This window comes from Macaca mulatta, chromosome 11, assembly GCF_049350105.2.
Source record: "Macaca mulatta isolate MMU2019108-1 chromosome 11, T2T-MMU8v2.0, whole genome shotgun sequence".
Lineage (NCBI taxonomy): Eukaryota > Metazoa > Chordata > Mammalia > Primates > Cercopithecidae > Macaca > Macaca mulatta.
The window spans coordinates 120,699,741-120,770,350 of NC_133416.1; the positions used below are offsets into that span (position 1 = coordinate 120,699,741).

At 50.0% G+C, this 70,610-nt stretch overlaps 1 protein-coding gene and 1 long non-coding RNA gene across 2 annotated transcripts; one reads left to right on the forward strand and one right to left on the reverse strand.

The window, feature by feature from the left end:
• Window positions 1-8,963: 8,963 nt before the first annotated feature.
• LHX5 (LIM homeobox 5) lies at window positions 8,964-19,836 on the reverse strand. The gene is made up of 6 exons (XM_001111705.4): window positions 19,621-19,836; window positions 18,275-18,948; window positions 16,067-16,290; window positions 15,090-15,367; window positions 14,211-14,376; window positions 8,964-10,504 (listed from the first exon to the last, which is right to left on the reverse strand). Exons 2-6 carry the CDS (start codon window positions 18,445-18,447, stop codon window positions 10,137-10,139), a joined length of 1,209 nt encoding a protein of 402 aa, XP_001111705.1. The 5' UTR covers window positions 18,448-18,948; window positions 19,621-19,836; the 3' UTR covers window positions 8,964-10,136.
• LOC114670955 (uncharacterized) lies at window positions 18,953-27,454 on the forward strand. The gene is made up of 2 exons (XR_003720812.2): window positions 18,953-19,032; window positions 27,152-27,454. It is a non-coding gene; the product is annotated as an uncharacterized LOC114670955 (long non-coding RNA).
• The last annotated feature ends 43,156 nt before the right edge of the window (window positions 27,455-70,610 follow it).

Sequence of the window (70,610 nt, forward strand, 5' to 3'; positions counted from 1 at the left end):
AATGGTATCACCACTCTAAATGGAGAAACAGTATCACTTCCCAGAATTAGACACTATGTATGGAAATAGATACAATGAAAAACAAAACTATATTGTTACATAGTTACTAGCTTCTGCCCACCAAGTCTCCAAGCCTGAGCCTATGGTCGCCTGGATAAGCAAGTGTTATAGGGCACTTAAGACATGCTAAACCCCAACAGAGATTCTCCTTAAAACAATCAGAAGTGCTGAAGGAGAGCTGGAAGGAGAGTGACTTCCTCATGGAATGTTAGGCATCTCTGAAAATACCTGGTTCTCCAGAGGTCCCCATCCCACACTTCAGGAAACCCTGCCTTGGTGGGAGCATCACATAATGAGGCCTGATCTTTATTTCAGGGACCACCCCTGCCAAAAAAAGGGTGCAAAGCAAACTCTTTCTTCAACAATACCTGCAGTCAGAAGCTAAAACCAGACAACCTGCAACTGGTATTATAACACAGACTCTCAAACACTCTTCGTTAGGCATGAGGTTTTGTGTTTAGCTGGGCTTGAGTCTTCCTTAAATCTCAGAGTATAACAAAACTGTATTTTGTTTCCTTCAGATTTTTGTTTGTTTGTTTGTTTTTGGAGACAGAGTCTGCTCTGTTGCCCAGGCTGGAGTGCAGTGATGGGATCTTGGTTCACTGCAACCTCTGCCTCCTAGGTTCAAGTGATTCTGGTGCCTCAGCCTCCTGAGTGGCTGGGATTACATGCGTGCACCACTACGCCCAACTAGTTTCTGTATTTTTAGTAGAGACGGGGTTTCATCATGTTGGCTAGGCCGGTCTCGAACTCCTGACCTCAAGTGATCCACCTTCCTTAGCCTCCTAAAGTGTTGAGATTACAGGCGTGAGCCACTGTGCCTGGCCCTTCTTCATATTTTAATAAGCATAACATAAAATTAACCATTTTAAAATAAACAATTCAGAGGCATTTAGTGCATTCACAAGGCTGTGCAGTCACCTCTTCTGTCTAGTTCCAGAATATTTCATCACATGGAAAGGAAACCCTGTATCAACTTAGTAGCCAGTCCCTATTTCCCCTCCCCCTACCCCCTGGCAACCACCAATCCACTTTCTGCTTCCATGGTTTTACCTATTTTGGATATTTCCTATAAGTGGAATCCTATAATGTGTAATTTTCTTCTGACTGACTTCTTTAAATCAGTGTAAAATTTTCAAAGTTCATCCATGTTGTATCAAGATGTATCTGCATTTCATTCCTTTTTATGGCTGGATCATATTCGATTGTATGGATATACCACATTTTATCTTTAATTAGTTAATTAATTAATTATTATTATTATTATTATTGAGACAGAGTTTTGCTCTGTTGCCCAGACTGGATTGCAGTGGTGCGATCATGGCTCACTGCAGCCTCGACCTCCCAGGCTCAAGCAATCCTCCTATCTCAGCCTTCCGAGTGGCTGGGACCACAGGCATGAGCCAGCATACCCAGTGAATTTTTGTGTTTTTTAAAATTTTTTTATAGGGATGGGTTTTTGCCATGTTCCCCAGGCTGGTCTTGATCTCCTGAACTCAAGCAATCCTCCCGCCTTAGCATCTCAAAGTGCGGAGATTACAGGCATGAGCCATCATGCCCGGCCCATGTTTTATTTATCTATTCATCTCCTGATGATGCATTTATTTTTAATTTTATTTAAGACAAGGTCTCACTCCGTCATGTAGGCTGGAGTGCAATGGTACACCCATAGTCATTACAACTTCAACCTCCTGAGTTCCAGTGATGCTCCCACCTCAGCATCCTGAGTAGCTGGGACTACCACCATACTTGGCTAACTTTTACATTATACATTTTTAATGTTTTTTGTAGAGATGGGGTCTCAGTATATTGCCTAGGCTGGTCTCAACTCTTAGGCTCAAGCAATCCTCCCACCCAAGCCTCCCCAAGTGCTGAGATGACAGGCATGAGCCACTGCACCCAGCCACATTTCTTTTTTAAAAGATGTCAGATTATTCTCCACTAGGCCTTGACCTCTTACTATGTGTCAGACCCAGTATCTCTCTCTCTTTTTTTTTTTTTTTAAATGGAGTCTTGCTCTGTCACCCAGGCTGGAATGCAGTAGTGTGATCTCAGCTCACTGCAACCTCTACCTCCCGGGTTCAAGCTGGGATCACAGGCACACACCACTACACCTGGCTAATGTTTTTTGTATTTTTAATAGATATGGGGTTTTACCATGTTGGCCAGGCTGGTGTTGAACTTCTGATCTCAAGTGATCCACCCACCTCAGCCTCCCAAAATGCTGGGATTGTAGGCATGAGCCACTGCACCCAACTCCCAGTCTTATCTTCATAGGCCCCATAATTTTCCATTAGGCAGCATTGGTAATCTTGAAGTATATTCTGAAAAGTAATAAACTACATGTTTGTCCAATAGGCTGTGAAGTTAGTCTTTTTTTTTTTTTTTGAGATGGAGTCTCACTCTGGTCCCCCAGGCTGGAGTGCAATGGCACGATCTTGGCTCACTGCAACCTCTGCCTCCTGGGTTCAAGCGATTCTCCTGCCTTAGCCTCCTGAGTATCTGGGTTTACAGGCGCCTGCCACCATGCCTGGCTAATTTTTGTATTTTTAGTAGAGACGGGGTTTCACCATGTTGGCCAGGCTGGTCTCGAACTCCTCAGGTGATCCACCCGCCTCAGCCTCCCAAAGTGCTGGGATTACAGGCTTGAGCCACCGCACCCGGCCAAGTCTTTGTTTTAAAAAATGTTTTAAGCACTTCCTCAAAGCAGAAAAAAGAATAGATAATAATGACAGCATCCAATGAATGGCCATTGTTATTATTACTATATTATTATTATTATTTCATTTTTGTGTTTATTACTATTGGCCAGCTCTCTGACAGGCACTGTGTTTAGACTATGACACATATGGCCTTATTTAACCCTTATGATGAAACTTTTTTTTTTTTTTTTTTTTTTTTTTTTTTTGAGACGGAGTCTTGCGCTGTCACCCAGGCTGGAGTGCAGTGGCTGGATCTCAGCTCACTGCAAGCTCCGCCTCCCGGGTTCACGCCATTCTCCTGCCTCAGCCTCCCGAGTAGCTGGGACTACAGGCGTCCGCCACCTCGGCCGGCTAGTTTTTTTGTATTTTTTAGTAGAGACGGGGTTTCACCGTGTTAACCAGGATGGTCTCGATCTCCTGACCTCGTGATCCGCCTGTCTCGGCCTCCCAAAGTGCTGGGATTACAGGCTTGAGCCACCGCGCCCGGCCCTTATGATGAAACTTGAAGTCAGATGTTTTTGTGCTCTTTTTATAGGGCCTTGCAAAGCTGAGGCTCAGAGATACTGTGTACCTAATGTGAGGTCACATGGTCCCTGGTCTCAAGTTGGGATGGAGACACAAACACAATGTGGGTTGAGGTGCTACAATGGAGGAAGACATGGACAGGAATACCGCAGGTGCCCAGGAGGGCATCACTAGCTCAGCCAGCTACTTCCTTCCTCTACACTTACTCAGCTAGACCACAGAGCTGGGGATCTCAGCTGTTTCCGAACAAAGAAAAGTTACACCATAAGGTTTTCCTGCAGTGAAAAAGGGATCATGGAGAATCTGGGTGTGATTTCCAAGCCACTGCTCCAAAAATGAAGCATGCACACAGATTCCTTAGGAGTTGTGCAACGTGTGGTGTGCAGTTCTGGAGTGGGGCCTGAAACGCTGCATTTCTAATCAGCTCCCAGGTGATGCCACTGCCGGTCCGCCGACCACACTTTGAGTAGCAAGAGGTTAGTAGATATGAATTCTGATCCCATCTCCTCTGTAAACTCTTTGTGGGACTTTCGGCCACTCTCTTGCCCTCTTTGAGCCTCAGTTTCATTCCCTGGTCAATTATCTGAAGAATAAATGAATACCAGCTGTGGTGTCACTTCCTGTGTGCTTGCCAGAAAGCCACGAACACCTGCTGGGGTGAGACATTTCCTCCCCAAGCCCCCAGGAACCCATCAGCAGGTGCTGGGGGCAGGGGAAGGTGAGGATGGTTCTGAGCTCTGGCACAAAATTCAGAAAGAGGAAGCCAGAGGTGGTGCTGGCCTGGAGAAGCAGCTGGAGAGGCTTCCGTTCATCACAGAAATGGCCCATTTGCAATGATCGGTTACCCAGGTGTTAATAACGCTAATGGCATAGGAAGGGTAAACTTGGTCACTTGGCTGAACAGAAGAAATATGCAGAGAGGTGCTCGAGTTTCCATAAATCAGCCGTGTGCAGCACTACGAGGGAGGCAGGACTTAAAATTCCGGTCAGGAGAAGGGTAGTCTCATAATCCAAGCTGGAGAGGTAATTTATTCTGTTTATATCTTTTTACTGCACGACAAGGCTTGGAAGTAGGCACCCTCCACAGCCATTCTGCATTTTAAATATTAGTCCTAAGCACAGTGGGTCAGCCCTGTGCTCTGCGGGGTGTATATCTCGGGGCAGGAGGACAGGGACAGGGACAGGGACAGGAGGAGAGCATGGCATGACGGGGGTTGGAGTACGTGTGGTTTAACTGTCTGGTGTTGGCCAGAATTATAGCCTAGGGGCAGCAAGGGGACAGGCGAGGTCCCCCTTTTTCCAGTGCTGGAGGGCACTGGCAGGAGAGCCTGGCTTGCCTCTTTACCTGTATGCCCTGGGATGTTTTTTTTCTCTCAGAAACCTTTTATTTTTAAGAGATAATAAATACAGGCGATGAAGATAGAAGGAGATGAGCAGATACATTAATGGAGGAGGAAAGGGAGGAGGGCGAACATGGAGAAACCAGACGTCCTTATGTCTTCTGACCTTGGCAATGATCACGAAGCCCTCTGCTCTTCTGGCCAGCTTTGTTTAACCTGGAAGGGGGTTTTAAGCAAAAGCCTGTGAGGTTGCCATCAGTAAGAATTAGTATTCATTAAGCCCTTTTTAAAAGAATCCCTTTTTATAGCAGCTGAATTGTATTAATTCATTCATTCTTTCATTCAGTCATTCATGTAGTTACTAGACTGCACTGGGCTCTGTCCTGGGTCCAGGGACAATGTGGGCTCTTGCAGCAAAAGTTCTCGATTCAAAACCTGGCTGTGCTACTCGCTAGCTGTGTGACTCTGGTCAGCTCACTTCACTTCTTGGGCCTCAGTCTCTCCATCTGCAAAGTGGGAGGAACAAAGCTAATCTCGAAGGGACATTGTGAGGATTGAATGAGAGGCTGGCCAACGGGTTTGGAGACAGGTTGAGCACTGGTCCTGCATGTTTGGGAGGTGCCAGAATCTCTTGGGGAGCTAAATGTGAAGCATCTTGGGCCCCACTCCAGAGGACAATTCCAGCCATTAGTTGGGGGACCTGGGGCTACGATTTGTAGCAAGCATTGTCCTCCGATCATACTTTGAGAAAACGGTTGTGGATGCTAAAGGACAAATGTCCCTTCCTAACTGCTCCCCTTCACCATCTAGCCTTTCTCAGGAACTGCCTCCTTAACAATGTGCACCCAGTATCACGGCTGTGCACCTGCAGGGACACTGTGCCAGGCTCGGGGTGGGAGAATGTCTCCTCCTGGAGCCCCTGGGCCCAGTAAGCACTTGGGGAATTAAAACGAGTGCACAGGAGTGGGAGTGAATTTGGTGTGAATCAGGCCCTCTCTCTCCTCTTGTTACCCTCCATGGAAGCTGGCGTGTGTGTGTGTGTATGTATGTGTGTGTGAGAGAGAGGCGGGGGGCGGGGGGGGGGAGAGAGAGAGAGAGACATGGAAATGGGATGTCACCCAGGCCCTAGATTTCCTGAACCTTGGCCACAGGCTGAATCACTTCTTTTCCATCCTCACCACACCCGGTGTAGGAAATGATGTTGTGAGTCCATTTCACAGATGAGCACACTGAGGCCCAGAAAGGGGACATAGTGACCAGAAAGGTGACATAGTGAGCAACCTCCAGTTCCTCAGTCAGGTAGTGTCCTGGATCCCAGAGCCCCTGCTCTGTTCTGCCTCCATCCCATTCCCAGGTAACCTAGGCTGCCAACCCTCTTCACTTGTGTGAATACTCGAGGAAGGAACGATGGGGAGTGTGTCCACAAGTACTGATCATGCAGAAATCATGGCGCCCCTCCTGGAACCTGGCTTCTGGAGCCACCCTCGGAGATCTTGATGGGCCACCCCAGGGTTATTTAAGTCTCCTGACACTAAAAGGGGGTCTCCTCCTCTCCCAGTTCTCCCAGACTGAAGCTGTGAGTATTCAAGGGGCAGGTATATATCCTGTGTACATGTGTGTTAGCATGTGTGCAAGGACATGGTGTGTGGGTTTGTGTGTGTCCACAGGGGTTAGACATATTGTAGGTGTGTGCATTTGTGTACACAAGCCTGTGGGTATCTGTTAATGTACATGTGTGTGCACGTGTATGTAGATGTGTGCACCTACCATTGTGCCCTTGTATTTGTATGTGTCTCTGTGTGCATGCACAGCTGTGTGTCCATGTGGCTGCTTTGTGTGCGTGTGTGTGTGTGTATCCATATGCCTGTGAACATGCATCTGTATATCCTTGTGTTTTGGTTGTGTACATGTATTTTCATGTGTAAGTATGCATTGTGTGGGCCCGTACGTGTCTGTGTGGTGCATCTTTGTGTGTATGTGTGTGCCAGTACCTGGAGGAAGGGGCAGAGGGCTTGGTTCTACTGTGGCTTCTCATCCTGCAGCCTCACTCTGCTACCTTCACTGATGGACACCTCTGGGTCTAAGTGTCCTATCTGGGTAGGGGCTGGAGGTCCCCGGACACCATGGAGCATGAGCATGGAGCATGAGTATGTGACTTGGAACACCTATGGGGGCTCTTCCTCCTACAGCTTTAATCTCCCCTTTCCCTCCTCCTAACCTTTCTTCCTTCTCTTCCTCTTCTTTGCTTCCTTATTCCTTCCTTTTCTCCTGCCTCCCTCCCCTCCTCTTTCTCTCTTTCACCCCTCCTCCCCTCCCCTCTCTCCCTGACCTCTATCTCCCTGTCACAACCCTGTTTGAGGAAGGGGTGAGTCCTCTCCTCCCCCTAGCTTCTCTTCCTCCATATCACTGTGGTGCAAGTTCTAAGCGAGCCCCACTGCAAAGTTCACACATGCCCAGAAAGCATTCAGGGACCCGCCAGAGATGAGGTCCACCTTGCAAATTCTCTCTTGGCCTCTAGAATCCATTACAATTAGGGCACCATAGAGAAGTAGAAACACAACCAATACATGGGTTTGAATCTCAGCTTTGCCACTTCCCAGCTGTGTGACCTTAGGCCAGTCCCTCAGCCTCTCTGAGTACCCTGAGGGGGCCAATAATACCTACCCTGATACATGTCCAAGGATTCAGCTGCAAGGATATTCTGATGTGGTTTAAAGTGGTGAAACATTGGAAACAAACCCAAATATCCAACAATAGAATTGGTTAAAAATAAAACAAAAACTATAAAAGGATGGCTCAGCCGTTGAAGAGAACTTTAAGCAGTGACTATACAGAATGACATAGCTCTGTCTCTGAAGATCAGTTTATACATCTGGAAGCTATTGCTGAGTGAACCAGAGCAGATGACCGCATATTGAGTATAGGGTATGATCTCAAGTTTCAAAATGGAAAAACAACAACAACAACAACAACAAAAAACAAAAACAAACAAACAAAAAAAAAAAAAAGAAAAGAAAAAAGTCCAAAAGAAAATGCATCAACTACATTTCTATAGTGCTTGAGATTCTGGGTGGTGACATTTTCTTCCTTTTGTTTATCTGAGATTTCTAAATTTTCCACAAGTAAGTAGCATTGGTCTGATAAAGACAAATGTGCTATAAGGAAAGAAAAGAAAAAGGCGAGCCACCTTGCATGATTCTTGTGAGGAACACATGAAGAAGAAGGGCAGAACAATGGGGCTCTGAGCATGCGCCTGTCCCATGGTGGTCTGCTCCCCACCTTCCCCTGCTGCAGCTACAGTGGGCCAGCTTCCCTCACCCCAAGCTTGGATGAAAAGTGATCCCAATGCAGGACACTCTTCTATTTATTTTTACCTCTCTCTCCTGCTTTTCTTTTTCTTTTTCTTTCTCTCTCTCTTTTTTTTTTTTTTTTTTTTTAAGACAGAGTCTTGCTCTGTCACCCAGGCTGGAGTGCAGTGATGCAATACCAACTTACTGCAACCTCTGCCTCCTGGGTTCAGGCGATTCTCCTGCCTCAGCCTCCCAAGTAGCTGGGATTACAGGCGCCTGCTACCACACCTGGCTAATTTTTGTACTTTTAGTAGAGACAGGGTTTCTTGGTCTTGAACTCCTGATCTCAGGCGATCCACCCACCTCGGCTTCCCAAAGTGCTGAGATTACAGACGTTTGAGTTGGAAGGGAATGTAGAAAGAACTCTCTCCAACCCCTGCTTTTGCAAGTAGGGAAACTGAGTCGAAGGAGAGTGACTTGTTTTAGGTAGTAGCCTCAGGCCTCCTAAATCTCACTGGACACTCTTTCCCTCATGCCTTTATCTAAAGACAAGCATGCACTGCACAAGATTTGCAGAGCACAACAGCCTCACTTTGGGGAGGAGGGGCACTTCAGTCCTAACATAGCCTTGCAGATAACCAGCATCAGCTTACCAGCCTGCTCTTTTTTTGGGCCACCAGAAATTACACCGGGGAATAGTTAGGAGTGAAGTTGTAATTCTTCTGAGGTGCTGGCAACAAACAAATCACACAGTCATTCATTCATCAAACATTCTGAAGACCTACTATATGCTGGGCAGGCCTGTGTTAGAGCAGGATACTACATAAAGCATGGGGAGATACAGTGCCTGGCACATAGTAGCTGTCAAAAGAGGACAGCCACTTTCATGAACCTAGGAGTCACTAGAAGAGCTCCCCCTTTGGGTGAGCAGAAGTTTTTGCATCCATCAAGGGTTTAATGTCAGAGACAGAACCAGGGAAAGGAGTGGTTTCATTACCTCTGAGTCATTATCAAGGTAGGGACAAAAAAAGAAAACCACACAGCGCTGAGGGAAAAAACATTTTTTCTTTTTATTAATCTTTCTTTTTTAAAAAAGTTGATTTTTTTGTTTTTTTGTTTTTTGTTTTTTTTTAGGTAAACCTCTTTCTGCTTCCCCTCCCTCACTCTGCCCTACCTCCTCTTAAAAATATAAAAATGTCCAACCCCGGATAACTAGAGTACAATAAATAAACAGTAAACACAAAAACATACTTTATTTGTTTCTTCTTTATACAAAATAAGGAAACTAGAAGCATTCAACTTCCAAAAAAGTATAATATTGTACATCCTGACGGCCCAGCCTCCAGGCCCCGGGCAGGGAGGGTGGTCTGTGGGTCTGAGCCCAGCAACCCTGGCGCCTCACCCAGGGGGAGAGCAGGATGTGCGCGTGTTCGAGTCCGGCCTGCACCCTCGGGCTCAACATAAACGTCAAAGTAAGGAAGATCGGGAGGTGGACCCGGCTGGCCACGTCCTGACCCACAGCCCCCTTCCTAAAGAAGCTGACCTTGAGCCTCAAGATTGGCCACCAGGGAGCGCCAGCGTGCAGGTGGCTCGGTCTCCCTTCAGGTGGCTCCTGGTTCACACGAGTTCCTCGCTCGCTCTCCGTCTTCTCCCTCTGGCTGACGCTCTCTCCATCTCTCTCTTCCTCATCTTGTCTCCTTTCCTCTCCCTCTTTCAATCTCTCTCCTCCTTTTCTTATCATTTTTTTTTAAGACGGGGAAAGCACAGCGAGAAATAAGATTACAAAATGCCCCTCGGATTGCAGAGAGAGGGAATAACACCGTCTCCGCCTCTTGGCCTCACCCTCTCTCAGTCCAAAAAGGTGGCGGTGGCCGGGTGGGTGGGTGGGTGGGTGGGTGGGGGCCCGAGGAAAGTCTAGAGCGTGCTCAAAATCTCTTGACCCTCCGGAGTATTGACTTTGGTCCCAAGAAATTGCTCGCGGTTGCCGGGAGAGCGCTGGCGGTGGGCTGAGGCCCCTGGAGAGCCCATGAAGTGGAGATGGGGGTCGGCCCCCCTCGGCGTCCAGCCGAGGAGCAGCTGCCAGTTGAGTGCGGACCCGAGAGAGAACCCCCGAGGGATACCCACGTCTCCCACCGTGTCCGCGTCGGGCGTTTTGGTTTCAGGAGGTTGCTTCGGGGCGGGGCCCCCGGGGACCGAGCGCGGGGGGCGGCCCGGCGGCCTTACCACACGGCGGCCTCGTTGAGCTCGGGGTTGGGATGCGACAGGGGTCCGCTGTAGCCGCTGGTGCCGCTCATGGGGAAGGGCGGGCTGGGCCCGCCGCTGAACACCTCGCCGGGCATGGGGTGCAGCGCGCCCGGCAGGCCCGGCTCGGGGCTCGGCGTGTCCGGGTGCGAGATCATGTCGGTGAACCTGGGGTTGTCCGCGGCGTGCGGGCCAGCGAGCGGCGGCTCCAGCGCGCCCAGCGGTGTCGAGCCGGGGCCCGAGGCCGCCAGGAAGCTGGAGTCGGCCGGGGACTGCGCCTGCGAAGGCGGGCCGTGAGCGAAGAAGTCGTAGTTGCTTCCCGGAGCGTAGTAGTCACCTTGGTAGTCTGCGGGGGGTAAGCGGGAAGGAGACAGGGCGCGGTGAGAGAAGGTGAAGAAGGCGGGGGGCGGGGGGGTGTTACCCGGGACCCGGGGAGGGGACCCGAGAGGGCCAGAGAGGGGAGCGCGCGACACCGACCGAGGTTAGAGAGACCTGCGGAGGCCGGCGCCCCTAGAGACAGTGGAAGTCGCAGACCCACGGGGAAGGTTGCGGAGACAGACAATGAGAGATCTCGAAAGGGCAAGAGACTCCGACTGCCAGAGACTAGACACAGACGGGAGAGACTCCGATATCGTGGGACACACACGCGGCAAAAACTCGGAGGCTTCAAATTCACAGGTTCCCTGACACCTAGAGATGGAGAGAGACGGCGGCGGCCAGAGACACAGAGATACAGAACGACCCCTGAGTGTCTTAGAGTCGGTGAGAGACACAGAGATGCGGGACAGCGAGGGACAGACGGAGAGATCCGCAGAGGGGCAGAGAGAAAGGCGGAAAAGAGACCCAGAGACGCAGAGTCTGCGGCTGAGACCCGACAGCCAGAGACATCGGAGGGTCGCGGAGGAGTCGAGAAGACACAGAAGAGGTGAGACGGCCGAGGTGAGAGACACGCATGGAAACCCCGGGGGCCGCAGCAAGGGTCAGGAGTGAGCCTGAAGATGGAGAGAAGTCGATGCGCCCAGAGAACGCAAGACGGTGGATCAGAGGTGAGTCCCAGGAACCTCCAGAGAAGCGGAGGCTGACAGGCCTGGGGAGAGGAACCTGGCAGAGATCAACCAGCGGACAGAGCAGAGCGCGAAATGCATGAGACCGGGAAGCAACCGGGTCGGGGGAAACTGGATCAGGGCCACGGTCGGAGCTCAGAGGGACTGGTGGGTTAGGCCGGGCAGGAAGACCTTGGAGCCCTAAATTCGGTCCCTGCGCCCCACCAACCCAGTCCAAGTCCTTTGCCTCGCCAAGTACAGCCCCCGCGTCGATCCCGGTGAGACCGTTTGTACCGGCCTCACTTAGCCTGAGACAGAGAAAACTGAGCTCCAGCGACTTGGGAGAGGGGGAGGACACGAAGATGCTGTGGGTCATGCCCAGAGCTCCGCCGGCGCCTTGGGGTAGAAGCTCGGTCCTCCAGCCTTGCCCCGGGTTCTGAAGCATCTGACACTGAGACCTTTTGAGAAGCTGTTGATAGCTATGGGCTCTTTCTCTCGAGGAAAATGCAAAGATGCGAATTTTGCCCACAAATTCAGGAGGTGCAGGGACTCTGGATTACAAACCCATTCTGCCTCAACAAATCTACACCAACCCTCTGACCTCCTCACATAGCCCCTTTTCCAGAACCTTCGGGATATCCTGCCTTCCCCCACCAGGTGGGGCCCTGAAGGACTGACGTGGGGGACCTCACGAAAGGACCACCTTGTACCAGGCACCCGCTTTGTACGGCGGGAAAACCAGCGCGCCCAGAAGCCTGAGTCTCTTCTGCAAATCCACTCCCCCTGCTGAGTCCTGGGATCTCAGTCAAGGGGCGAGTTCCTAATGCCCCCTGCCATCCTCTTGCGTCTCCAAACCCTGAAATCTTTCCAAATGGGGGGTGTCTGGAGGCGTGGCTAGGAGGCAGTTTAAGCAACAGCTAAAACGGTTGCCAATTACTTTTTAAAACCATTAATTTAATTCTCCCCGAAAGTGAAGGGGAAGATGGGGAGCGGCGAATTTGGAGCCCCAAAGGGACAGGGATGGGAGACGGCCGCGGCCCGCAGCGAGCCGGAAAACCAGCGAAGGCCGCGGCCCCGGCGCCGTGCGCGCCGCCTCCACCCATATGGCGGCCGGGCCGGAGGTAATTGGAACAAACGCCGTCTGAAAAGGGCACAAAAGCCGCAGCTGGGGCTTTGTCCGCGCTCCCACGGGGAGCCGCCGGCCCCGCCGCCCGGCCCCTTTCTCGCCCGCTGCCGGTCTCCGCCGCCGGGATCTCCCAGCGCGGATTAGGCGGGGCTGCCTCGCTGGGGGCTGGGGAGTCCTCCCCACCATTCTGCGGAATGAGGGGCCCCCGTGTCCAGCTCCCCACCCCATCCAGCACGCAGGGAGAGGAGGCTGTGGGATAGTCGGGGCGGGGGCGAACTGGTCCTCGGGGAAACCTTGGTTAATTACCCAGGCGGGGAAAAATTCCGGGCCGGTACCTCCCCCACTACCTCGCTGCTCTGGGCCCAGATTTTGTAGGGAAAGAGGCAAATTTAGGTGGAGAGAGTCGGTGAGTGGAGACCCCGGAAGACACGCCCACCATCCAGACTGTCCAGGGTTGGGGGGCTCTCCAGGGTTGGGGGCTGTCCAGGGGTGGGGGCTTTCCAGCGTTGGGGGGCTGTCCAGGGTTGGGCGGCTGTGGCGCTCCAGCCTGAGCCCTGCCACTGCGTGGGGTCTCTGCCCTGAAAGAAAGCAGAGCCTGGCATTTTGCCCACAATTTCTAGGGGCCCTGGTCAGGTCTAATCCCCCCTCAGGCTTCCGGATGTGCTGACGTTAGTGATGGGGTTATCTTCCCTTACCTTCTGGGTCTACCTGGGTGCCTAGCTCCTGCCTTCCCAGCACTGCCACTGAACCCACTTTCTAAGAGAAATTGCCTCTTCTTAACCTGCGCTACGACTCAGAAGTGCAGATGCCTCTCAGACATAGGCAGCCCTGGGGTCTCTCCAAATTCAGAAGCTTCAGAACAGAAGAGGAGAGGTGCTTTCTTAAGCCTTCAGCCCTGGGAAGAACTGGACGGTGAGCTCGGTGAGCTCAAGCAATGAGGCTGAGGGTAAGGAGCTGAAAAAAACGGGTAGGGGGAGTTGGGATGGTTCACCAATCCAGTGTGAGGGAAGCGAGAGAAGGAAAAGCTGCGGTGACAAGGGGACAGCTCACTCCGAGCCCAAGCCTGGTACCACCATCTGAAGGCCTTTGTAAACTGGGGCTCCTCCCTCTCTGCAGCCCCAAAGACGGTGGAAATCTGGGGTTGACCCAGCCCTTGTGCTCCTAGTCTGTAGGAACCCCAGGGGGCTTGGGACTGGAGGGTGGGCTATAGTCCTGCCCAGATCTACTGCCGGCATTTGGGCTAACACTGCCAGATACTGTGCACACACACCCCGCCACACGGAACAGGAGTTGCTGCCTTCGACGCTAGTGAGCAGGCGGCCTGGAATGAACCCAGACCCCCATCCCCTCCCCTGACACTACCCTCCAGCGCTCAGAATCCACTTCATACCAAGTACACCAGGCACAGGGGCCCAGGGCGGCGGGAAGGCTGTGTGTCTGTCCGTGGGGGCGGCATGCATGTGGATTTGCCAGTGCTGGCCTCAGTGTGACTGGTGGGAGTGTGTGCCTATGTGGGGTTGTGTCTCCGTGAGTGTACCTGTGTGTGAGAGGGTAGAATTTATCTGTACGTGATCGTGCGATCTTGTCTAGATATGCGTTCCTGGAGTGTCTGAACGCAAGTGTGAGTGCACCTTGTGCCCTGCGTGGGTGAGGGTGAGTGTGTCACTGCATCTCGTGTGTGCTTCTGTGTGCATCACTGTGTGAGTGAGACCATGTGTCTGATTTTGTGTCCAGGAGATGTGGGTGAGTGTACATGTGTCCGTGATTGTGTGTCCAGAGAGTGGGTGATGTTCTGCGGCGGAAAGCGCGCCGGCCAGGACCCTTTGCCCTCAGTTCCCAGAACAGGGCAGGTGCGGAGCAGCGAATCCCGGGGCGCCCCTTACCTCCATAATAGGTGTACGGGGTGGACCCCAACATCTCAGACTCGTCCAAGCGGCCGCCCAGTGGACGCATGCGCCGCGGACTCCGGAAGAAGGCGTGCCTCCGGGCGCCCAGGGCGCTCAACTGTTTCATCCGGCGTTCTTTGGACCTTCGGTTCTGAAACCACACCTGGGACAGAGGAGGGGGCTGTGAGCTAGGGATCAGAGTGTCCTCTCCTCCCTCTCCTCCCTTCTCCTCCCTTCCCTGCCTGGGCTGCCCCCGCTGGGTCCTTGCGCCTCTTCCGCACCAGGACTCCCTCGAGGCGGGGCCGGGACGGATTAGGCCGGGAGGGGTGGAGAGGGGCTTCGGCGAACCAGCCAAGGGTGAAGGATTTCGCGGACCCGTGGGGCGACTCATAAAGACTTGGGCTTCCTGGTCCTCGGCTCGCCCGCGGCCTGACGGCTCTATAAAGGCCTCCCTTCCGCACGACTCTCGCCTCGGCCCCTCGGCTCCGGAGCCAGCCTCTGGCCGTTTGTCTGCCCGCGCTTCGGCGCAGGGAGGGAGGGGGCATCGCCTCTTTCTCTGCTCGAAAGGTGGGAGTTAAAGGGTGATCCCGGATCCCAGAGAGTCTTACAAGCTTCCTTGAGCGAGGTGGGGGGCGGAATTCAGAGAGGTAAAGTGACCCGGCCCCAAATCGCACCACTAGGAAGACAGCAGGGCTACATGGAGTCTTTCGGCTCACAGTCCCTGACCTCGGGCGAGTGCCCTAATCGGGCTTACAGTCTGCTCCCAGACCAGAACCAGGCGCGCTCGTAGCCAAGGAAGCTTGGCGGGAGACTCCTCTGAGGCTCCCGGCTCCCGGGCCTGCGGGCCTAAGGAGCTGTGCCCGCCCCGGACCGCACCTGGATAACGCGCATGTTGAGGCCGGTCTCCTGCGCCAGCTGCTCGCGGATGTGGCGCGTGGGCTTGGGCGTGGCGGCGAAGGCAGCCTTGAGCGTCTCCAGCTGCTTGGCCTTTATGGTGGTGCGCGGGCCGCGCCGCTTGGTGCCCGAGTTCTGCTCCTCGTTCTCGTTGTTGGCGGTCTCCTTGTCTGACGAGGTCGAGTTGTCCGTCTCCTTGGGATCGTCCTGCAGTGCGTCCTGGAGGTCCGGGGACAAACTGCGGTCCGTACAGGATGATACTGCGGGCGGACGGATCGGGAAGGGGACAGAGGCGTCAGCGACGACCAGACGCCTCTTCAATCCAGTGGCGGGTTCACGCCGGCCCAGGCTACGGCCGGTCCCTCTGGATTCCCTCCCAAACCTGCGACAGCCCCTCCCCCAGGGACCCGGTGCCCGCCCACTCTCTCCAGGAGGGGCTGGGCCTTTGCATGGGCGCTTCTTAAGCCCTCTCCGCGCGTCTCAGCTAGTACCTGGGTAAGGGTAGGGGGAGGCGTACCCTCTGGAGAACTCCCACCTTCAAGGAGAGGGGATGAGGAGGGCATAGATTCCCTTGGGGCTTGGATCTTCCTCTCACTTCCCTCCTCTCTCCAGACCTCAATTAATGTCCTCCCAGTGCATCTAGAAATTACCTGGAGCTCAAATGACACAAGGGGGAATTGTGCGCTTCCAAATTAGGGGAGGAGGGCAACTTGGAAAATGCTCCTGAATTGAAGGAGGGTGGGGAAGATCTGGCAGCTCTCAGATCCCCTGTAAAACTGCTCCAAAGCCACTTCTCTTTTCTAGCCTCTAATCCCCTTGCCTTGCCCTAGAACTGCCTGGGGCTGATGAGCTCCAAGCTCAGCACAGACAGCATACCGGGGGCCAAGTAGGGAGTGCCAGGCTGGGCACGGTGGGAGGGTGCTAAGGCCTAAGGCTAGTGAGGGGCCCAGGCTTCATACCTGAGTTGAGGCTGCCCTCCTTGAGGCTGGATGAGCTCAGGTAGTCGTCTTTGCACACGAACTTGTTCTCGTCGATGACGTAGAGCTCCTCGCCAGTGGACAGCTGCTTGTTACACACCATGCAGGTGAAACAGTTGAGGTGAAAGACTTTGCTCCGGGCCTTGCGCACCAGGTCGCTGGGCGAGATGCCTTGCGCGCAGCCAGCGCATTTGGTGCCAAAGCGCCTGTGGACACAAGGTGCCCATCACTGCGGGGTGGGACTGTATCCAGTCCTTCCCAGTCCCTGACCTCTTCCCACCCGACCTGGCTTCTGTGAAGTCCCCATTTCCATATCTGTTAAACGGAACCCCAATCCTGAGTGCTCTGGCCAGAGCAGGAGACTGGGACAAATGTTCTGAGCTGTTTTTGGGACTGGGACTGCCATGCCTCCACTGGGGTTTTTGAGATTCTCCTGGGCTGGGAAGGGGTGAGCAGTGGGTGCAGCCTTCAGCCAAGAAGAGAGCCCAGAGCACCCCAAGATGTCCTTCCCCAAATCCAACCCCTGCCAGGCCTGCCTGGGCTGCTCCAGGCAAACTCAGAGTCCATGAATGATTTGAAGCCAGGAGGGGAGAATTTGGGCCACTTGGTGGCTTTGCCTCCTGGATCCTTTCTAGTCTGCTGGTGCCTAGCTAGGGCCAATCTGCCTGGCTGGCTGAGCCTAGCCGTGAGGCAGAGAGCCTTTCTCCTAGGCTGGAAGGAGGAAGCAGAAAGGAGGGAACCTTCCACTGATTTCCAGTACCAATGGAGAGGCTTTCCAATCTACCGCTCTGGGACCCGCTGGAGCTAATCAGGAGCTGTGGACAGCAGGGCCTCATAGTGACGGACCCTAGAGAGCAGGGACGAATTTCAGCCCCCCTAAACCTCTGGCCTGGCAGGCAGCAGGGGAATGTGAATGCAGGACAATCATAGACCCTGCAAGGCCAGGAGAGGAATCTCTCAAATCCCCCCTTTCCCGCGTTCCTGATCTCATTCCTTTTCTTTCTTCTTTGAGCTCAGGGAGAAAGTCAGCCTCCCCCGAAATGGGAGATGGGTGAGGCTTAGGTTGGGGGTGGGGTGGGGGAGGACCCAGGACTCTGGGGACCCTGCATCTACTCACACCCATGTCTCTAAACAGGGTGAATTTGGGTGACATTGATGTAGTGAGGGCATTAGAAGCCATAAGTCACTTTTGGCCTTATCCGGCAGCGTAATTGGCCATATGCACCTTATCAAAAATCATTAGGCGCTTTGCAAGCACTGCTACATTAGGGACATCGGGCCTCCGGGTCCAGGGAGTTTACACGTGTAAAGGAGCGGCTGACATTTTCTCCTATTCAAATTCCCAGTGCGAAGTCGCTGGGGCCGGCAGGCTGCCTTTCTCTATGGCGTGTTTCACGCCCCCCTTCCTCAGCGCGGGGAATTCCTGTTCACAAAGCCGGCTCTGGGTGCCCAGGGGAAACAGGCAGGGCTCAGCTGCCCAAAACTCTACTGGCTTCCAGACTGGGGAAACTGAGGCCCAGAGACGTGATCTGCCCTGGCCAGCCAGGGGGCCCACAGGGGTGGGGGTGCTGGGGAGGTGCCACAGCTCAGTCTAGACCCCAGAGGTCCTGATTCTCAGCCTCGATTTCGTTTCTGCTTTTCAACATGGGAGGAAATGTTTAAGGGGTTGGGACGTGATGGGGGTGGGGAGGTTCTCTCCTCCCGTCACCAGGGGAGACCTTCCTCGCTGGGCCCCTTCCGGAGCTGAGAAGTTTCTGTTTGGGATTGCGGGTCGATGGGCTCACACATTCTGCCTGGAGTGAGAAGCCTCCAGGCGTCTCTAACTCAGGCAAAAATCTTTCCTCTCTCTCGGGACAGGGATTGAAGCTTCTGTCTTGGGGTTGCAGCCGCTTGGAAGGGGCGGAGAGGGATAGAGAGCAAGTTTGTCAGGGCTTCCTCCCTCTGCCCCGCCAGCGCTCTGAGCCGGCCTCGAGCCAACGTGAGGCAGCGAAGCAGCGTCCTTCTTCCTCCGCCTGGGCTCGGGACCTTTCCTGTACCGAGGACAAGAGGAGAGCAAAGTGCTGCCCGCTCCCCATCTAAGCTTATGATCCGGGGAGGCTGGGATGGGTATGGGGGTCTCCCCTTCCCCAGCTCCCCAGTGGAGCGCGCGCAGGGTGGGCGCGCAGGCAGCGGCGCGGCGCGGCCTCTTACCTGAAGAAGTCATTTTTGCAGTAGAGCTTGCCCTCGCGCGAGAAGCACTTCTCCGAGAGATTGGTTTTGCACTCGCAGCACTGAACACATTTGATGTGCCACGCGCGGTCCAGCACGTTCAGCAGAAAGCGGTCGAGGATGGGCCGCTCGCAACCGGCACAGTGCACCATCATAGCCCCGTGCCCCGGCGGCTTCAGCCGCCTTGCCCTCCCTTTGGGCCCCTGGCCCTCGGGCCTGCCGGGCCCTCCGCTGCCCTTCGCCTCTTGTCTCAGCAGCTGCAGGGCGAGTCCGGTCCGGACCAAGACTCAGCCGGTCAAGTCCTTGGGCAATCGCTGGCCTGGCGCTGGGCTGCCGGGAGTGGGATGGTGGGGGTGGGGGTGGCGTTCACAACCTCATGCCACCGGCCGCACGCCCCGGCGCCTGTTCCGGGCTTCCCCAGGTATCTCGGGTGGCTGCTGGCCTCGGCGCTGCGGAGCGGCTTTCCCCGGTGGCGGAGGCGCCGGCACTTTCCCCCACTTTCAAGCGGTCCGGATCCTCATCTTTGTCTGGTCGCCGCGTAATTCGCGCATCCTTATTCAGATTTGGTGACGTGGCGCGGCACGTAGGGGGCCCAGCGGCCAATGGGCGCACCGTGGCCATGGCAACCTCTTAAATTTATAGCATATCTAAATTGGCTACAGCGTTGCGGTCCGGACAGAGCAAAAAAAACAAGGCATCAGTATTGTTGAGTATTAGCTTGTACCTGGTTCGGAGGCTAAGTAAGTATTTACCTTCCAGTTTGGGGCTGACGGGGCGGGGGCCGCGCGATACGGAAAACTGCGTCTCTCTTCCTCTCTTTTTCTCCTCACAGATATTTGGGGATCACGGGTTCCAAGGCCTAGTCCGGGAGGTACCCCTGCCCCCTTTACCATCCCTAGAACTTGCAGAAGTTGCCCCACGCCCCACACCTACCTCCCCTTCTCCAGCCCAGGCAGCCCAGATTGGATTCCCCCACCCCCGCGCCCCGTCTGCGCTCTGAAGCTGCGTCAGCGCGGTTCTCTGAGCTCCTGGAGCCGGCCCCGGCTTCTTTTTGTCATACACGGGGCTGGGGCCCAGCCGGGCCTTTCTCATGGAGAGAGCTAGTGGAGGCCGCGCGACCTGGGTAGGTTTTCCTGCCAGGCCACCGAGCGCAGGCCCAGGCCCAGGGTGGGGAGGCGGGGGAGGAGGAGGGGTGCAGTCTGGCCTGGTCCCGAACTCCAGAGTTTCAGGCCTGAGTACGCTGCTCACGGGGCTCTGAGGGAGATGTGGACAGGGGGAGATTGAGGGTGGACGGGTCTTCCCGCAGACAGCTCGGAGGTGGCACTCACCACGTCTCTCCTTTCCTCGCTGCACCTTCCAGATTCCAGGTCAGCCTATGGGCACTGTGGTGAGTGGGTCGTACGGCTGAGGCGGGGGACACCAGCGACTATGAAAACGCTGTTTGCATTCACGCCGTGCGGGCTGGGTGTGCAAGTTTGTCCCCTCATTGGGCGCAGGAGAAGCGGCGCACGTGTGTTCCGTGCTCGGCAGGGCTCCCAGAGTGTGAGCAGAGAGTGTGTGTGTGTGTTAAGGAGCGGGGTGGTGCTGGCAGGTGTGTGTGAGGAGGGGGTGTGTGGGTCTGAGGAGGAGAAGGGACCAGGCCTCCTCTCCCTCGGGGCCAGCGTGGCCACCAGGGCTCCAAGTTGGGGAGGCCAAGAATGGGCAACCAGGATTTTCGTTTCGCTTCTGGAAAGGGGGCTGAGGGAGTAGGGCCTGGGACCAAGGGCTGGAGCTAGAGGGGTTTGTGCCAACACTTGGCTGTGAACGTTTGTTTGGGTGTATTTCCTGAGCTTGTTAGTGTATACTTGCTGTTTGAGAATTCCATTTTTGCATCTGTTTATTGCATTAGTACCATCAATCCTGTGAGTACATTTCTGCGTGTGCGTTTTTGTGTGTGCAGATTCGTGTGTTTGTAATTGCGTATGGTCCTGCTAATGTTTGTGTTTATCACCGTGTGCACTTTTATTTTTGTTGGTCTGTGCCTATGTGTGTGTGTTTATTTTAGGACGCAAAAATGTGAGGATGTTTTCATGTGTACGTGTGCATTAACGTAAGCACATTTGTGTCTGTGTTTGCAAGCATTGATGTGAAGGTGTACTTTTAAAAACCTGAATGTGTGTGTTTGTGTGTAGGTGAGGGCGTGCATACTTGAGACCCTGTGTATAGGAGACTGAGCTGGGTTGGTTTTGTCTGTGAGTGCAGAATTTTGAAGAGCTATGTTTGTGTGCCAGTCGCTGTGTGTGTGTGCCTGCAAATGTGTGTATTTGTGCAAACAGTAGTTTTTTGTTTATGCAACTCCTGTAGGCTGTGTGTGTGTGTGTGTGTGTGTGTGTGACGGAGGGGGGGGGCGGTTATGCTTGTATTTGTGTTTGTGTGTGTACTCCTAGCAGCGCTTACCTTTGTGGATTTGGAGGTTGAGATAACAGGATTTGTGGATGCCTGTGTTGGGGCTCAGGAATGCCCACTTGTCCCCGTTCCTCTTCAGGTCTAGCACTGTCCCCCACAGTTATCTAGGGGAGGTGATCTTGCTAGGGACAGGGAATTGGTGAGTGCTGGTTACAGAGTGGAGCATTGACTCACCAGCCAGCCCGCTGGAAAAGGAATCCCTAACCCGGACAACTTCTGCTTGTTGGTGCTGTTACCTGACCCTCTAGCTTGTCAGGGGACAGGCATCTACAGAGCATAGTAGTGAGCCTGGTTAGAGCCCAGCTCAACCAGGAACAGGCAGGATGAATCTCACTTGGTCTCCTAGGCTCGGCCATGAGAGACTTCAAATGGAACCGCAGTTTCCGGCAGCTCTTGGCTCTGCCCGCCTGGGCTTAAAGGATACTTGAGCTCTGGCAGGGCAGAGCTGGAAAGAAATAAGAACCCGGAGAGGAGAGAGGTGCTCAGGCTCCCGGCAGAGGTGAATCATGCTGCCTTCTCCGTCTTTGTCTCACTGGGCTTTTTCTGTGTCTCCCGAGTTCTTGCCACATGTCTGTTTTCCTTTCTGTCTCCGTTTTTCTCTTGTGCTCAGAGTCTGTTCTCTTTCTGTTTCGTTTTCCTTTGGTTCTCCCTTGCTTTCTTTCTCCATTTCTCTCTCTCTCTCTCTCTCTCTCTCTTTTTTTTTGTTCTCCTCTCCTGGTCTCTCTGCTGGAGCTTCCAAATCCAGCATGCCACTCAGCGCTGAGATGAGTGCTCCTTACTGTGCATCCTGCAGATTTTGGGATATGGGGGGAACACTTGCACCCCTGCCACGTGCTCCGTGGTCATTAAAAACCTCCATCCAACCACTTTCTTCTCTGCTCCAGACTAGGCACACTGAGCCCATTCTCCCCCAAACCCCACAAAATATCCAAAGTGCCCTGTGTGGTGTGTGTTTCCAGCCCAGGCTTTGCGCACCCACTGGTGGTGTCAGGGGGCCTGTGTACTCAGCTCTATCTGAATCTCGGACAGACCCACTGGTCCTCATCTCCCAGAGAGCTTCAAGGAGTAGCCAAGCCCCAGCCACCATGTGACCAGGCCAGGGAGGTCGTAGGAAGAGGGAACAAATGACAGTAGCCCTGAGTAGGGATAAGTGTGGGTTACCTGGGGCTGAATATTTGGTTGCAGGAGATGAGGACTCTGTTTCCAGAAGCCCTGGTCTGACCTTCCATCTCTTGTAGGGGAACTTACCGATCCTGCCCTTGTTGCAGCCCCCCAGAGTTGCGTTGGGGGCCTCACCCTCAGTACAGCTCAGCCCCACTTCCAGAACTCCCTGGACCTGGGCTACCAAGCTGCCCAGAACCCACTCGGCCTTTTCTAGCCCACCACCTTCCCCGGTGCACAGCATCGGAAAATGCCAGCAGACCAGCTATTAGACGCATCCCACCCTAACAGCGCTAACAGATGGCGACCAGGCAGCGAAATCCCCTCCTATATGTAACTAATAAACCGCTTGTGTCTTAACAGGGTAATGCATGGAGATGCAATGTCACTTATACAAGATGTTGATGGAATTTACTATATAAAAATCTTCCTCCTAGAGTAAAGAGTATCAACATTACAACTCGACAGACGGCGGCGGGATAAGTAAAACAGACAAAAGACAAACAAGATAATAATCTGTTTCCAATCACTTAAGCCCTGTAGAGTTAGTAATATGCGGTTTGCATATTCCCCCTTGAGTTCGGTAATTAATTACGGGCGAGGAGGCGCACACTAGCCTGGGGTGGGAGTTTTGAGGAGCGCTGAGCTGGGGCGTGGGTGATACATCTCTTGAGTTCTCCAGCTCGGGACACGGGCAGCGGCCGGAATGAGGGCTCTTCCGGACTTTTGGAGCTGACCCTCCCGCGGGTTGAAGAGGTCTTTTCAGTTGCACCTCCCTATTCCTCACCGGAAAGTCTCCGGCCTGGGAGATTCTGCAGCCAAGCAGGAAAGGGGGTCTTCTCTGGCAGCCAGTCCCTCTCCTGGCTCCTCTTAAGGCATCTCCTCTGTTCGAACGGCCGGGAGTGGCACCCTTTATTGGGAAACGCGCGCGCTGGGGGCCCGGGTGACTGGGGGGACCGGAGAGGCGAGCGCTTTGCCCGCTTCTCTTGGTGGCATCTTGTGCGACCCAGCCCGTCCTCTCCCGACTTCGATCATTACCGCTCCCACCCCCAACACGCACACTCCCCCCACCCCACCCCCAAGAGCCAGCGCGGCTTTAACATTAAACAAACGCAGCGAGTGCCTCTGAGCTGCGCTCTCGGCCGGGTCTGCGCGGCGGCGGCGGCGTTACAAATTGTAAATTTAAATTGCTCGCCGGATTCATTACCTCCCCTCTTTGATTTCAGCCAGCCGTGAAAAATTATACTGGTGTACCACTGAGAAACTGTTTTGCCGCAAAGAGCCTACGCCTAATCACTGGCTTTCTCCCTCCGACAAAAGTGTAATTATTTTGTTTGGGGTGTAAATATAGGCCGCGCCTCGCATACACACTCAGCGTCCCGCAGCGCCGCAGAGCACCGCCCGCCGCCGGAAGGAATCGGGCCCCCGAGTAGGAGCGGGCGTGAAGGCTGGGCCCCGCCGCCTGGAGGCGGGAGGAGAGCGGCTGGTGTGGCGCTCTGGCGAGAACCAGCGAGCCCAGCCTCTGCCCTCCGCAGTTCGGGTTTGCCCGAGGACTTCGGGACCGTGCGCTCTCAGGCGGGCCAGAGAGGACGCCGGCGGGGCGCAACGGGTGCTCAGGCCTAGACATCCGGGCAGGGATGCGAGAGGGATGGCGGGGGTGGGAGTGGGGTGGGTGGGGTGCGAGTGGTGAATTTTCTGGGGAACCCTTGGGGGATGGCCGGCTGAGAGCGACCCGGAGCCCAGGCAGGGAGAGTGTCCTGGCCTGCGTGGAACCCTGGGAGGCGGGGACGTCGTGGCTAGTGTGCCCCACTGGCGCTGGGCCGTGGACTGCTTGGTCTCCAGAACATCTCTGCGGGGCGCAGGGCCTTCCTGTCAGTTGAATCGTGCTCGGCTTAATTAACGGTCTTGTTAACTGGGCAGGCCCGACCTGGGACGTTTAATCAAAAAGGCAAGGAATTCCTCCTCTCCCTCCCTTCTCTCCTCCTTCCCTCCTTCCCTCCCTCCCTTCCTCCCTCCCTCCCCCTTTCCTTTCCTTTTCCTTTTATTTCCTTTTTCCCTTCCTTTCTCCCTTCCTTCCCTCCCTCCCTTCCTCTCTTTTTCTCTTTCTTCCTTCCTTCCTTTCTTTTTTCTCTCCTTCCTTCCTTTCTTTTTTCTCCCCTCCCTCCCTCCCTCCCTCCCTTCCTTCCTTCCTTCCTTCCTTCCTTCCTTCCTTCCTTCCTTCCTTCCTTCCTTCCTTCCTTCCTTCCCTCCCTCCCTCCCTCCCTCCCTCCCTCCCTCCCTGCCTCCCTTCTTCCTTCCTTCCTTTGGAGAGCTGTAGGAAGTGGGAATTAAACAATGGCATCCCTCACCAAGTTTACTCCCTGCCCAATCTTCCTCTGCATTCACCCCCCAGCACTGAAAAGCAGGGCTCTGAGTCTAAACTCAACCCCAGTCCAATATCCGGGCTGGAACTTTAAGAGGCCTGCCTGTGGGATCCAGCAGGGGTGGGCCAACACTGAGTCAGACTTCTGGGGCTGTAGCATCAGGGGCCCCAGCGACTGGAAGTCCACTGGGCCTACTACCCCTCGGGGGACAGGCCCTGGACCCTGCGGTTGGAGCAAGTGGAGGGTTGGAGCAAATGGAGGTTGGGCAGTGGCTGAGATCCAGCCTCCAAGTGAGTGAGTGCACTGGTGAGTGCCGGCCAGCTCAGAGGTCCCTCTGGAGCTGCAGTGGGGCGTGGGTTTCCCTCGTTCCTTACTGCAAGCCCCTCTCCTGGAATACACCCTTCCCCCAGAGGTCCCACACCTTGGGCTATCTGGCAAGCAAAAACAGGCTGCCTTCTTCTGCTAGGTGCTCCTTCCCTGGGCAAAACACACTCAGTTGCTGGGAGGGTGAAGTCTGGGGCTGATCCCCGGGGGCCAGAAGGGGGCCTGGGAGAGACAGAAGGAAAGCAGCAAGCGCGTCCTCCAACCTGTAAGGGAAACCCTGACTTTTTTTGTTCTGAGAGGAAAGCCCCACACTTAGCACAGAGTGGCCCACCTCTCCAAGGGTGAAACTTGGATTCCAGGCTGCCAGTGGCGCTGGGTGCGCAGTGGGTCCCAGCTGAGCACTCATCTTAGTCAGGCTTCTCTTCATCCTTGCATAGCTGGCTGGGCCTGGAGGCTGACCCTGGCCCTTCGGGGTCTCAGGGCAGGCAGTACTGGGGCGTGAGAGGCTGTAGTCTTGGCTCTCTGGCCCCACTGAGACTATCTGATGGTAGAGGCCATGAACCAGACCTTGGGAGCTATTTCTAAGAAGACACCTGCAGCCCCACTCCAGCTCCTGTGACCTAGGAGGAAGAGCTTTGCAGGGACCCTATCCTCCAAAATAAGGGTCCGCAGACTTTCTAATAATCTCCCTCCAAACAGCACAGCCATGTTTCAGTCTGCGTGTGCTTCCTCTTTCTTTTCTCTTGGCCTTTTTTTCGGTATCAAGAGAACACGCTCTCCCCTTCTCTCTCTCCATTCTCTCCCAGCCCCTCTCCCGCCCCTCCATATCCCACCTCCTTTTTGTTAGCCTAATATGGGTTCCTTTAGAATTGGCCCTACTTCGGCAGCCCCAGCGCTGTGTGCGTGTGTGTGCGCGCGCGCGCGCGTGTGTGCCTGCGCGTGTATTTCTCGCTTGCTAATGATTGTGTGTTGATAGAGTGATGCAGTGGCCTCATTAGCCTTTGTTTAGAAGGTGTTAAAAGGGAAATCTGCATCGGGAAGCGGCGGTTTACACAGCAGCTCGGCTGAACACCGCGAGCCAAGGGGCTGGGGGGCGGGGACAGTGCCCACCCCCCAGGCGCCCACCCTTCCCCCAGGCGCCCTCCGCCGCGGACCCCGGGAGGCAGGAGGGGTCCGGGGAAAGCGACCCCAGCTCCTTCCTCCCAAGGCGAGTATGTTTACCCTGCTGGGCACCCTTCTGCTCCACGGGGACCACTGCGGGATCGCGCTCTCTAAAACTCCTCTGAGCTGCCGCACAGTGCGCGGCGGCCTTTTCCGCCAGGTTTCTTGGGGAGGGGGAAGGGGAGGACAGAGTGCCGTTTCGAAGAATATTCCAGGGGTGTTTTTGAGGGTGGGGGGTGAGGTATCTTATTTTAGAGGCAAATACAAATCAGTCCGCAGAAACTGGGGTCTTTCGGGTGGTTGGTTGGGGATGAGCTCCCTGTACCCCGATGCCCATGTGGGGTCCCCAGGCTTTAGGGAACCTGCGAAGAGGTCTCTTTCTTTCCTCCTAAGGCATTCGCAGACCGCCACAGGAAGAGCCTTCCGTGCGTAGGCAGGGGTTGGAGAGGGTTCATTCTTAAACTTACTCTCTCAGGTCTACCCCTACCCTAGCGCCCCACTTCGGGAAAAAATTCTGTGAGAATAAAATCTTAGCTAGGCTGGCCTACTTCCCTAAAGCTTGGTGGAAGCGAGTAACTTTATTGAGTCTGGGCTAGAGGGTGTGTGTTTGTGTGTGTGTGCTGTGTTTGTTTACGTATATGTGTGGGATTTGGCGAGTGAGCTTCGTGCACGGCATTTTTCACCCTCTGGCAGAAGCGAGATTTCGAGCAGGGTTGAACGTGAGAAGAATTCCTTTTAACCTGGCTCCTACGAAAGGAACCAGAAAAAAAAATAACACACATTTTGAGCAGCCTCTGTGGGTGCAGCTTGTTGAACTCGGAGCCAGACGCCTTTCTTGGCGAAAGGGAGAAAAAACGCCGCGGAAACGGTGCGGAGGGTTGGGGAGTATGGGTTCTGATTGTAACATAATTCAGCAAGCTTTTTTGTTTTTTATTTTTCCCAGGACGCGGTTGCTTCGGAAGAAACGTTTTCTAATCTTTCTAGCTCCCTGGATTTGAGGTTGTGGGTCTTGGGGCGAGGCTTAGCTGGTCTGGGGGTCCTTGCGTGTCCACAGCCCCGATAGGCACCCGCGAAACGTTCTGCATCGCCGCTTTTTTTTTTTTTTCTTTTTTTTTGGTAGAAGGCGAGGCGTTGTTTGGGGACAGATCGCGGCCGGCTGGGGCCTCGGGCAGTGACAGTGAAACGAATTCCAAACCCATTCTGAACTCGCCATGGCCCTCTCCTGCCCCCCAACACCCACCCAAACACCGTGTAGGCAGAAGCGAGGTTCCCTGTGAAACCGAGTTATAATCGGCAGCTGAGATGCGGTGGGATGGTATCATAGCCGAGTTCGGAGGATGCGGGGAGAGAATAGAAAATTCTCCATCGTTCTGCTCTGCTCTCTCTTTCTTTCTTCCCTAAGCAGGTTTGCGGGAGAAAGCAGGGGTGAGCCACGGTGGCTGCCTGGCTGTGCACCGGGGCCGGAGGTTGGACCAAGACAAAGACAGGAGCTGTCCGCGGTGCTGAATCGGCGGCGCCGCCGCCGGGGCAAGAGGGCTTCTGTAACCAGCCCTCTGCTCATTCGCTCCCCATCCTTCTAACTCCCCTTCGCTCTGTGACTCTTGCCTTCCCCTGAATTTATTTCCCTTTTGGGGGGCTCACCTTAGGACCTGCGCCCTGTACACAGGTGTATATACATATATCAAAGAACAAAACGATTGATTGAAAACGGTGTCTTCTCCTTTCTTCCCAAATAAATGATGCTAGAAAGGTTTATTTTAACTGTACTCTAAAATGGAGAGAAACGGACATTTCCACTCCTAAATAAATGAAAATTCGTGTTAAAAACAATGCAACTAACCTATAACAAATGCCAAGAATCTGCCCTCTGATTTATTCCGATAAAGAGGCAAGGGGTTTAGAAATTTTAGTTTCGGGAATATCATATCCCTGGCATCTTAACTTCTTGGGTAGAAAAAATAAGAGCTGGAGGTGGGGGGGATTGGTGATGAACAGACTAAGGCACCTGCCTGCGTGAAGAAAGATGGCTTGTGAAGGCCAAAGTGATGGACATGAAGTTGACTTAACCCTTTGAGACAGAGATGAGATCTGTAAGGATGTCAATCTTCAGGATCAGTAGTAAGAGGGAAGTGATTCCTTTGGAAAGTTTGGGTACAAAAGAGTTAATCTGGTGCTTAATTTTCTAAATGTTCATGGTGTTACCTAGACACCTGGCATGGTGCCTAACCAAGTGTGTTCCTGTGTTCAAATTAGTATGCAGTACTTGCCTAAATAAGTATGTGCAGGGTAGAAAAAAAAATCACATTTTCCCTCCCTCGTGAGGGAGCACCCATTTTAGTGCACGGAGAGCTGTGTATGTTTCCTCTGGCATCTCATAGATACACTGTCTCCCACAGAGCCCAGATGCTTTAGGGCCACATCTTCATTTTGTCTTCTCAGCACCCTCCAGGCCTCCCCACTACAGGGGTGTCAGCTATGCCCAGTTGTTAGGATTGCCAATACATATGAAGGGGGAGGGGTACTTATGAGTCCAGTGGAATACAATAACTCCGGCTCCCTACCTGAACATTGTAGAGCTAATTTGCCCATAAAAGCAGAGGAACCAGAATTCTCAAACCCAAAGGATTTGCAATAAAGGGTTGTATCTTTGGGTTAGGGGAGTGAGACTCCAGTTTCTCCAGACCCTAACTCTTATCTTTTCATGTAAACACCCTTAGATCTTTAATTAGGACCAAGGTGGTCACTCTTTTGGACCATGCACCTCTATCCCTCTCAGAATGCAGAGCCACATGGTACTGGGAGAGACGTCTTGACCTTGGGTGTCTCTCAAACAAAAAAGATACATTTTGTTTAAAAACCATTTATTTCATGATCATTCTGCGCATCTGGTTCCTTGGTCTTCATTGCAAATCTAAAAATTAGTAGATATAGATCATGGTCCTATTTTATGGGTGAGGAAACTGAGGGCCCAGAAATGCTTATTAAGTTGCTTATAGGTATGCTGTGAAGGCCTGTGATTCTAACCCAGACCTCACTGGCTTTGGAGACTGTGCTTACTCTAATAACCCATGATATTACAGCCACACAGACGGTTACATTGTGGTTACAATGGTGTATATATATATATTTTTTAGCACAGTCCCATTGAATTCCCTGGACCTCATGGCCTGTGGTCTAGACTTGAATTTAGCTTAAGTCCTAAATTTGAAAAGAAGGAGTGAAAATGGTGAGGACAGAGGCTCTCATTTCATGTGGGTTGGGTGGGCATTTCACAGAATGGGACCAGCTTAATGTGAAAATCTCTTGGACCCACACTTAGGAGTCATCCTTGATTTCCCCTTTCTCTCCTGCCTCACATACAATCCACCAGCAAGTTCAGTTAGCTCTGCCTCCAAAATATATTCCAACCCATCTAATTCTCATCTTCTCCTCCATTATCACCCCGGTGCAAGCCACTACCATCTCATCTGTTTTATAGCAGTAGCCTCCTGACCGGGCTCCCTGATTCTTCTCTCCTTGCCCTCGTCTGTAATCTGCTCTCCACACTATAACTAAACTTATATTTTAAAATCATAAATCAGGTTTTGTCATTCTGCTTTTAACCCTCCAACAACTCCCCATTGCACTTAGAATAAAATCCATACTCCTCACCCTGGTCTGCAGGGCTCCTTGTGATTGGTTTTTGCTCACCTCGCCCCCACCCCCGCTGTGGCTCACACAGACCTAGTTTTTCTCACCTCAAGACCTTTGCACTTGGCTTCCCCTCTGCCCTCAGATTCTTACACGGTTGGCTCCCTTTTGTCATTTAGATCGCAGCTCAAATGTCAACTCTTCGAAGAAACCTCTCCTGACCACCTTGTCTAAAAGCACACCATCCCCAGTCACTGTCTAGCCCTCCTCTCTGTCTATTTTCTTTGTAGCTTTTATCAATATCTAGAATTATTCTATTTATATGTTTAGGTGCATATTGTCTGTATTTCTTAATAAAATATCAGTTCCATGAGGGCAGAGAGACTGTGTTTGTCTTGTTCACTGTTGAATCCCCAGTGCCTAGCTCAGTACCTGGAACCATAGTTGTTCAATACATATTTGTTGACTGAATGAATAATGAATGAATACATAGAGAGAGCTACAGAAGTGAATGGAGATGGATGGGCAGAGCTGAGACAAGACTGAGCTTTATTTGCCCATCTTCTGAGGTCTGCAAATGGAGCAGCTGGCTGGGTGGGTTTCCAGTTTGGAAAGAGGATGAAAGAAAATCTTGTCCAAGGACCCCAAGAGAGTGCAGTCATTGGGTGGATTCTTCGGACTAGATACAGAATCACATTGGGGTGGAGAAGCAGGTCTATGGCCTCAGAGTGTGATTTTAATTGTTCTTGCTGGATCTGAAATCTTCACTTAGTTACAAAAAAAAAAAAAAAAAAGGGTGATAGTGGAAAACACAACGAATCAAGAAGACATCTAAATTACACATTTTTTGGAAAGGTTACCAGTCCCATCTGTGGGGGAGCTGATGGAGTATAGTGTTAACACCCAGACTCTGGGACCCGGTGCTCCTATGTTGGAATCTGGCTTCATCACTCACCAGCTGTGCAACAGAGGGCAAGTCAGTTAGCTTCTTTGTGCCTCAGTTTCCACATTTGAGGGATGGGGATAAAAGTGTATACTGGTTTTTATGGCAGCCATCACATAAAAAAGGTGTATGTTTGTCTCAGAGAATAGCCACGAGGGATTGTTTTGGTCTGTTTTATTTGTGTTAGAGCCTTGTATAGGAGAAAAAAAGGAAGCAGAGTAGTAAGAGATGGGGGAAGGCAATGGAGCAAAGAGGCTGAGATGCAAAGGGGAAAAGATGAGACTTACTGTTTAAGAGCTCATCTCCTTCAAGAGCTCTTCTCTTACCTGTGGAGGTAGAAGAGGGCTCTGACGTTAGAGGAGCTGACTCAGAGTCCCAGTAGCTCCCATGCTAACCTGCTCATGAATGGCAGGTGGGAATGCCCAGCTATCCTGAATCTCAGTCTCCTAATCTGTTAAATGGGGCAGTAATGGTGCCTGCCTTATAGAGTTACCGGGATTATTTAGGGAGATGATGTTTGGGAAACTGGGAAGCACCCTGCAGAGTAGCTGGTGTTACTGGGCCTTGTTTGGGGGTGACTTTCTTTATTCTTTACAAAAAGAAGGTTTTTTTTTTCCCCCCAGGTGAAAGTAAGTGCATTCATTTGGTTGGAACTTGAAATAGCTAGAGAAAGAAGGTGAGGGTTATCTTCTTGGAGAGAGAGGTGTAGAGAGCTATGTACTTGGAGTTATGAAAGGACCTTTCAATATCCAGTCCCAGGGCTGGGGCTGGCCTGCCTTCACACAGAGCTCATTCCCATAGGTTTTGTCTGAGCCACTGTCACCCTGCAGGGGAGCTTTCCTGTACATAACAGAAGCATTCTGCAAAGATGTGTGTCCATTGCACGTCTCCTACCCTTTACCCCTTGAACAAAACTCAATATGGGAAAGGGCTTGTGCTGGTACTGGGGGATGGTGTTTATAAAGGTAACTTAGAAACGTGCAAAGCATTCTCCTTCATTTGTTCATTTGGTAAACATGTATTGGACACCTACTATGTGTACCAGGGAATGTACTAGAGGCTGCAGAAGCCACTGTGAATGAGCACCTCCCACCCCCCACAAGCTGCTCATAGCCTAGCAGAGGAGACCTACACATCAACACAAATTTCTGTACATCTACACATTACTATGGATATCAGAGGAAGAAGGGCTATTTATTCATTTATTCACCAAAAAGTGTATGAACCTGGGTGCCTTTGGTTCAGTTATTCACTCTGAGGCTTACTTTCCTCATTTGTCAACCAGAAAAAATAATAATGATAAAAGAAACTAATAACCTCATGGAGTTGTTGGGAGGATTAAATGAGAAGACAAATGTAAGGCGCTTAGCACAGTGCGTGGCACAAGGCAAATGCCCAACTTGTGATGGTTTCAGTTAATTATTAGTGATGAAATATTAAGTAATAGCAATAACATTACAGACTTGTTGAATAGTTATTTGGAATGGATGCATGAAAGTGCCTTGTCTACAAAAAGCAATCAATACGTATTTACAGAATGAAATCCTGCTCTTATTAAGAAAAATAGGAAGGGGTGTGCCTCCGTGTGAAGGAGGAGGATTTGAGAGCTTCCTGGATCAGATCTCCAGGGATACTAATGTGATCTATTCAGGGTTTAAAAAAGTCCTTTTCTGCCCCTAAAGCCAGCAGGTACTTTTGCCTTTCCTGCCTCTTCTCTTTCACCTTCTACCCACCACTGTTAACCTATGTGTCTCTTTCCCCTTCCTGTGCCCTCCTCTTTTGGGAAGCTGCCTTTACACCAGTGGTTCTCACTGGGAGAGTAGTAAAAGGGAATTTTGTTTTCCAAGGAACATTTGGCAATGCCTAGAGACATGTTTGGTTGACGCAATTGAGTGGCGATGTTACATAGATAGAGGCCAGGGATGCTGCTCAACACTCTACAACATACAGAAGGGTGCCCCGCTCCTTCTGCAGCCCCAGAATTACTCAGCTCAAAATATCAAAAGTGCAGAGGTGAAGATAAGCTGTCTCACATCTTGTGGCTGGTAAGAGGCCCTGGTTCCCCTGCCCAGCCCCACTGAACGTCCCACCGGGAAGGGGGCGTGTCACTCCCAGCCAGGCCCCGCCCACTTCCCGTGAGCCAATGGGGATCCCTGGCTGGTCAGCACTCCAGGGCCAGAGGCTGCATGGGCTTTTCCAAGAGGGCTCTCTCCTGGTGGGCAAATGTGAAAACCTCTCAGAGCCTGTTTGTCTTTCTCCCTCTTTCTGGGAGGCTTTGGCATATCTGAGGTCCTGAGGTCCTGAGGAAACCAGACCTCAGAATCTCAAAAGGTGCCACTGGGTCCCTCTCTGGAGAGCGCTGATCCAGCTATTTTGCACATAGCTCTCAGCCTGGCCAAGTTCCCTGTGGAGTCTGCAGGCCTGGTGTGCGCAGAGGTGGCCAGGCGGCCACCTCTCTCAAGTCTGAGAGACGGTACAAGTCCTTCTGGTCTAAAATATGTCCCCTTCTGATCTGTTTCTGTGCAAGGCATCTGCACCATTAGCATCACTTCTCGGGTGCTCTTGGGAAGGTAAGCAGCAGTGACAACTTGTCTGGAGATTGCATGCGCCGGACACTGTGCAAAGCGCTTCCCATGTGTCATCAGCATAGGCGCTGTTATTCCACCCATTTCACAGATGAGGAAACTGAGGTGCAGAGAGGTTGAGCAACTCTTCCAGGATTTCACAACCAGTCATTAGCAAAGCCAAGATTGAATCCAGAGGTGTGGATGGTAACTCACCAGTACCTTCTTCCAAAAGGACGTTTTTATTAGATGAATGCTATGTTGTCTAAATAGGCCACTCCTTTGCTGTGTGAACTTGGAGGAATCGCGCTACCTCTCTGTGAAGTGGAGATCATGGATCAGCAACCCTGACCCTGCAATGGCTTGATTAGGGTATGGATCAGTTTATTTGAACTGATCATTGTTCTCCCTTCCCCTGTCCCCTTTACTGGATGAGAGGAGTGATCCCTTGAAGGCAAATTCTGACAGCTTAAATCTCAAGCCCTTCTTTCCATCATTACTCCTACCCTACAGGCATCTGAAGCCCAGAGATTGGAATTTGACTGCCTTGGTGTTTTACACACGGTGACAAAGAGGGAGGGGATAGAAACCCAGGTAAGTAAAGAGCAACCCAGGGCTGTGGGCATTATTCAGTCAATGGCTTGTTTCTTCCTTCCTTCAAATATTTCTCCTGTCCACTTCATTACCTGAGGTCAGGAGTTCGAGACCAGCCTGGCCAACATGAAGAAACCCCATCTCTACTAAAAATACAAAAATTAGCTGGGTGTGGTGGCACATGCCTATAGTCCCAGCTACTCAGGAGGCTGAGGCGGGAGCATCACTTGAATCCGGGAGGTGGAGGCTTCAGTGAGCCGAGATTGCACCATTGCACTCCAGCCTGGGCAACAGAGCGAGACTCTATCTCAAAAAGAAAAAGAATCAAACTGAATCAGCAGGTATTTGTTGAGCCTCAAGACACTTGGTGAAGGGCGGGAAGCAGAAAGATGCATCAGACCCAGTTCTTGCCCCAGGAGTTCAATGGGGAAGATTAAATATGAAACCAGGAAAAGATACGAAATGACCTAAAGAAGGGAGTTTGCAGTTCCAACCAGGCTCAGTGGTGCACATAAATAGAGTGACTGCTGATTGTACAGGTTCCCTGGAAACATCGAGAAGTGGGAGGAGAGGAGGAATTCTGGTTTCTGCTCTAGTGAAAAAGCACAGACCTGCTCCTTCCCAGCTGTGAGACTGTGGGCAGGTCACTGGACTTCTACACTCTGCAGGGATTTTCTATTCTGCAACCCTCACTGTCTCAGAGGCGAATTTGGAGAGAGTAGGTAGAAAGAACGTCAGCCAGTGTCAGGGACTAGCCACACTCAGCATTAGGAGGCCTGGTTCTGCCCTGGGGCTTACTGCGTGGCTTTTGGAAAGTTCCTAAACCTCTCTGTTCCACCCTTCAATCTGTGAATTAGGAGTTGCCAGCCCAACTTACATTGGCCAGAGCTACCTGGAACACTATATTAGAGCCATCCGAAGTGTAATGACTGATATTTGGCAGACATAGAGTCTTGTTTCCTTCTGAGGGCAAACTGATCATGAAGAGGAGCCACTCAGAGACCAGCTCTTTTCCAGGAATGCGGAGCCAAGGTGGGAACAAAAGGGAGGGTTTGGTGGAGTTGGCCCATGGGAATTGAGGGTTGTTCTCTGTCTCTCTCCTTACCTGGAGCTTAGAGCAAGCAGACATGGAAACCTCACCCATAAATAAATAAATAGATGTCCCCTGAAGCAGGGCTTTTGTGTACAGAGAGAACTCAGTCAAGGGTCAACCAACAAACATCTATTAGGAGAAAAATACATGTCAGGCATTGAGTGCAGCTTGCTGTGGATGCAAAGATGTTGGAGATTCTTGTCTTCAAGATCTCATAGCTTAAGGAGACACCACCCACGACCTGGCTCCTGAGTGTCGGCTCTATCTACCCAACTTCACTGAACAGATTACAGGGGGGCCTGCAGACCCCTCAAACTTGGTGTTATCAATGCTGAATCATCACTTTCCCTCCCTACACCTGCTGCCTCCGTGGCCACTGTCATGTGCTCAGCTGCCTGGGCCAGAAACCCTGCTGGCTCCTTCTCTCTCACTGCACCTTGGATCCATCCCAAATCCTGTCGATTCCCTCTCCTTCACGTCTCTCACCTACCCATAGTCATGCCTCAGTTCAGGCCAAAGCCATCTCTTGCCATGACATTTTGTTCTCACCCTTTCTCTTCCAATCCATCCTTCCTGCCCCAGCCAGAGTGATTTTGTTGCAGAACAAAACTGACTAGGTCACTCGTGTGCTTATAACCTGCTCCCTTGTGGCTGTCAGGATAAAATCCCAACCCCATAGTTGGTTTCCAAGCCCCTGTCCCCTTCCTTTATATCATCTCTTGCGTCTTTTCTCCCCCAGTTTTCTATCGTTTGACTGCATTCTCCAGTGTTTTCACTTCCTTCTGAGTCTGTTGTTCCTTCGATCTTAACTATTCTTCCTCCCACTTCCACCTACCTATCTTGCCTTTTGGGTCTTCTCTGAGACGAATCCCCTTTAGGAAACCTTCCATACCCCCATAGCTCAGTTGTCTATTTCCCAACAGGACACTGAGCTCACGGAGGCCTGGGGCTGGCCTCTACCCACCCCTTCTATCAGCATCTAGCCCAGCGTCTGGCTTATAGCAGATGCTCAATAAATAACCAGGGGATGAGTTAATGCAAACGTCCAATAACCAGTGACCTAGGCATTTTTAGGAGATGGGGAGATCTGTGAAGTTTTTGTGGGGATTTGGGGTTTCTTTGCGGGGGTCCAGCTTGACTGAGGCACATTTGATGTAGAATAAACTGCATATATTTAAAGTGTACAATTTGATGAGTTTTGACATGTTCATGCGTGAAAAACTATCAAGGTACACACCTGACACCTTCCCAAAGTCACCTCCTGTCCCTTAATAATCCCTTATTCCTTCTCCCTGCCTCTGGGCAACCACTGATCTGTCTCCTGGCACTATGGATTAGTTTGCATTTTCTAAACTTTTATAGAAATGGAATCATTCTGTACGTATTCTTTCATGTCTGGCTTCTTTTTCTCAGGTTTTGGCCTGAACTAAGACAGGGCCACGGGTAGGTGAGAGGTGTGAAAGAGAGGGAATCAACAGGATTTGAGATGGATCCAAGGTGTAGTGACAGGGAAGGGACCAGCAGGGTTCCTGGCTCAGAGTTGGTTCTGAGCTATGTAATGAAGGATGGGATATGATTAGACAGGAAGCAGAGGGCATTCTTGTGAGAAGAGAACAATGTGACAAATCCAAAAGTAGAAAACTTTGAGGTAACTAGACCAGACTGTCATTCATTCACTCAACAAATATTTATTGAGCTCCAACTATGTGCTAGGCACTCTGCTAGGGACAGGGCTGGAGTGACGTGCTGGGGGTCTTCTTTTTGCTTCCCTACATCCACTTCCTGACCTTTCTCTGCCTGGCCTGGGAGGTTGACCCATTTGGATAGCATCCATGGGCTCTCCTTTCACTGGCTTCCCACTGGGCTTGGCCAATGGACATTCCTGGTGGGTTGGAAGCTATTCCTCTGGCAACAACTCCTGTCCAGTGACTCTCTCTACTGCATGACATCACCCTTCCAGTGCTTCTCTGGGCAAAGCTGGGGCTCACCTCTTGAAGACTTGGTAGAAAGCACCAGAAAATCACCTGGGGGTGGAGACAGGTTTTCTGGAGCCCTTTCTTCAGCATCCCAGGGTGGCAATCGTGTGAGTAGCTGAGAGTCTCCTTGGATGACACTCAGGGACTCATGGCCTCCTTTGTGTAATCTCCAAACTGGACTCACCCCAAGGCCTTCCCACAGAGAAAATGCACCTTCAGGGTTTCTGGGACTGAGGTCCCAGCCCTGCCTGCAGGAACAATTCCCAAATGGTCAGAAAGAGATTTTCTTTCTTTCCTTCCTTCTTTCTTTCTTTCTTTCTTTCTTTCTTTCTTTCTTTCTTTCTTTCTTTCTTTCTTTCTTTCTTTCTTTCTTTCTTTCTTTCTTTTTCTTTCTTTCTTTCTTCTTTCTTTCTTTCTTTTTCTTTCTTTCTTTCTTTCTCTCTTTCTTTTTCTTTCCTTCTCTCTCTTTCACCCTTCCTTCCTTCCTTCCTTCCTTCCTTCCTTCCTTCCTTCCTTCCTTCCTTCCTTCCTTCCTTCCTTCCTTCTTTTCTTCCTTTCTTCCTTCCTTCCTTCCTTCCTTTCTGTCTTTTCTTTCCTTCTTTCTCTTTCTTTTTTCTTCACTGCAGCCTCCACCTCCAGGGTTCAAGTGATCCTCCCATATCAGCCTCCTGAGTAGGTGGGACTACAGGTGTGCACCACCACACCCAGTTAATTTTGTTTATTTTTTGTAGAGACAAGGTTTTACCATGTTACCCAGGCTGATCTTGAACCCTTGGGTTCATAGTAGTCCGCCCACCTTGGCTTCCCAAAGTGCTGGGTTTACAGGCATGAGCCACCACACCTGACCAATAGAAAAAGATTTCCAAACTTAGCCTCAGTCCTCTTTTGATCCATATACTTCTCCCAACAACACAGCTAGGGTTTGGAGCTGAAAAACCTTGAATGGAAAGTGACAGAATCTCAGTCTGTCTTTTGCAGAGCCATGTGCTAGGTTGGTTGGGCTGGTCTGCAGCTTATCTTAAAGATGGCCCCACAGGGCTGTGATCCTCCAGTTGGACCTAGTGAAGATGGATGTGAATTTGCTTTTCTTCTTTGCAAACAGACCATAAGCATCCTGAAGAAAAGTCCCTTCATCTCCACTCTTTAACTCCTCATTACTTAATATCTTTCTTTTTTATTCTTTGTTTTCTAGAGACATGGTCTCACTCTGCCAGCCAGGCTGGAGTACAGTGGCAGGATCAGAGCTCCCTGCAGTTGCTGCCCTCTGGACTTTAATGGTCCTTCTGCCTCAGCCTCTTGAATAGCTGGGACCACAAGTGTGCACTACCACACCTGGGTACTTTTAAAAATTATTTGTAGAGATGGGGTCTCACTGTGTTGCCCAGGCTGGTCTCAAACTCCTGGGCTCAAGCAATCCTCCTGTCTTGGCTTCCCAAAGTTCTGGGATTACAGGCATAAACCACCACACCCAGCCTACTTAATATCTTTCTGGACCATGAAAACACTCGTTTTTATTTTTGGGGAGTGATGTGCTGTGGGAGGTGGGAGCCCTCCCTTAAGCAGCCCTTGCTTTGAATAGGGTTGCTTCTTAGATACTTTTCTGCCTGAATACGGAAGAAATCCAAGCTCATGGAGGAACATTTTGGAGATGAAGCCAGTTGTCAAAGAATAATAAATGAGAGGTGTCCAATCTGGATCAGGCTTCCTTCCATTAAATCCTGGTCCTTCCTGGGTAGCAGCGGTGAAACTTACAAATGGGAATTATTGAAGGGCTTGGGGAGGCACTGTCTGAAGACTTGAAGGCTTTTGAGTCTCTGAGAGGTTGCTATTTGATGGAGGAATTAGGTCTGTTTGGAGAGGCCCGGAAGGTTGAAAAAGGGCCTTTGGATGGAAGCTCTGGGGAGGCAGATTTGACAACTACAGAAGGTCAACCCTGCCAATGGTTAGGGCTGTTGAAAAGGGAATGAGCCTCCCCATCACTGGGGGTATGCAGGAAATGGCTGATGGGGTACAGAGGGCATTTCTAAGGGAGATTGGACCAGGCCACCAGTTCCCAATTGCCCTCAGACTGGATGCATCAGAATTACCAAAGCTCTTGCTAAAAACCCAGATTCATTCATTCATGGATACGGCTGATGTCTACTAAGCACCTGCTACATGTCAGGCAGTGGGCTAGGCAGCGAGGCCACCATGCTGCTGAGACAGATGAGACCCTCACTCTCACATGACTTATGTTCTAGCTGGGGAGACAGAAAATGGACAAGATACAAATAAGGTCACTTTGTATTGTGATGAGGGCCCAACACAGATAATAGGATGAACGTGACAGGGACCGGGGACCTCATTTATATTTAGGTCCTAGGAGGTGACTTTTTTTCTTGAGATAGGGTTTGATATGATTTGGCTGTGTCCCCATTCAAATCTCAACTTGAATCATACCTCCCAGAATTCCCACATGTTGTGGGAGGGACCCAGGGGGAGGTAATTGAATCACGGGGGCCGGTCTTTCCCATGCTATTTTTGTGATAGTGAATAAGTCTCACGAGATATGATGGGCTTATCAGGGATTTCCGCTTTTGCTTCTTTCTCATTTGTCTCTTGCCGCCACCATGTAAGAAGTGCCTTTTTCTTCCTGCCATGGTTCTGAGGCCTCCCCAGCCACGTGGAACTGTAAGTCCAATTAAACCTCTTTTTCTTCCCAGTCCCGAGTATGTCTTTATTAGCAGTGTGAAAATGGACTAATACAGTAAATTGGTACCAGCAGAATGGTAGAATGGAGTGCTGCTGAAAAGATACCCAAAAATGTGGAAGTGACTTTGGAACTGGGTAACAGGTAGAGATTGGAACAGTTTGGAGGGCTCAGAAGAAGACAGGAAAATGTGGGAAAGTTTGGAACCTCCCAGAGACTTGTTGAATGGTTTTGACAAAAATGCTGATAGTGATATGAACAATAAGGTCCAGGCTGAGGTGGTCTCAGATGGAGATGAGGAACTTGTTGGGAACTAGAGCAAAGGTGACTGTTTCTGTGTTTTAGCAAAGAGACTGGTGGCATTTTGACCCTGCCCTAGAGATTTGTGAAACTTTGAACTTGAGAGAGATGTTTTAGGGTATCTGGTGGAAGAAATTTCTAAGCAGCAAAGCATTCAAAATGTGACTTGGATGTGTTAAAAGCATTCTGTTTTAAAAAGGAAATGGAGCATAAAAGTTCAGAAAATTTGCAGCCTGATGATGCAGTAGAAAAGAAAAACCCATTCCCTGGGGAGAAATTCAAGCCAGTTGCAGAAATGTGCAAAGGTAGCAAGGAGCCTAACGTTAATCCCAAAGACCACGAAGAAAATGTCTCCAGGCCATGTCAGAGAACTTCACAGCAGCCCCTCCCATCACAGGCCCAGAGGCCCAGGAGGAAAAAGTGGTTTTGTGGGCTGCGCCCAGGGTCCCTATGCTGTGTGCAGTCTAGGGACTTGGTGCCTTGTGTCCCAGCCATTCCAGCCGTGGCTCAAAAGGGCCAATGTACAGCTCGGGCCATGGCTTCAGAGGGTGGAAGTCCCATGTCTTGGCAGCTTCCATGAGGTGTTGAGCCTGTGGGTGCACAGAAGTCAAGAACTGAGGTTTTGGAACTTCTGCCTAGATTTCAGAAGATGTATGGAAATGCCTGGATGCCCAGGCAAAAGTTTGCAGCAGGGACAGGGCCCTCATGGAGAACCTCTGCTAGGGTAGTGTGAAGGGAAATATGGGGTGGGAGCCACCACACAGAGTCCCTACTGGGGCACTGCCTAGTGGAGCTGTGAGAAGAGGGCCACTGTCCTCCAGGCCCCAGAATGGTAGATCCACTGACAGCTTGCACCATGAACCTGGAAAAACCACAGACACTCAATGCCAGCCCATGAAAGCAGCTGGGAGGGGGGCTGTACCCTGCAAAGCCACAGGGGTGGAGCTGTCCAAGACATGGGAACCCACCTCTTGCATCAGCATGGCCTGGATGTGAGACATGGAATCAAAGGAAATCATTTTGGAGCTTTAAAATTTGACTGTCCTTCTGGATTTTGGACCTGCATGGGCCCTGTAACTCCTTTGTTTTGGCCAATGTCTCCCATTTGGAATGGCTGTATTTACCCAATGCCTGTACTCCCATTGTATCTAGGAATTAACTAGCTTGCTTTTGATTTTACAGTCTCAAGGGCGGAAGGGACTTGCTTTGTCTCAAATGAGACTTTGGACTGTGGACTTTTAGGTTAATGCTGAAATGAGTTAAGACTTTGGGGGACTGTTGGGAAGGCATGATTGGTTTTGAAATGTGAGGACACGAGATTTGGAGGGGCCAGGGGTGAAATGATATGGTTTGACTGTGTCCCCATTCAAATCTCAACTTGAATTGTATCTCCCAGAATTCCCACATTGTTGTGGGAGGGACCCAGGGGGAGGTAACTGAATCCTGGAGACTGATCTTTCCCGTGCTAGTTTCATGATAGTGAATAAGTCTCATGAGATCTGATGGATTTATCAGGGGTTTCCACTTTTGCTTCCTCCTCATTTTTCTCTTGCCACCGCCATGTAAGAAGTGCCTTTTGCCTCCCGCCATGATTCTGAGGCCTCCCCAGGCATGTGGAACTGTAAATCCAATTAAACCTTTTTTCTTCCTAATCTTAGGTATCTCTTTATCAGCAGCGTGAAAATGGACTAATACAGTGTTTCACTTCTGTTGCCTAGGCTGGAGTTCAGTGACATGATCATAGCTCACTGTAGCCTTGAATTCCTGGGCGTAGGTGATCCTCCTGCCTCAGCCTCCTGAGTAGCTGGGACTATAGGCATTCACCATCAGGCCTGGCTAATTTTTTTTTTTTTAAATTTTTAGTAGAGATGGCATTTTGCCATGTTGCCCAGCCCAGGCTGGGTCTTGAACTTCTGGCCTCAAGTGATTCACCTGCCTCAGCTTCCCAAAGTGCTGGAATTACAGGTGTGAACCACTGCACCTGAGCTTTAAGCTGAGACCAGGATGACATCAACAAGCCAGCCTTGGTAAGATCCAGGGAGAGTGTTCCTGATAGAAGAAATGGTTGTGGTTGACAGAAGGGGAATGTGTTGGAGGATTGGGGTCTGATCACGTGGGGTGTTGTGGGGAATCATGAGGGGCATGGATTCTATTTATCTGCAGTAGATTCATCAGAACCCCCAGGAGACAGTGGGGCCAGAGAATCCACTTTTCAAATCAGTTTTCCTGGAGATTCTGATACGCAGCTAGCTTCGAGACTCTCTAGACAAGAGGAGCTTTGGGACATTCTCTAATGCCAGCTGTCTCTCTCTTGTTCACTACTCCTTGTCCCCAAGGCAGCCTGCCTTTCTGGAATGAGGAGAGGAGAAAGCTTGAGGCAATCTGGAATATTTTCATTGTCGTCTTCTCATCTCCCATTCCCTGCCTTTGCTAATTCTTCTAGGGAAGGCTTTTAAAATAGGGGAAGGGCATGAAATGAGAGATGAAGAAGGCTCATGCATCCCACTTCTTCTGGCTGGAGGTTTGAGAATTACTTTCCTACAAAGCAGTAAGGGGCAATGTGCTTCTCTTTGTGAATGAGAACCTGGACAAGGAAGTGGCAGGACTGGCTGGTATCAAATGCAAATATGGGGCCCCTTGCTTGACTGTGATTAAGAGTTTCAAGATGGTGGCAGTGGAGCATTACAACCAGGTATGGGGGCCTTCTGAAGTAGGCCCTGTGTGACTATGCAGGCTGTGCACCTAGGAAGCTGGTCCTGGAGGGAGGAGACAGCATGCAGGGTGACATGGGAAGAGAAGAAGAGAGGTGAGGTGGGCGGGTCACCTGAGGTCAGGAGTTCAAAACCAGCCTGGCCAACATGGTGAAACCCGTATCGACTAAAATAGAAAAATTAGCCAGGTATGGTGGTAAATGCCTGTAATCTCAGCTACTCAGGAGGCTAAGGCACAAGAATCATTTTAACCTGGGAGGTGGAGTTGCAGTGAGCTGAGATTGTGCCACCACTCCCGCCTGGGCATCAGAGCAGGACTCTGTCTCGAAAAACAAAAACAAAACCAAAACCCACATAAAAGCAAAACAAAAAAGGCCTCACACAGTTACCTTGGTGAATTATGGCTCCTGGAGGGCTTTCTGCTACCAGGCATGGAGACAGCCCTTCTACCTTATCCCAATTCATCCTCCCAACAACCTCTGGGGTAGGTACCATTATGATCTCAACTCAACAGAAGAGGAAACTGAGGCCCAGAGAGCTGAGGTCACAATCCCAAGGTCACAGAGCTAGGAGTGGGGCAAATCTGCAATTTGAACACAGGTTCCCAGACCCAGAGCCCTCACTCCAAGCCACTATTCTACTCCTAAAGTCCCCAAAGCCAGACTGGCACAGGGAAGGTGTAGAGGCCAACGTCCTGGGCTGGAGTCCTTGTTCTCATGGTGTCACTGAAACACCTTGGGTACATTGTGCTCTGACTCTTATGGTTGTGAGCCCAGGAAAAGGCAGTGGCTTCCTCTTGGCCTCTCTGCTGCCGTCCTCGCCCCTTCTGGGCTAATCTCTATCCAGCAGTGATTATTACTATTATTATTTTTGAGACAGGGTCTCACTCTGTCCCCAGGGTAGAGTGCAGTGGTGTGATCATGGCTCACTGCAGCCTCGACCTCCTGGGCTCAAGTGATCCTCCCACCCTAGCCTCTCAAATATTGGGGTTACAGGAGTGAGCCACTGTGCCCGGCCAATTGTTTTTTTATTATGACTGTGGTGAAATACATATAACATAAAATTTGCCATTTTAACCAATTTTTCCCTTTTTTAAATTCAAGAATAAAATATTTTAACCATTTTTAAGGGTGCAGTTCGGTGGCATTAAGTACACTCACAATGTTGTGCAACCATCACCATCTAGTTCCCAAGCTTTATTACCCCAAACAGAAATTCCGTTTGCCTGAAGCAATAACTTCTCATTTCCCTCTTCCCCTGGCAACCTCTGGTTTACATTCCGTCTCTCTGCAGTTGCCTATTCCAGGTATTTCATATACGTGGAATCACATAATAGTTGTCCTTTAGTGACCGGCTTATTTAACATAGTATAATGCTTCGAGTTTCGTTCATGTGGTAGTGTGTGTCAGGACTTTGTTCCTTTTTATGGATGAATCATATTCCAGGGTATACATAGACCATGTCTGTTTATCTATTCATTTGATGGCAGACATTTAGGCTGTTTCCACCTTTTGGCCATTATAAGTAATGCTGCCATGAATATCTATATGCAGTGATCTGTGTGAGTCTTGGTTTTTAATTCTCTCTCTTTCTAGAATATCTCTCTATATAGAGTATCTCCGTATATAGAATCTCTCTCTCTCTCTCTCTCTCTCTCTCTCTCTCTATCTATCTATCTATCTATCTATCTAGAGAGGCTTGCTCTGTCACCCAGGCTGGAGTGCAGTGGTACGATCTCTGCTCACTGCAACCTCCGTCTCCCAGGTTCAAGTGATTCTCTTGTCTCAGCCTCTTGAGTATCTGGGACTGCAGGTAGTTAGGACTACAGGCACCTGCCATCACGCCTGGCTAATTTTTGTGTTTTTAGTAGAGACAGGGTTTCACCATGTTGTCCAGGCTGGTCTTGAACTCCTGACCTCAGGCGATCTGCCTACCTCAGTCTCCCAAAGTGTTGGGATTACAGGCATGAGCCACTGTGCCCAGCCTTAGGTTTTTAATTCTCTCAGGCATATGCTGAGAAAGTAGTGATGTGGGCAACATTAAGTCAGATCCTATCACTTTCTTGTGATGGATCCCATCACGCTTGAATAAAATTCAAGCTGCCCCCATGCCTGGGCTTCTCCTGCCCGACTGCCTTCATTCCCCCACCCTCTCCTCTTTTTCCTCTACTCCAGCCACCTGGCCTCCCTGCTGCCCCCACAGCCATGCACATGCCTACCTCTGGGCCTTTGCACTGGCTGTTCTCTCTGCCTGTAAACCAGCTGGCCTCAAGTTCCCAAGGGGCTGAGCCTCCCGCTTTAATTCAGGTCTCTGTTCAAATGTCACCTTCCCAGAGAAATCCTCCCTGACATCCTTGTTCAAAGCAGTAAGGCTTCCACCCAACGATGCCCCATCCCCTTGTCTTTAGCTACCCTCCCCCCTTCCCTCCCTTCCTCCCTCCCTCCCTCCCTCCCTCCCTCCGTCCCTTCCTTCCTTCCTTCCTTCCTTCCTTCCTTCCTTCCTTCCTTCCTTCCTTCCTTCCTTCCTTCCTTCCTTCCTTTCTTTTATTTGAGATGGGGTCTCACTCTGTTGCCCTGGCTGGACTGCAGTGGCACAGTCATAGCTCACTGCATCTTCCTCTACCTCCTGGGCTCAAACAATCCTTCCATCTCAGCCTCCCGCTAGTTGGAACTACAGACACACTGAAGCTCTTTTCTTCCTGGCACTCCCTTCCATCTGAAGGTGTCATTCACATATTTGTTTTTCTGTGTATTGTCTGTCTCGCCCCCTAGAATGTCAGCATCGGGTGAATCCTTGCATCTCCAGGCCTGGCCCAATGCCTGGCCTGAGGGACCCACTCATTAAATATTAGGATGAACTGTTTTAATTTGTTGATATTTGACTGGTTTTGATCTTTAAAAATGGCAATTTCAAGTGTTCCTACCTAATCTTGAACGAATACATGAATGAACGAACAAACGCATTTTTCTTCTCTGTGCCTCTGCCCTCTTGGCTACAAGGTGGGGTCAGTGATCACAGGATGAAAGCCCCGGGGTAACAGGAATATCAGACCCAGGAGCAGGGACTAGAGGCCAGCCCCCCAGCGTGGCTGCTGCTGCCCCTCTGTGCCAGAGAAGGGGGCGGCCGGGCGTCTGGGAGGCCCTGCGGCTGGAGATACGGGCATGATGAATGGATGGTGGAATAGGTCCTAGGAGGAGAGGGAATGGATGGGAATGACACTATTTAGCTGAGGAATGACCTCCTGACACTCTTCAAATAAATGCGGGCTTGTTATAGAGATGGGGAGGCAGCTGCCACCGCCGCCGCCTGTGATTCTGGTATATAAGAACAAAATAGACTGGCAGTGCATGTGCATGCATGTGTGTGTGTCAGGGTGTGTGGGTGTGTGTATGAATCTGTGTGCATGTGAGGTTGTGTGTCTGTGTCAATCTGTGTGTGAATGCTTGGATCTATGTGTGTCTCGTCTCCTTTGTATGTCTGTGTATGTGTGTCTGTGTGTCCTTTATGTAGATGTGGAAGAATGTTGTAAGGGTGTCTCTGTGTGTGTGTGTGTCTATCTTTATGTGTACGTGTGTGTGTCTGATTGTCTGTCTGGCTTTCCGAGTCTGTCTATCTGTGTGTGTTTGTGTGTATGTTTATATTCATGTGTCTGTCTTTGTGTGTGCCTGTCTGTCTTTGTATGTGTATATCTGTGTGTCTCTGTGTGTGTCTGTGTGTGCCTGTCTGTCTCTGTGTGTGTGTCTGTCTGTATTTGTGTGTGCTTGTGTATCTGTCTTTGGCGTGCCTGAACATAAGAGCCACGTGGATTCATGAAGGAAGCTTCCCTGCACCTTCAGAGCTGTCCACTTTCCATTTAAGTTCCAACCATGAAACCTTCACTGGCTGAGCATCTGCTATGCACCAGGCACTGCACTCGGAGAGTAAAACCAGAAACAGAGCACCTGGGGGTAAAGAACTCACTGTGCCCCTTGGATTCAGGCGAACACATAAAGGGAATGATGGGCAGTAATTAACCACTAACTGGGTGTCTCAAGAACTTCCTGTGGCTGTTTGAAAATCTCATTTCCGCTTCTATGAAGTGAGTTACTACCATTATTCCCACTTTGTATAGGGAGAGGCTGAGGCACAGAGAGGGCAAGTCACTTGTCCAAGGACACACAGCAAGTTGGTGAGATGGGGAATTGGTTAACCTCTAGGACTCAAGTTCTTTTTTATTTACACTGAAGACCTTTATTGATTGACAGTAAAAGCAATCATTTGGGAGAATTAATTTTTTTTCCTAATTTCCAAGCATCTCCTGGTTTTAAAGGACAGTTAAAAAATACTCCAACCTACCCCTATGTCAGGTCATACTAAGTCACACACAACCATCCCGAGGGCTGCCTGGGTGCCCACTACTCACAGACAGGAGGGATGAGAGACCAGAGGGCTGGGGAGGCCAGGGGAAGGGCCCCGGCGTACCACTGCCCAGGCAGCATCTCTAACAGGTGATGCTGGGGAGAAGTGCCAGGTAGAACATGTCAAGAAGGCCCTTTGAGAAGGATGACCAGACCTGACCAAGTGCTTAGGCCAGGGGGATTTAATCAGGTGCAGGCAGGAGTTCAGGAGGATGAGCAAAGGGCCTTGTCTCTCACAGTATGGTCCGAGGACAACCTCCATCAGTGTCACCTGGGATACGGGTTAAAGATGCAAATTCCTGCTCTAGGCCTACAGAAGCAGCTTCTACAGAAGCAGTTTATCTCGACGTAGGACCCATGAATCTGAATCTTTTTAAAGGGCCTCAGATAATTCTCTCCCTCCCTCTCTCTCTCTTTTTTTTTTTTTTTTTTTTTTTGAGAGAGTCTTACTCTATTGTCCATGTTGGAGTGCAGTGGCGGCATCTCAGCTAACTGCAACCTCCGCCTCCTGGGTTCAAGCAATTCTCCCACTTCAGCCTCCTAAGTAGCTGGGATTACAGGCATGCCCCACCATGCCCAGCTAATTTTTGTATTTTTAGTAGAGGCAGGGTTTCACCAAGTTGGCTGGCCTCAAGCAATCTGCCTGCCTCAGCCTCCCAAAGTGCTGGGATTACAGGCGTGAGCCACCACACCTGGCCTTCAGATGATTCTTACACTCACTTGTGTTTCAAAACCACACACATTTGGGTTGCAAGGTGAACCTGGAGGGGAGTAGGTAGTGCCAGATCACAGATGACCTTGAACATTGTGCTACACTTGGACTTTGTTCTAACGGCCATAGGGAGCCATCAGAGGTGTTTGAGCAGGGGAGGAACTGGTTTATTTCTCTGGTGGCACAGTGAAGGCTGATTGTAAGGAAATAAGATAACAGGCAGAGAGAACTGATATAAGACATTGTATAATAACCCACATAAGAAATAGTAAGGCCTGAATTTGGGCAGGGAAGTCTGGGGAAGGAGCAGAATGTCACTAAGCGGCTTATTTGTGACATTGCCGAAGTTGTGGAATGTCCTCCTTGCATGGAGGCCAGGGCTGGGGGGCAAATGTCTTGACATTCCAATGTAGAGCTCTCTTCTAGGTTTAGATTTATGCTCTGAATTTCAGCAAACCAGAGAAGGCTTCCTGGAGGAGGTGATGTCACCACCAGACCTCAGTGAGTGGCAAACCCAGGGAGAAAAGAAATGGGATTCGGGGAGAAATGGTCTAGTGTTCAAAGCCATTCCATCCTAAGGGGCTTCCTGCATCCAGGGCATTGCTGATTTCTCCACAGAGAGTTCCAGGGACCCCTCCTGGGTGTGTGTCCTCCATCAAGACGTGGAGAAAGTTGATTAGTGTGGGAGGCAGCCAGGACTGGCGTTTCTAATTAACACGCAGGCAGGGAGAATGCCTCTTCTTCCAGAATCTGTATTCAGCTGATTGAATATCAGGGCTGGGGCTAAACTATGAATCGTGTGTCAAAAAATAAAGCCTGCGCTCTCAGCTCGTTAAAGGAACAGCATCCCATTTTCAGTCCTCTGCTTCTCCAACAGTCTGCCTGGACAGGGAGGAGGACCCATGCGATGGAGACCCCTGGAGCTGGGTGTGGGACCTGGGGTCGGCTCCAGGCAGGGATGAGAAGGGAGAGGCATTTGGGGGATGGAGAGATCAGGCTCGTATGGAGAAACCCCAGAGGAGGATGGAGGAGAACCCCAGATGGGTTTTTGGGAGCTACTAGGTTCAGAAGGAGAAGGAAAAGAAACAGGCCACAAAAAGAAAAAGGCAGCTTGCTATGGCAGGGGAGAGAGAGAGGGGCGAGCAAACACAGGTTCATTAATCTGTAGTTCGTCTGCCTTTTCTGTTAGGAGGATGAACTTGATGAGTTAATTAAGTCGCAGTCTGTAAAACCAGTTTATTTGCATAGCAAACTCCTGGGCCAGTGTGCTGTGAGTTGAGTGTGTACCAGCAGACAATTCGGGGGAAATTACAGCCTCATTAATATGCTAATCTGGTTGCAGGCCTGGAACGGAGTTTTGGGTTGGTGGTGCTCGGGGGTGGTGGGTGTTCGGTTGCTTAGCAACCCTTTTCTCCAGGTAACCCTTCTCTGGCTTGCCCTTGATATCCCCAAAGGATTGCAATGTGGAAGACGAGGTAAGCAGGGAAAGCATTCTGTTGTCACAGAACAGTGAGCAAAATAAAAGGCAAACACACACACACATTCACACGCACAGCCACATTATGCCGGTGTCTCTACAAACAGGCTCAGGGAGGGGGCAGGGGAGGCTGTGCGGGTGCAATAGACAGACACCAACATGCAAAAGCACAGTGTGTGGAGTCTGTGGCAATAGACACAGAGATGGTAACACCCTCCTACACACACACACGCACACATATACTTGCGTGTGCATGCAAACACAATTGGTGCACAGGTTTTGTTTAACAAATAAACCTGCACAATGGGATACTCAGCCTCTGCAATAATGCATACTGTTTGTACTATTCCCCATCACACACACACACACACACACACACACTCAGAACCTGTGTGTGAAATCTTTCCCAATAACACAATAGATACAAACGCGCTAAACATAGTCATATGCAGATTATGTAAATGATTAATAATCAACTGTAAAATGCACAGACAAACACACATACACACTGCACAGAGCTTGCACAAATAGGCTCTGGAGAAAATGACAAGTAGGTGTGCGCATATGTGGACACACGGAAACATACATGCACCATATATGACACTGATGCAAATAGATATTGGGTGTAGTATGCATGGACGTAGACACAATGCATGACAAGGTCTAGCAAGAGTCACTGGGTTCGATTCAACACACACACAGAGGCATGCAGCAGAGAGCTCAGTTTCAGAGTACCTATCCCTTTTCCCTCTCCCTTGTTTCTTCTGGACTAAGCCTACTTTTTATATTGCACATTCCTGCTGCCTCTCCACATTCCCAGGCTCAGTGACTGCCCCCATCCATGCTTTGCCCAACCCTTTGTCCCTGCCTTACCCACTTAGTTGCAGCACTATCTTGTCAGGCTCATGCGTATCTGACAGTCAGCACCAAAGATAGCCAAGTTTCCCCAGAAAGATCAATGTACGGGACTCAAGGGTGTTAACGCCCTTACCCTGCCATAAAAAAAGAACCACGCCCAGACGGTCTTACAGGTGAGTTGTATAAATGTTAAGAAGCAGATAATTCTTGTATTAGACTGTTCCAGAAAAAAGAAAACAAAAGGAAAGCTGTCCTACTCACAATTTTAACAATAAGCCTAGGCAACCAAATACAAGAAAAGAATCACCAGTAAGTGCAGAAATGTTTATGAAAACCTCAATGACTCACTATGGTATTCCTATCCAACTGGTAAAAATCAGAACATTGGGGCATATAATACCAAGAGCTGGTGAGGACATGGAGAAATAAGTGTCCTGATGTGTGCTGTGGGGTATTGCCTGGAGCAGCCAGTCTGAGGAGTGGTTAGCCAGTATTTTACGATGTTAAATATTTGCAGACAGCATGCTCCAGATTTTCAATTCTTGGGTAGGAGCCTCAGAGAAACTCTCAGGTACATAAGGAAACATGCATGTTTATTGCAGCAGTGTTCATACTGGCAAACAGGCAAACTGATGGTCCATCATTAGGCGAATGGATAAAGAAAACAAGGTAAAGAGAGGTGTGCAAGATCGTGCGGCAGCAGAAAGATCAAACTAGAGCTACACATAACACCACGGATGACCACAAAAATATGATATGTGGAAAAGTGTGGAATAGAATAAAACTTGTAAAATCAATATCATTTGTGTAAATTAAAAACAATAATACTGTTTTATCAACAGTTGACTGGATGGACAAATTGCATACAGTGGAGTCCTACACAGAAATTAAAAGGAACACGGTGTTGATTTGGGTAGTGACACCGGTGAATCTCAAGAGCTTCATGCCAAGTGAAAGAAACCAGACCCCAAAGAGTCCCTATGATAGGATTCCATTTATAGGAATGTTGAGAATAGGCAAAACTGATCTACGGGACGGGAAACACATCAAAGGCTCCCTGGATTGGGGAGTGGGGGTGCGGGAGTTGACTCCAAAGAGATTCGAGGAAACTTTTTTCTGGGGTGTTGGAAATGTTCTATATCTTGATTGTGGAGGTTACATGAGTGTATACATTTATCAAAACATATCAAGCTGTACACTTAGAACAGATGCATCATTTGGATATAAATTAGTCTCAATAAAGTTTATTTAAAACAATTATTTTGTTGTAAATAATGAGATATAAGATAATACTATAAAAATTTTAATGATATCTAACTCTATATCTATCATATGTAATCTATTCTCTCTAATCTATCAATCATCTATAATATATAATCTATCAATCACCTATAATCCATCGTCAATCTGTAGTGAGACCCCATCTGTATGAAAAATAAAAAAACTAGTCCATTGTGGTGACACATGGCTGTAGCCCCAGTTACTTGGGAGGCTGAGGTGGGAGGAGCACTTGGGCCTAGGAGTTTGAGGCTGTAGTGAGCTATGATCTCATCACTACACTCCAGCTGGGATGACAGAGTGAGACTCATAAAATAAAATAAAATAAAATAAAATAAATCTATCTATCATCTATGATCTACCTTTCTCTCATCTATCTATCATCTATGTATCATCTATAACCTACCTATCTGACACACATAAGTGCCTGCAGTGGGAAGGAAAATGAAATTGTGAATGGATAATTGTGTTAGATTGGATCATTGATCATCATTCCCAGCCCTTCTCTCCCTCCTTGTTATAGAATTATACTTCTCCACCTTTGCCAAGTCTTCAGTGTGTTTGTGGGGTAGTTCCCTGCCCCTTCCTTTACCTTGGACTTGGCCAACTGACTTTTGGCCAAAGGAATGTTAAAGGATGTGACACAACCAGAGGTTTTCAATGTGCTTGTGGAGTTTGCCTTGCTCTCTTAGCTTTTATGATCCCTCATGATAAGCTCATGCCCCAGGCAGCTGATTCCCCTTTAGTCTGGGCCCCGTGGAGCAGATCCGGGCCCTCTAGGAATCCTGGAGCTGAGGTGACCCAGCTGGGCCAGTCCAGATCATCCAAACCACAGCCAACCCACAGACTCTCATGTGTGAAAAAAAAACCAGGCAAACATGTTTATTGTTGTAAGTCTCTGGGGTTTTGAGGTTGTTCTGCAGCACCATTGCAGTAAAAGCTGACTAATACAAGAATAAAGGGAAAAATAATACTAGAATAAAAAGCAAAAGAGGAGCCTTGCCTGAATAAATGACAATAGCATGTGCTATGAGTTGAGGAGAGAATTATCTTTTTTTTTTTTTGGTGAGACGGAGATTTACTCTTGTTGCCCAGGCTGGAGTGCAATGGCGCCATCTCGGCTCACCGTATCCTCTACCTCTCAGGTTCAAGTGATTCTCCTGCCTCAGCCTCCTGAGTAGCTGGGATTACAGGCATGTGTCACCATGCCTGGCTAATTTTGTATTTTTAGTAGAGACGTGGTTTCACTGTGTTGCCCAGGCTGATCTCGAACTCCTGACCTCAGGTAATCCGCCCGCCTCAGCCTCCCAAAGTCCTGGGATTACAGCCGTGAGCCACTGCACCCAGCCGAGGAGAGAATTATCTTAATTCCAGCACCTAGGGTTAGAAAGGAACCAACCCACCCACTCACAAACTCCCTATGCATCTGCAGGGCACCTTACACATGCCTATAATCCCAGCTATTTGGGAGGCTGAAGCAGGAGAAAAGCTTGAACCCAAGAGATGGTGGTTGCAGTGAGCACCACGCATTCCAGCCTGGGCAACAGAAGAGTCACAAATAATAATAATAATAATACAGCCACGAACAAGTCTGCCCTCATGGGCAGAGCTTCTGTTCTAAGAAGAGAAACGGTCAATATACAAATAATGTATACAAAAAACCAGGCCCAGATTCCGACTTTCCTTATCTGAAACTGGGGAAACTCCACCTTCCTTCCTTCATCCTGGAGTGCTTAATTTTAGAATCTCCTACGGTCAGAAAGGAATTTAATTTACCTGCATTGCTCTGGTCTCCCGAAGTGACTCTGCAGTTTCTAAAAACTGCTCCTTCACACTCTTAGGGCCTGTGCCAAGGTTGTTCCTCCTGCCCAAAACACCATTCCTGTGGCTGAACTCTATTTACCCCTCAAGACTCAGATCAAATGGGCACTTGGAAGATGTTCGTTATGGTAACTTTCTGCACATGCTAGGCTTGTACTCTGCTAAGTGCTTCCCATAAATCATCTCACTTTATCTTCATAAGAACCTCATAAGATAGGTACTATTGCTGTCTCCATTTTACAGATGAGAAACTGAGGCTCAGAGAGGTTCAGCAACTTGCCCTTGGTCACACAGCTATCCAGCGATAAAAATCTATGAGTTTGGCTGGGCACGGTGGCTCATGTCTATAATCCCAGGACTTTGGGAGGCCGAGGCGGGCAGATCACGAGGTCAGGAGTTCAAGACCAGCCTGACCAACATGGTGAAACCCCGTCTAGACTAAAAATACAAAAATTAGCCAGATATGGGGGCACGTGCCTGTAATCCCAGTTACTCAGGAGGCAGGAGAATCGCTTGAACCCAGGAGGCGGAGGTTGCAGTGAGCCGAGATCACGCTACTGCACTCCAGCGTGGGTGACAGAGCGAGACTCTGTCTCAACAAAAAAAAAAAAAAAAAAAAAAAAAAAAAAAAAATCTATGAGTCTGATGCCAAAACTTTGGTCCAAAATCAAAAAACTTTGATCCTAGATGTTTTTTAGGATGTCCCTCTGTTGGGTGTCTCTGCTCTGCCAAGAGGCAGCAGGAATAAGGGAGATTGTTCTGTGATGGAAGCCTTAATGTGCTTGAACCTGAAAACATCACCTTGGGGAAGGGCTTCGTCCCTTAAGAAATTATAAATATTTCATTTTCCCTCTTCTCTCCCGCCTTGTCAGCCCCGAGATGGAGTTATCGATGGGGCCTGGGTGATGGACAGATTGGCGGGGTTCTGTATTGATGAGTTAATAGATTGGTGGCTCTTTTTTCCATTCTCTGAAAAAAAGAAGTCTTGACAGCTGTTTTCGCTGTCGTGGGGGTGGGTGGAGGCTGCCGTGGAAGGTGATAGAAGGTAAGGTCTGAGTTGGGGGCGGCATCATCAGATCAACCCTGTCAGCTCGACCTTGAACATTGATCCTGAATCCAACCACCTCCCACTCTTTCCGCTGTAGCCCCCCGGTCCAAGAACCCCTCATCTCCTGCCTGGGTCTCGGCAGAAGGCTCCTCACCGGCCTCCCTGCTCCTGTCCTCACCCCTCAACCCATCCTGCATCCAGTAGTCAGAGGCACCATTTCAAAATATAAGCCAGATCCTGCCACTGCTCCGCCCCAGACCCTCAGATGGCCCCATCACATCCGAGGCCCAGAGCCCTTACTGCGGTGCCAGCACTCTCTGCCCTCATGCCCTCCTCTGTCCTTTCCTCTCTTTTTTCTAGCCATGGTTTGTGATGTCCTTCCGTTCCTCAAACTCTCCAAGCGTGGCCTCGTCTTTGGGTGTTTGCACTGCCGTACCCTTTGCTGGAATGCTCTTCCCGTGCACGGATGCCCCTCACCCCCTAACTCATGTCCTCATTTCATGTCTCTGTCCGAATGGCCCCTGCACAGAAGCCTTCCCCAACCACCCTGCATAAATACCCCATTCCTCTCTAGTTCCTCCTCCAGGTCTGTTTTTCTCCACAGCACTTACCACTTCTTGTTGTTACTCACAGTTATTTATTTGTATATTGACTGTTTCTCTTCTTATAACAGAAGCTCTAGGAAACCCATGAGGGCAGACTTGTTCATGGCTTTATTATTATTATTATTATTATTATTATTATTATTATTATTTTGAGACTCTTCTCGTTGCCCAGGCTGGAGTGCGTGATGCTCACTGCAACCTACACCTCTCGGGTTTAAGTGATTCTCCTGCCTCAGCCTCCTGAATAGCTGGAATTACAGGCATATGCCACCATGCCTGGCTAATTTTTTATATTTTAGTGGAGATGAGGTTTCAGCATGTTAGCCAGGCTGGTCTGAAACGCCTGACCTCAGGTGATCCACCCACCTCAGCCTCCCAAATTGCTGGGATTACAGGTGTGAGCCACCGCGCCCGGACAGACTCATAGATTTTTTATCACTGGATAGCTGTGTGACCAAGGGCGATTTACTTACCCACCACGCTCGGCCCATGGCTGTATTCTTATTACCTTGAACAAGGCCAGCAAATTACAGTCTGCGGATAAAGCCTGCTCACAGCTTGGTTTTGTAAATAAAGTTTTATTGGCACACAGCCCTACCTGTTCATTTCTGTATGATGTACAGCTGTGTTTGCTCTGCAGTTGCAGAGCTGAGGAGTTGTGACAGAGACAGCAGGGCTTGCAAAGCTGAAAATATCTACTATCTGGCCCTTTACAGAAAAAGTTTATTGACCCTGGCTTAGAACAGTGCCTGACAGAAAGCAGGTGTTCAATATTTATTTATAGAATGAATGAATGAATATGAGAACTAGTATGTTTTAAAAACTAGACTGACCAGCGGTTAAATGACCAGGCACTCAGCCGTATGCAATTTTTGACCATTGAGGAAATGTTCTTTTTCAGGAGGACTCTCCTGTCCATGAGAACTCTCTCAGTTGCAAATAACAAGAAATCTAATTTGACTTGCTTGAGCCAGAAAAGGAAATTTGTTGGTTCATGAACTGAAAAGTTTAAGGTAGACTACTTCAGGCACAGTTGGATCCAGGGGCTGGTCCTCCCAGATTCAAGGCCAGACAAAGGGAGAGTCTGCCCTCTTCCTGGGAGCGTCTGCCCTCTTCCTGGGAGCATGTCTTTGGGTTAGCTGGTTAGCTTTCAGAGCCTCAGTTTTCTTATCTGTAAAGTGGGAGGAATAGTAGCCCTGCCTCAGAAAGTAGCTGCAAGGGTGAAATGAGTCAATCCAAGTGAAGTGGGCTGGATTTTATTTTTTATTTTATTTTTATTTATTTATTTTTGAGACTGAGTCTGGCTCTGTCATTCAGGCTGGGGCTCAGTGGCAGGATCTCGGCTCACTGCAACCTCTGCCTCCCAGGCTCAAGCCATCCTCCCCTCTCAGCCTCCCGAGTAGCTAGGATTACAGGCATGCACCACCAGCCCGGCTAATTTTTTGTAGAGATGGAGTTTCACCATGTTGCCCAGGCTGGTCTAGAATGCCTGAGCTCAAGTGATCTGGCCACCTCAGCCTCCCCCAAAGTGCTGGGATTACAGGAATGAGGCGCTGTACCCAGTCTGGGCTGGATTTAAAAATGTTCACTTGTGAATCCCCAGAACCTGTGAATATGTAACCTTATATGGCAAAAGGTATTTTGCAGATGTGATTATATTCAGGCTCTTGAGATGGGGAGGTGATCCTGGATTATGTGTGAGCCCAGTGTCATCACAAGGGGCCTTCTAAGAGGGAGGTAGGAGAGTCAGAGTTAGAGAAGGAGATGTGATGACAGAAGCAGAGGTCGAGAGAGAGAGAGAGAGAGAGAGAGAGAGAGAGAGAGAGATAAGCGAGAAGATGCTCTACTGCTGGCTTTGAAGACAGAGGAAGGGGCTACAGGCCCAGGAATGCAGGAGGCATCTAGAATCTGGAAAAGGCAAGGATATGGATTCTCCCCTAGAGCCTCCAGAATGAATGCAGCCCTACTAGCAACTTTATTTTAATCCAGTGAGATCTATGTTAGCCTTCTGACCTCTAGAACTGTAAGTTAATACATTTTGCATTGTTTTAAGCCACTAAGTTTGTGGCAATTTGTTACACCAGCAAGAAGAGGCTAACACAGCAGGTAAGGCACTTATCATTGTGTCTGGCATGTAGTAAGCCCTTTGTAGACGTGAGCTTCTATCATTATTGGTTAGATGTTACAATATTCCCCGCCTGTACCATTCAGGTTCCTCTTGGATCAGCCGAGCTATCTCAGACGGAACCCTAGGGTCATTCCCAGTCCTTGAAACTGTGTGACATACCCAGTAGGTGCCAGGATTGTGGTTGGCTTCCTAGGAGATTTGTCTGGGATCCACAGCTGACCTAGATCTGCATGGGGTCTAAAAGCCATCTCCCGAGTCTCCAGCCTGTGAGCTTTCCTTCAACTGGGCATCTCCATCACCTCCCTCCCTACCACATTATCCCCTTTAATCCCCTCCCCACTAAGCTATTTTTAAACCACTCCCTTTTCTCCTCCCTATTGATCTTCAACCTGTTACTCCCCAAACACACTTTGTGGCAGGCCGCAATACATTCACCAGGTCTTTTGTCACCATCTCTCCTTTGCTCATTGAGGTCAGCAGCAGGATTCCAGACTGGCCAAGGTATAATCTCTGGCTCCTCCAAGCAAAAGCTCTCAGTGGTTCCTTTTCCTGATGGTGGAATGTTCTCTCATCGTGACAGGCCATCCTCCTATCATTATGGCTGAAGGCTGGTCCCCAGAAACAGCTACAAAGTCCTGCGTCCTTGTGTTCATGGGATCCAGGCAAGAGCTAGCTTCTGCCACCCTAGCCTCAGCAGGGGAGGAAGCTGCCTGCAGGGGCTGCCTGAACGGGATGCTGTTTACATATAAGTTTATTTTACTTATTTCACTTTCACGTAGATGGCTCTTAGTTTGTACCAGGCATCATGTTTTAAGTGCTGCCAACAGATTAACTTAATTTTCTTTTATTTTTAAAATTAAATAAAAATTATATATATTTATTGTGTAAAATAAGATGTTTTGAAATATGTATACTTCGTGGAATGGCTTAATTTAGCTAATGAATAGTTTACTTAATTTTCATAGCAACCTGGTGAGGTCTGTGTGATTATTCTCTCCATTTTAAAGTGGGGAAATAGATGCACAGAAAGATTACGTAGCTTGCCCAAGGTCACACAGCTAGTCAAGGTGGAGTTGGGGTTTGAACCCAGGCAGGCTGTGTGAGAGCCACTACCCTATGTGCCTCTCAATCTATGGTAACAAGAGCTCTTTTCTTTTTTCTCTTCTCTTCTTTCTTCTCTCGTCTCCTCTCTCCTCCCTCCTCTCTCCTCTCCTCTCCCCTCCCCTCTCTCTCTCTCTCTTTCTTTCTTTTTCTTTTCTTTTCAGAGTCTCACTCTGTCGCCCAGGCTAGAGAGCAGTGGTGCGATCTTGGCTCACTGCAAGCTCCGCCTCTGGGTCCAAATGATTCTCCCGCCTCAGCCTCCTGAGTAGCTGGGACTACAGGTGTGTGCCACCACACCTGGCTAATTTTTGTGTTTTTAGTAGAGATGGCGTTTCGCCATTTTGGCTAGGCTGGTCTCGAACTCCTGATCTCAAGTGATTCACCTGCCTCGGTCTCCCAAGTGCTGGGATTACAGCCGTGAGCCACTATGCCCAGCTCCATTTCTATTTGTCTCCCTGCTATCATTCTTTCCTCTCTTATACTGACCCTGCCTCCTCCATCCTGGGGTGGAGTGTGATGATAAGCCCTTAATCTGGAACCAGCTGCCTGGGACTTGCATGATGTTTCTCAACCTTGTCCCTAACGCAGCTATTGTCATTTTACCACCTGCCACTGATCCCCTGATCTTTACAATGACTCCTGGAAGGAGATGCTATCATCATCATCCTCACCCCCATAGGATAGCTTGAAGAACCTGAGATGAAATCCAGGCCTGAGAAGACAGGTCACTGCTAGCCTAAGGCCACCCAGTTAGGAAGCCACTGAGATCCCTGGCATTTTGGCTCCAGGGTGGACCTGGGCTGTGGTGTCCCTGTAGTAGGGGATGGTCACATTTCCTCAGGCTGCTGTAACAAATGCCACACACTGGGTGCCTTAGGATAATAAACATGTATTATCTCACAGTTCCAGAGGCTAGAAGTACAAAGTCAAGGTGTGAGCAGTGCCATGCCAGCTGGGAAGACTCTAGGAGAGGATCCTTCCTGGGGTCCTCCAGTGGGATTCTGGTGGCCGCTGGCCATCCTTGGCCCTCCTTGTGGCTCCATCACTTCAAGTCTCCATCTTCACATGATGTTGCAGCTGTATCTCCTCACGTCATCTTCCTCTGTGCAAGTCTGCCGCTACGTCTGCCTGTATGTCTATATTTCCCCTTTTTATAAGGATAAGGAGCTGGGTGTGGTGGCTCATGCCTCTAATCCCAGCACTTTGAGAGGCCAAGGCTGGCAGATCTCTTGAGAAGCTCAAGAGTTCGAGACCAGCCTAGGAAACATAACAAGACCTCTTCTCTACCAAAAAAAAAAAAAAAAAAAAAAGGGTATAACGATAAGGACACCAGCATATTGGATCAGAGCCCATACTAAGAACCTGATTTTAACTTGACTATCTCTGCAAAGATCCAAATGAGGTCACATTCTGAGGTCCCATGGATCAGGACTTCAACATGCTTTTTTGGGGGATGTGCTTTAATTTATAACAGCGATGTTGTCACGTGGGGCAGAAAGGAAGCTTCCAGGCACCCCTAGGACCCAGGATCTTTCCTTCCCACAAAAGGGATCAATAGAATTCTAATCACTGGAACTTTGTATTCCTTCATCAGGCAGCTTGTCTGCCACTGTGTTCCTCCATGAGACTGTAAGCTCTTTGAGGATGGGAATGTGTCTCCCCAGCGCCTAGCATTCAGCAGGCACTCAATAAACACTTGAGCGAATGAAAGAATAAATGAATGAAGTGCCACCTCCCAGTTCGTATGTCCTCCCAGGGCCAAAAGGCAAACTGATTTGTCCAAAGTCTTGAACCTGCGGCTGAGCTGTTAGAACTTCAGCGTCACAGAAGCCCCTCTGCCCAGCTGCCAGGCCAGCAACGGTGAAATTATTAGATCCCATTACGAATTGGATTTTAATCTCCTGTAAATAGTCCTGCCATTATAGTGTCATAAGAAGCAATTAGGACCCCCTCCCTTCCTTCTTGCAGCTGCAGAGACATTCTGATCTCCCCAGCAGAGTTAGGGGGGGTTGTAGGCAGGGTGGGGACTGATGCTTAAGAAACTTACCGGTTTGGGCAGATCACAACCATCCCCCCTCCCTTCGCAATCTAGTTACTTGGGGAGGAGCCTCAGGGTGGGATCTGTGAGGGTGGCAGGGGTGAGGGGGCATCTAATGGAACGAGCCCAAGGGTTGCTCTTTGGTATGAAATGAAGCTTCTAAGTCAGCGTTTCTTAGGGATGGGACCCATGCCAGGGTTTTGGAAGGATATGACCCAATATCCCATGTGATATACCAGGTGGGTGTGCAGCATGTTGCTCTTCTGTCCATGCCTTGATGACCCTATTATCTGCTACCTTCCAGCTGACCTCACCTTCCTCTCCATCCTTCCAATCTCTTTTCCACATGGCAGCCAGAGATAGCCCCTGCCCACAGAAGCCAAAGATTTGCAGAGGGGGAAACTGAGACAGAGCATTATTCTGTACCTTTGCACAGAGTCCTGAACAGTTGGGCAAGTCAGGAAAAGGGGCACCATCTCCCTTTTCTAGTTCTTTTTTGTTCAAGCTCCTCTCCCGGAAGCCTCCACCTCTCCCTCCCCCACCTCCCACCCTTCCCGCTCAGATGGGGCCCTGCAGAGCTAGGGACGGGGCTGAATGGTGGGGACTCTTCCTGGGGACGAGTCAAGACCCTTGAATGCAGGAGGTTCACTCTCACTTCCCCCTCTGGCTGGTGACCAGGCTTTCCTCTCTCTGGGCCTCAGTTTCCCTATCTGCAAGTAGGGAGGCAGTTTAAATGCCTGTAAGGTGGAGAGGGAGGGAGTTACTACGACTGAACCCTCCCTGCAAAAACAAAGCAGAGCTACCTTTTATTTCCCGAAGTATTAGGGGCCCAGGACCAGTGACAGGGAGAGCCCCAGCCTCCCAGGGAGACTGCATGGAGCTTTCTCAAACCATGGAAAAGAGGAACATTCCTCCTCCACCGTGGCCACCTGGATTTGCATCCCAAAGGCCAGCCCTCCCTGGATAGGGCCAGGCAGGGGTGAAGGAGTTAATAAACAGACTGGCCACCTCTCCCCAGAGGCCCCCACCTCCAGGTGGGGCTGCCCTGACTAGCAGAATGAGTTTGGAGGGCTCCATCTGGTCTCCAGTGGGTCTTGCCTGCAGGACTTAGAGTGACTGACAGGTCACAGCAGGCCTGGCTCTGGCTGTGGGATGGTGACCAGGGGAAGGCAGCAGGGAGTTCTGAGCAGATCTAGGGCTGGCCAGGATATCACGTGGAAAGAGATTCTAGGTGCAAGCAGGCGACTCTGAAAATGGACTTTTAGAACCAAATCTTAGACCACACTTATCAAGGACTCCTGCTCATTCATTCATTCAACAAACACGCATTTAGCACCTACTATGTGTCAGGTGCTGTGTGAGGCACTGGGAATACATCAGGGGACGAGAGACAAAAGCTCTGACACTCTAATGGCCTTCCTGTGTTCTCCTCATGGTGTGGCTTCTTTCCGTCATCATTACATTTGGGAAATTTGATTGTTTTCTCATTGCTGTCTAGTATTCCATTATATGAATAAACCATATTTGATTTATTTATTCTGTCATGGATGGCATTAAAAGGAAAACCTTAGACAAATGAAAGTTAACAGAGTTTAACAGACCAAAGAACGATTTGTGAATCGGAAAGGTTGATAGAGACTTTGGTGCTGCCTCATAGTTGAACAAGATTTAGGGACAGAAAAAGGAGAGTTACATACAGAAAATGGAAGTGGGGCAGAGAAACAGTCAGATTGGTTCTACAGCTTGGCATTTGCCTTATTCGAACACGGTTTGAACAGTGGGTGCCTTTAATGGGCCCAAACTTGGCGTCTAGGACAAGACTAGGATACAGTCTGTTTATACACCAAGTTGGGTTGGTTCACTATGCACGAAGAGACCTTTAGGTGGAATTTAAAATATATAAGAAGGCAAGTTTAAGCTGTCTTCACCTAATTTAGCAAGGGGTTTTGGGTGGTTTCCTATGTTGGGCTGTCTGTCCATCCTTGACCATCTTGTCTTTCTGCCCACATCGCTCCCTCTACCCATACCCCTGCTTTCCCTAAAACTCCCTGAGGACAGAGATTGGCCGATCAATGGTTATCCATTGACTGGAGCAAAATTGTCAGAGATGTTTGAATCAGAGCAACTCCATCTTGAATAGGGGCTGGGTAAAATAAGGCTGAGACCTACTGGGCTGTATTCCCAGGAGGTTAAAGCATTCTAAGTCATAGAATGAGATAGGAGGTCAGCACAAGATACAGGTCACAAAGACCTTGCTCATAAGACAGCATGTGGTAAAGAAGCCAGCCAAAACCCATCAAAACCAAGATGGCGACAAAAGTGACCTCTGGTCATCTTCGTTGCTCATTATACGCTAATTATAATACATTAGGATGCTGTAAGACACTCCCACCGGCGCCATGACAGTTTACAAATGCCATGGCAATGTAACAAAGGTACCCTATATGATCTAAAAAGAGGAGGAGCCCTCGCTTTTGGGAATTGCCCACCCCTTTCCCAGAAAACTTATGAATAATCCACCCCATGTTCAGGATATAATCAAGAAATAACTATAAAAATAGCCAACCAGTAGTCCTTGGGGCTGTTCTGCCTATGAAAAAGGCATTCTTTTCCTCTCTCTCTCTCTCTCTCTCTCTCTCTCTCTCTTTCTTTCTTTCGTCTCACTCTGTCACCCAGGCTGGAGTGCAGTGGCACGATCTCGGCTCACTGCAACCTTTGCCTCCCAGGCTCAAGAGATTCTCCTGCCTCAGACTCCCGAGCAGCTGGGATTACAGGCATGTGCTATCATACCCAGTTAATTTTTGTATTTTTAGTAGAGATGGGGTATCGCCATGTTGGCCAAGCCGGTCTAGAACTCCTGACCTCAAGTGATCCGCCCACCTCAGCCTCCCAAAGTGCTGGGATTACAGGCGTGAACCACTGCGCCTAGTCCATTCTTTTATCTCTTTACTTTCTTAGTAAACTTGCTTTCACTTTATGGATTCGCATTGAATTCTTTCTTGCGCAAGATCCAAGAACCCTCTCTTGGGGTCTGGATCGGGTCCCCTTTCCAGTAGCAGAATGGGGTTCCCTTTAGGCCGGGCTGTGCTTTCCATTTGCCACAGTCTCCTCCACTCCCTATTGCCCCATACTCTCCAAAGTCATTCTTTTGCTTTTCCTGCCTGGCACCTGAGGTTACAAGGGGTCTTTAATCCCTGGTGGGGCAGCCAGTGGTGTGGGAGGTTTCCAGGCTGAATACTTCCCCGTGCCCTCTGCATCCACCCACTGTGCCCGGCTCAGGGCCCAGCGCACAGAGGGCAGGTTCCTATGCAGTTCCCAGGCCCAATCTCTCCCAGCGTGGAGCAGGAAGAGAAGGGGGATCTAAACAACAGAAGGAGGGGCATAATTATATAGGAAGAGGCAGCGATAAAACGATAATGGGCGCGTTTTGACCCGGGTTAACCAGTTCTGGAGCTGTGAAGTAACTCTAAAACGCGTGATGGAGGCCAAGGGGCCGCCGCCCGGGCTGCAGCTGAAACGGCGCTTTCACAAACAAGACGTAAATTGGATGCAAACATCTAATTAACCTTCTCCCTCGGTTCCCTCCGCAGAGGGGGAGGTGGGCCTCCTAGGGCTCCCAGCGCCTGTCCTCCCTGGAGGAATGGATTTGGGGGAAGGGAGGAGGAGGGGAGGCAGGCGCGAGGGGAGGAAGCCAGGCGTTTTCTTTCTTTTTTCTTTTCTTTCTTTCTTTAACCGGCTCCCCTCCGGGTAGGGGCTGAGCTAAACCTCCAGCACGCTTGGTTTTCTCAGGCTTCATCTGAGACCTGCATTCCTGTTTAATAAGCCCCAACACGCTCCGCAAACTCGCATTATTCACCAGGGCCAGGTATGTGGCCCTAGAATTAGGGGGAAATGGAGAGTTTAGGGGGTTGTTGTGGTCTTTTTCCCCTTTGGTGGGGATGCGGTACTGCAAAGCCTACTTCTTGTGAAAATTCTCCCGGCCTCTGAGTTCTCAGGACACCGAGCAACCCCGGCCATCCGACGCAGCAGGTGCAAGAGTGCATTCACAGCGGCCGCAGCAGGAGCTGGGGCCAGTCGCCACCTCTGAGAGTTGTGTGACCTGGGGAGCCTTAATTAGCTTCTTGGCACTTCATTTATTCACTCAACAAATATTTATTGAGCACCTACTGTGTACTAGGCCGCGTTCTTGCCCATTTAGAAGCTAAAAGTAGGTGCTGAGAATACAGTGGTAAACAAAACAGATTTTCCCCCAAATCCAAACAAACAATGGCCTCTCCCACCCAAAAATCAAAGCTCTGTCCTCCTGGGTCTTTAGGAGTGTGGGCAGTGGGCATCCACATTTTATTCTGTCTCTGCGGGAGAAAGAGAATAAAGGAGAAGGTAGCATGGTGTCTGAGAGCTTGAATGCTGAAGTTTGAATCCGAGTTCTACTTAAAAGCTGTGTGACCTAGTGCAAGTTCTGCATTCTCTATGCTCAGTTTCTCTTCTTTCCTTTCCCTCCCTTCCTCCCTCCCTCCCTCCCTCCCTCTCTCTCTCTCTCCCTTCCTCCTCCCATCCCTTCTTCCCTTGCCCTTTTTTTTTTTCTCTTTTTTGAGATGGAGTCTTGCTCTGTTGCCCAGGCTGGAGTGCAGTGGCAAAATCTTGGCTCATTGCAACCTCTGTCTCCTGAGTTCAAGGGATTCCCTTGCCTCAGCCTCCCAAGTAGCTGAGACTACAGGCACGCACCACTATGCCTGGCTAATTTTTGTATTTTTAGGAGAGACAGGGTTTCACCATGTTGGCCAGGATAGTCTCGAACTTCTGACCTCAGGAGATCCACCTGCCTCGGCCTCCCAAAGTGCTGGGATTACAGGCGTGAGCCACCACACCCAGCCTCTTCTTTTTTCTTTCTTTCTTTTTTTTTGAGACAGGATCTTACTTGGTTACCCAGGCTAAAGTGCAGTGATGTAATCACTGCTCACTGCAGCTTCCACCTTCTGGACTCACGCAGTCCTTCTGCTTCAGCCTCCCAAGTAGTCGACACCACACTCAGTTAATTTTTGAATTTTTTTTTGTAGAGACAAGGTCTTATCATGTTGTCCAGGCTGGTCTCCATCTCCTGGGCTCAAGCAATCCTCTGGCCTTGGCCTCCCAAAGTGCTGGGATTACAGATGTGAGCCACTGTGCCTGGCCATGATATTCTTGTTTTTCTTTAATTTTTAAATACTGATATATGGAAAGCCTGAAAAAAATAGTACAAAACCCTTATGACCTTAAATGTTACCATTTGCATTGCTCTCTCTCTCTCTCTCTCTCTCTCTCTCTATATATATATATATATATATATACACACACACACACACACACACACACACACACACACACATAATCTTTTATTAAACCTTTGTAAGGGTAAGTTGCAGACATGGTGTCCCTTTACCCCTAAGCACTTCAGCATCTGTTTTCCAAAAATGAAGACATTCCCTTATGTACTGTACAGTACAATGATCAAAACCAGGAGATTAACACTGATACAATACTATGATCTAATCAACAGACCTTATTCAGATCTCTCCATATGTCCCGATAATGTCCTTTATAGCAAACTGTCTTGCTGGATTGCATTTTGCCTTCAGTTGTCATGTCCCTGTAGACTCTTTTAATCTGGATCCAGTTCCTCAGGCTTCAGGTTTTATGACATTGACGTTTCTGAAGCATCCAGTCCAGTTGTTCTGTAAGATGTCCTTCAATCTGAGTGTGTCTGATATTTTCGTGTGATTTGATTCAGGTGGTTCATTTTGGCAGGAATCCCATACTGGCAATACTGTGTTCTTCTTGGTGCATCGTGTCAGGAGCCACATGGTGTCACCTGTCCCAGAGTGATGTGAACCTGGAGCACTTGCTCAAGATGGTGCCTGCTAGGTTTTCCTACTGTATATTTATGGTTTTTCCTTCTGTAATTTACAACTGCATTGTTGGGGAGGTGCTTTGAGATTATGTAAATGTCTGGTTACTCCTCGGATGTTGACTCATTTGTTTTAGCATAGTTTGATGATTCTTGCCTGAATCAATGATGATGATGATATTTCCTAAACACAATTCTCTAACTCCAGTCTTTTTTCTACATTTATTAGTTGGCTTTCTACTGTAAAGAAGAAAATTCCTTACTTTTAAATTTATATATGTCAGTGTAGGCTCATGAACTCTTATTCAATAGATAATCATCCTTTACTATGACTATTTATTTAGTCAACATTTCTTTTTTGAGACAGAGTCTTACTCTGTTAGTCAGGCTAGAGTACAATAGCATGATCATAGCTCACTGCAACCTCAAACTCCTGGGCTCAGGCAATCCTCTTGCCTTAGCCTCCCAGGTAGCTGGAAGTACAGGTGCAAACTATCATGCCTGGCTAATTTTTAAATTAATTTGTAGAGATGGGGTCTTTCTATATTGTCCGGGTTGATCTTAAGTTCCTGGCTTCAAGAGATCCTCCTGCCTTGGCCTCCCATAGTGCTGGGATTATTGACATGAGCCGCTGTGCCTGGCAGATGACTCCAGTTGGTTCCTCCACTTGTTCTAGATTTGGCCAATGGGAATTGCTTCAGGTTGGCTCCTGTGCCTTTTTTGATGTGTCCTCACCACTCTTTGAGCACCTCTTTACTGTCTTGCACAGGCAGGTGTTTCAGACTCTCCTTGTGCTGTTCCTGTTACAGCCCTGTAATCAGCCATTTACCCAAGGAGCCCTGGTTCTTCTAGTGGGGAATAGTATGTAGATGCCATGATCTGGGTTCCAGGTGTGCTCACTGCTACTGGGGTGTTACTGCATGTGGGCCCTTTTAGCACACCTAGCTGGGTGCCTCAGTTTCTTCATCTGTTAAATGGGAAACAGTCATCCCTACCTCCTAGACTGTATGCAGATTAAATGAGCCAGTACCTGAAATGTGCTTGCAGGCCTGTCTGACATATGGACAATGCTATCCAAGTGTTTGTTAGGCAAATAAGAAATACATATAGTGTATTAGATAGTGGTAAGTACTCCAGAGAAAAATGAACCACAGGGTGCTGCAATATTGTGTAGGACGGCCAAGGAAGGTTCCACTTGGAAGATGACATTTGAGGAGCGATCTGGGGAGGTAAAGGAGTAAGCCATGCCCATATCTTTGGGAAGCAGGCAGAAGAGACAGCTAGTTCAAAGAAGATCCTGAGGCAGGAACATACTCTGCCTGAAAGCAGATGCCAGCTTCCCAGACTCCAGGGAAACCACATATTTTAATTTTAAAAATTATTTATTATTATTATTATTATCTTAGAGACAAAGTCTTGCTTTATCACCTAGGCTGGAGTGCAGTGGTGCCACCATAGCTCATTGAAGCCTCAAACTCCTGGCCTCAAGCAATCCTCCCATCTGGGACTCTCAAAGAGTTGGGATTATAGGCATGAGCCACCGTGCCCAGCCTGGAAACCAAAGTTCTAATTGGAGGCACCATATTACTTGGTAGGAGGGTGATGTGGAGGAGTCTGGAAACCAAAAACTAGGCTCAGGAACTTTCAAGGGCCACATCACTATCACGGATCAAGGGCCACGTCGCTATCACGGATCAAGGGCCCACCCATGGCTGGGACTGTTCTAGGCACTCCCCTTAGATTATCTGACTTAGTCCCCATGACACCCTTGAGAGGGCCTCAGTCTCATCAGCCCTATCTTACAGACGACTCACTGGAGGCGTAGGCTGAGTGATTTCATTTGGCCAGAGTGCAGCTAGTAACGGGGACGGGGCAGAAGTGGACTCCAAAGTCCAGTTCCAAAAGTGGCAAAGAGGCGCGTACTTCTTTCTTACCTCTCCCCTTTTTTAGGGCCACATTGCACTGAGCATCGGCTGTGCCGGCCTCAGTTTTCCCATTTGCCAAAATAGCAGGGCCTCCTTCTTCCCTGGGTGGTGAAGGCTGGACTCAAGCCAGACTCAGAGGCGAGGTGTGCAGGGCCCGGGCTTGCTCCCTCTGAGCAGGGGCGGTGGGCTTCCCGCATGGTTTCCCTGCCGCCGCCCCTCCCCCACGGCCCTTCCGACGGCGCCCCCCTTCCCTCTTTTCACCCCATCTTCCCCAGGGGCAGCCAGCCAGCAAAAAGAGTCCCTCGGCAGCAATGATGAAGATGGATGTGTGATTGATTCGGCCCCCCTTCCCTCTGCCCTTCTGGTAGAAAATTAAAAGACCATTTGTTAAGGGGCGAAAGTCCTCAGGTGCATCCCGAGGCTGGACAATTTGTCTCTGTGAAAAGGACGCTATTATGAGAGAGGCTGGATGCAGGCGGAGGGCGGGCCCGAGGGGCGGCTTGGGAGGGGGAGGCCCGGAGGAGCGAAGGGGCTCAGGCAGGGGTGGGAGGGCGGAGGCCGAGACAATGGGGGAAAAAATAATAAATACATCGGAGCGTGCCAGCCGCGGGGCTCCTGGTTGGAGAGGCGCGAGGGGCAGGGGGGCGGCTTGGGGCTGGGCGAGCTCATGTGCTCGGGCCTCGGAAGCCAATTCCTTTTTCATGACCCTTGTCCAGGACCAGAAGGGTGTCGCCAGGGAGCTCTGCCGCCCTCCATTAAGGAGGGTTTGTAAATGACCCTCTTTAAGGAGCGAGTTTCTCTTTATAGACCTCGGTGCAGAGCGGGGAGAGAGGAGGGGGGCCCTGAGTGAGCCCCCTCCGCCCTCTTGGGGGTCATTAAGTGATTAGAAAGAAGGGGCCAGTTCTCCAGCCGCCATTCAGATGAGGAGATGCATTTGTCACCGGGCACTATTATTTATTGTTTTTTTTTTTTTTTTTTTTAAAGGTTGCATTAGGCCCCTCCTGCCATCTCCTGGCTCCCTTTGTGTGTTCTGACTTCCTTCTGGGGCTGCCTCCTCTTGCATCCCACAGGCAAGGTGCCCTGTTCCTCTTGCACCCACTCTGATCCCACTCCCCATCTTCTCTCAGCCTCTCTGTCCACCCTAACAACGCACCCACCCCATCCCCTCGCTCGCTCCTTTCTGATGGCCTCTCACCCTCCTGGAGGCTCTTGGCACTTGATACCTGACCTCCATCAGTATATTACCATGAGGACCCTGCCCCACCAGCGTGGACCCCGACACCCTTTCTTGCCACAGGGTATTTATCAAGGTCTTCGTCTTCTATGCTAGAGGATAGTGGCTGCAATTTGTGCCTTGCTCTTTTCCAATGCCTAGCACAGTGCCTGGTGCAGAACAGGTGCCCAGTGATGGTGTGTTTGCAAGCACCCCTTGCGAGATTTCATTTGCTTCTTCTGGGAATCAAAAAACATTATCCCCATTGGATGGATGGAAAAACCGAGGCTCACAGAAGGAGGCTGAGTTGCATGGATTGTTAGGGGCAGAGTTGGGATTTGAAGCTGGGTCTTGACCCTTCTGATGGAGAAAAAGACATTTGAAGGAATGAAGGTCCATCCAGCCCTGTGATTCTAGAAAGCTCTTTGCTTTGGGAAAGAGAAATCTGAAGCTAACCAGGGGCCAGAGGAACTAATGTCTCCATGTTCTCATCCAAGAGGATAGAACAAGGTGGCCTTTACACCCAGATACTCTGGAGGCCAGGGTGGGAGGATTGCTTGAGCCCAGGAGTTTGAGGCTGCAGTGACTCCGTGTCTAAAAATAAAAATAAAAATAAATAAAAGATACTAACCTGAAAATGTCTCTTCCCTGCCATGGCACACTGCATGGGCAGCTGGTCCTCCTGACTTCACCTCCTCTAGCCGCCCCCACATTTTTTCATTCCTCCCTTGCACTTCCAGTGCCTTACTCAGGCTGGTTCCCTTGCCTGGAAGCTATTCTCCCTCTCTTTGTCCAGCCTTGTGTTTCCCAACTTTGCCTGCACATTAGAATCATGTGAGCATGTTTTTAAAGATCAACGCTGAGGCCCCACTGCAGACCAATTGAAGGTGATTCTTTGGGGGTAGGACCTGGGTGTGAGTATTTTTAAGAGCGCCCTGGTGATTTTGAAGCCCTGGGAGGATTGAGAAGCTGTGGCCCAGCCAATTCCTATTCCTGTTTCAGACCGGAGCCCAGGGGCCACTTCCTGACCCCCAGGCTGGGTCAGGTCACCCTGAATTGCCTCAAGGCCTGCTCAGCCTCCACTTCCTCATCTCTTTGTAATCACAAGCATATTTGATTTACACGTCTCTCTGACATTTGCCTGCAAAAGGGCAGGGACCTCTCTGTTCAGTTCATAGCTGCATCCTCATCGCCCAGAACGTCACGCGGGAGGTGCTTAGCATGGTTTTGTTGAATGAAGGAGGAAACCTTGAGAGAAATGAGTGGCATTGAACCAGGGCCTGGGAACAGAATCTAAAAGGGGCTTTTATGTGCTTCACCAATGTGCCCTTTTCTGCTCAGAGGCTGGGGTGTGGGTGTTCTTGATGAGATGCTCAAATACGGTCTGGCCTTCAAAGTCCTTCCCAGGTACCCCTCAGGACATCGGCTCCCCTCCACTCCCCTGCACCTCCCCTGCTTCTCCATCCCTCGGCTTGTCCCTGTCATGGTTCACCCCTCCAGGCTGCCCCAGCTGCCCCTCATCCCCAGAGTGCAAGGTGGGGACCGCCCCTAGGAAAGAAGCTTCCATGCAGTAGGTGTTCAATGGATTTCTACCGAATGAATAAACAGGATTTGGAACAGGAATCTTGGGGGCATGTGTAGTTTGAAAAAGCATGTTCAATATTATGTCTTTGTATATTTGGAAGGTGAAAGAGAACAACCTAAGCAGGGAAGTGGAAAAAAGAACATCACTGGCCTGGGAATCTGACTGCCCAGGATTTAATCCATGCCCTACCATCTATGTGCTGTGTTACTACGGACAAGTTACTTAATATCTCTGTGCTGCAGGTTTCTCATCATAAAACCGAGGTACTTGCTGTACAGTGTTACTATTATTATA

What these genes read in the sequence shown, in the direction of transcription:
- LHX5 (XM_001111705.4), bottom strand. Translation starts at nt 18,447, where the DNA reads ATGATGGTGCACTGTGCCGGTTGCGAGCGGCCCATCCTCGACCGCTTT. An exon ending in GGAGGGCAGCCTCAACTCAG is followed by an intron (nt 15,368 to 16,066) that starts GTATGAAGCCTG and finishes GTCCGCCCGCAG; the next exon opens with TATCATCCTGTACGGACCGC. An exon ending in TCAACATGCGCGTTATCCAG is followed by an intron (nt 14,377 to 15,089) that starts GTGCGGTCCGGG and finishes CCTCTGTCCCAG; the next exon opens with GTGTGGTTTCAGAACCGAAG.